Source organism: Myiozetetes cayanensis, unplaced genomic scaffold (genome assembly GCF_022539395.1).
Source record: "Myiozetetes cayanensis isolate MyiCay16 unplaced genomic scaffold, myiCay2020 scf13, whole genome shotgun sequence".
Classification (NCBI taxonomy): Eukaryota; Metazoa; Chordata; class Aves; order Passeriformes; family Tyrannidae; genus Myiozetetes; species Myiozetetes cayanensis.
This window is the reverse complement of record NW_026086937.1, coordinates 16,333,956-16,405,871: the sequence shown is the minus strand read 5'-3', so window position 1 is coordinate 16,405,871 and position 71,916 is coordinate 16,333,956. Positions and strand designations below refer to the sequence as shown.

General features: G+C 39.9%; 2 protein-coding genes across 2 annotated transcripts; one reads left to right on the top strand and one right to left on the bottom strand.

Moving 5' to 3' along the window:
- The first annotated feature begins 14,598 nt into the window (after positions 1-14,598).
- Positions 14,599-23,748, top strand: TTC14 (tetratricopeptide repeat domain 14). Its single transcript, XM_050308080.1, has 12 exons — positions 14,599-14,779; positions 14,858-14,979; positions 15,255-15,454; positions 15,828-15,912; positions 16,002-16,131; positions 16,730-16,882; positions 17,562-17,633; positions 18,655-18,774; positions 18,854-18,976; positions 19,688-19,805; positions 21,736-21,845; positions 22,309-23,748. Exons 1-12 carry the CDS (start codon positions 14,622-14,624, stop codon positions 23,291-23,293), a joined length of 2,376 nt encoding a protein of 791 aa, XP_050164037.1. The 5' UTR covers positions 14,599-14,621; the 3' UTR covers positions 23,294-23,748.
- A 220-nt stretch (positions 23,749-23,968) lies between these two features.
- Positions 23,969-43,025, bottom strand: CCDC39 (coiled-coil domain containing 39). Its single transcript, XM_050308079.1, has 20 exons — positions 42,915-43,025; positions 42,427-42,546; positions 41,200-41,346; positions 40,033-40,191; positions 39,709-39,801; positions 39,495-39,623; positions 38,788-38,979; positions 37,179-37,282; positions 36,719-36,851; positions 33,626-33,820; positions 32,771-32,935; positions 31,408-31,545; positions 30,493-30,701; positions 29,191-29,314; positions 27,862-28,021; positions 27,013-27,119; positions 25,593-25,733; positions 25,280-25,459; positions 24,982-25,049; positions 23,969-24,375 (listed from the first exon to the last, which is right to left on the bottom strand). The coding sequence occupies exons 1-20, from the start codon at positions 43,023-43,025 to the stop codon at positions 24,213-24,215; spliced, it is 2,838 nt and encodes a 945-aa protein (XP_050164036.1). The 3' UTR covers positions 23,969-24,212.
- Positions 43,026-71,916: the final 28,891 nt, after the last annotated feature.

Genomic DNA, 71,916 nt, shown 5'->3' with positions numbered 1-71,916 from the left:
TAAGGCACAAAATCAATGAGTAAAATTGTTTAACAAAATACATGTCCATAGCACTCCTTGCGCTTCTCGCTGGAGTAAAACGCATTAGTTCCCTGGGGGACTGTGGGAATTGTGCTAATAATCTCAAGAAAAGAAAATTTAAAACCCTCAGCAAGCACTCAGGAAATGGCACTTTGCATTTGATGCTTGGTCATGATAAAAATATTTATTCAGTAGAAGAATAACTCTAAGAGAACATTTTTAAGAGCTTTTATAGGGATTTTTTCCACCCGGACTTATGTCAGATATAGGTCTGTCAACCACCTGAAAAGTGCATTGTAAAAATTTTTCCAAGAAATAAAATGAAACTATTCTTTGAGAAACAGGAAACTTCTGAGTTGGATTTTTTTTTTTTTTAAATGGTAGCTGTTTCCATTGTGACATTTGAATGTTCAGATGTGACATTAATGGTTTGTGGGGGTGAACTGGCCAGTGACTCACAAATGGGTCCTGAATTTGCCGTTCCAGGAAGCAGCAGGCAAAGGAAAGCTGCAGTGTCTGTCAAGAGTTCAGCTGTTTGATGTAATGCCTGCTAAAATCTCCAGGCACTGTGCCCTGTTCTAACCTGTTTCTTATTATTTGTAGTTGAAGCTATTTTCGAGTCAGTCAGCAATTACATATTGTGCTTTCTATTTGCTACAAATCTAATTAAAATAATACTGGTACAGGATCTAGTCATGTTCATTTTTTTTTCTTGGAAAAATGTTTGCCTGAGCTGAAGCAGAGATAATGTTGAGGCCACAGTGTGATATAGTTCAGCCCTACTTTGCCACCCAATGCCATACTTCTGAGATTAGCTTTTCCCAAATGACTCTTTTGCTCTAAGCCACAGGCCTCAAACTCAGGAATGAGCTGAAATAGCTGCTGGCTGGAAAAGTTATAGCTCATACAGATACCCACTAGAACTGGATTTTAGAGAGAACACTCAGGTTATACAGAAAAGAACACCAAATTATGTGTCGTTAGTCATGGGTACAGTAAATGTTTTGAAAAATATAATTGTGGGCTAATGCATTTGGGCTGACTCCACTGCTGCCCCAAGTCCTGTGACTTCAGTAGTGTTTGACATTGTCAAATTCTGATCTTCCTATATCAATATTTTCAGAAAACTTCTGGAGACTGACATAGCTTTTGGAATTCATGGGGATTTCAGTATATTTTGAGAAGGTCCCAGAACACTGCAAAATATATTCAGGGGAATATCTCTAGAGAATGCAGAGGCCATTCCCTAACAATACATCCCTGTTCAACGTGTCACTTCAATATATGCTTCATCCAGAGGCTTACAGATTGCAGTGTCATGCATCCTGATCTCTCCTGATTTCTTTTGTCTTGTATGTGATTAAATCTGTAGGTTCTGTTGTTACATCTGACTGAAAGAAGTCTGACAGCAGAAGAGAGTGACAGCCAAGAAAAAAACTTCCCATGCTCCAGGTCATGAAGGGCACATCTATCCCACACAGTGAAATGGAGAGCAGAGAAACCTCTCTAATCAGTGTTCCTGAAGTGATGACTCTGCCTGCAAAGCTGGTGTTATTGCCTCAGATTTGGCACTGCTCCAAGGCAGTTATGTTGCTGTCAAGCCTTCGGTGCTCTGTGCACGGTCTGAGTGTCCCAGTGCTGGTTGGCAGCGGTGGGTTCTCCTAACCGAGCACAGCTGCATGTGGGATTTATGCGTAAAAGGCATATCAAAGTTGAAAGGTGTATCACAGATCAGACTGTGTGGATCCTGAATTATGTCAGAGCCCAGAGAGCTCGTCAAACTTAATTTGAATCCCTTATTTCCCCTGAGGCAGACATTCCCAGGGGGCTGCATGACAGGAACCAACCGCAGGTATCCCTCGGTGCGGTCACGTACCAGGAGCAGCTGCACAATCCATCAGCATCACTCCAGCTCTGTGTGAGCTGTGGGCTGGGATTTCTGGGCTGCATTGCTCAGAGGCACAGAGCAGGAGATCACCACTCATTTTTCTCCCCTGGTGTTTGGCACAAACAAATAATAGCTGGAACTAAAACGGTTAGCATAGGTTTATTAACTTTGAGGGAAGCAAATCATAAAAGGGTAAATTGAAATTAACTGGTTTGAACACAGGGTAAATCAATGGGATTATACAAGGTTCACAAAAAGAGAGGACTTTCTTCTATTCTCTGACCTTTTATGAGGAGAAGCTTCCGGAAACACACAAGAATGAGATTCTGAGCTCTAGCTAAATAGCAGTAACCAGATGTTTTTAGCAGGTGCTCTAAGCCCTGAACAGTGGGATTTTGCTACGTGATGTCTTATTTGTTGAAATCCAAAAAAGGACTTGACTAAGGACAGAAAGATGCAGGTGGCTATGGACTCTGCTTCCAGTGGTATCTCAATTGCTCCAGCGGGAATGCAGACGGAAAATTTCTTCTCAACAGACAACTGATCTAAGAATAACTCCCTCAAACCAATTTTCAGGCTTCTTTTGTATGTAGATATTAAACAGAAGTAATTCTATGACTACTAAGACAATTTTTGTTATTGGGAATTTGCATTTGAAGTTGAATTGAATTGAATTGGGAAAAACTTCCCTCCAATTTATTTCCCTCTAATTTTAATTCCATTTTGAATTTTAAGTTCCTGATGATTTCAGTTCACCATTCAGGGCAATTTGTCTTAGGGTTGCATAGTGTATTATAGTAATGACTACAGCTGCAAGCTTGCCTGAGTTGTTGCTGCAGTATCTACTATATTACTAGAAACTGATTGAAATGATTTTGAGTATGAAATACAAAGTTGTCATCTGTGCAGTGAATCATACTCATTTTCATAAATATATCTGTGCATATATATATATGTATGCCAAAATTGCAGACGTTTCCATTCCTGAAATATAATTCAACTGCTATCATACCTTTTAATGTAGCCAAACGGTTGTTTGTTTCCTAAAGCTAATGGTGAGTCAAGAGTAACATCAAGATGTTACTCTCAGTTTGATAAATGGGTGAAATGCTGGGTTAGAATAAGGTGATTAACTGTAGAGTTGAGATCACTTGTAGCTCCTGGGAAAATACAGTCCAAGACAAAGAAGTAAATCATATATTAATGAAACCTCTCATCTGTGCTTTGGATGCACTCTGGATGAATTATGGGAAAAAGTAGAGAAAGAAACTGGGAAGCAAACAGTCTGCTTCTTGGAGGCCTTAAAAACTTGATGAAATGCAGCAAAAATTGGATTTCAACCTGGGAAAATGCCATTTAATCTATCTCAAGGAAAAGCATTCAAGTCATACATACCTACTGTGGTGGACACATCTGGAAAGGAGTAACGTGAAGAACTGAGAAACTGTTGGAATGCCTGTGCTTGTGCAGCACGAATAAGGAGGTATTGTTCAACAACTCTGGCAGAAGAATACATATGTTTCTAGGTAGCTCATTACAACAAACAAATTGGAGGTCATCCAGTGTGGGGCTGAAATACAGAAATACCTGCAGAGGGAATTTGTATAGACAAAGAGGAAAGGTGGGAATAGATCAATATTTATAGGCTGGTGAAAGGAAGGTTAAGTGGTTGAGAACAAAGAACTGCCAACAGTCTACAAATGGGATAAGCAGCAAGAAGAAATTAAACTTAGGCTGAATACTAAGGTAAAAACTCTGATACAGAAATGAATCTGTAAAAGTCTCCCAGGGGAACTATTTGAACCTCATTGCTTGAAGAGTTGGACTAAATATGTTTCTGGGAATAATTCATTTCCATTAGCATTAGGACACGACCTTCTCACCAATTCCCATTAACTCCACTGTACTGTGTGTGTGCCTTATGAGGTGGCAGCAGGGACTGGGCTGGCTGTTAGTGCTTGGCTGGGCAAAACTCCAAACAAATGCAATTCAGCCCCATGACAGGACCTGGGACCAGTCCCACCTCCAGGATGAGGATCTACATTAAGTACCCCCAAAAAACTTGGAAACTCATAAGTCATTTGTATTACAATAGACACTACAGTAATTGACTTCTTTATCTATAAATAACTCCAAAGTGAACTCAGATTTAAAAATAGTATCTGTCTTTTCTGTTTGTGAGGTTGCATACTGTGACTTTCCTTCTGGATTTACTTTTTGACAACTCAGTGGCTTTCTCTTCTGGTCCTTAGGAATTCTCCTCATGGGAGCATTAAGTGTCTCACTGCCCTTCCTTGGGCTGCAGGCAAAGCTCCTGTCATTTTCTCATTCCTCTTCTGCCATATCGTGCCAGCAGGACCATCTTCAGCAAAAAGGCTCAGGTGCTTTTACGGGAAGGAGCAGTCTCCCTGTGGGCTAGATGGGTTCATCCAACTCAGACACAGCTTTAAGGAATATTCTCAGACTGAAAACACCCAAATCAGACACTTACCGTACATTGCAACCTCCCTTGTTACTCATATCCCATCTCTAGTTCAGGAAGGTTCAGAAAAAAAAGCCTTCAAACTGTTTGGTAACATATGTGAAAGTAGTTGTGACCTCAAATCACAGATAATCCAGATAAAAATACCAAAAGCTACTGCTGAACCTGGCAATGACAACTCTGTTGGAAGTCACAGTTAGGTGTCTCACTGAAAGATGAACAAAAGACAGATTTCCCACAGCAACCTTTGCAACTCAATAAGATGCTGATGGGGGAAAGCTTTTGCTGTTTGTGTCATATGACGCCAAGACTTTATGATACCTTTACATTCACATTATTATTAAATTTAGCAAATAAAAGTCTATGCAATTATATCCCAAATAATTTGGGGTGAGTAGCATGAAGTAGCAAAAAAGCACACCACCTTTTTTGTGTTCTAGGACACTTGAAGAGGTAGAACACGTAGAAGTGTCCTCTGGTGTGTTTTGTTTGTTTTTTTTCAAATGTCACTGTGGGAGTACAGTGTGTGCCTGGGAGCAAATAATGACTCTTAAGATGATTAACATGTTATTAAACTATGGGATAATCTCTGTCCTGTCAAGTGTCCGTGTGTGTTTCATCAGCCCCATGTGACTGCACTGGATTGCCCATTGCTTTCTTTGATCTAAGGAGAGTATTTTTTATGGTCAGCTGCTAAATGTGACCCCTTTGGAACAGTAAAGAGCATAAAGAAAACAAAGGTGGATAAACATTATTAATTCACTCAAGAAAATAATACTTTTTTTGGTACCATTTGAAATAAGCCCAAGCTGACTTCTCACGTGGTAACATTCTGGTGGGACCGGTGACAGTGAGCGGCTGGGGCATAACAAAGTGTGAACTTTGCAAAAAATTCTTTTAAGAGTGGCTGATGAGTCACATACAGGCACCTGCACAGTGAAATGGACCTGTACCACCTGCTACAAGTGCTTTTACCTGAATTCATGCCAGGGCCTTGAGTACATGCCCTATGGAGTTTAGCTGGATGAGTTAAGGGGTTTAGTGTACTGAGCTCAAGATCAGCGTCTTCACTGACAAGAACTACTGGAGAAGAAAACCAGAAGTGAGGGCTTTCCCTCCTTTCCCTTGGGAGTTGCCCTTAAGTTGAGGGTTTTTCCCTGGTTTTGCCATGTTATTTAGCAGCCCTGTTACAATTGTGTCTGCACCAAGCTCTGACCTTTCAACTTGAACCTAGACCCAAACCCACTGGCTGGTCTTCCAGCTGGAGCTGCCTCATCCCTGAGGGCTCACTGGGCTGTCACTGCGCTGTGTCTGGTCCTGATCACTGTCTCCAGCCCTGATCCTGGTGCTGACTTGCTGACCTGCATCCCAGCTCCTCAGTGGGGTCACTGTTCCCACCTCCTGTTGTGCTCAGCACTCAGCTCACCTTCCCTTCCACACACAGGTGTCCTTTGCTGCTCTAGGACAGTTTGTCACTTTACTGATTTCATGCACCTGAGTAACTGGGTTAAGTCTGCTTGGCTTGGGGATTCCAAACAAAATAACTGAATGGCCATAATAATTGCTTTCCAAGGTCCAGCATGTTGCATACTTAACAACAGAAGTCAAACTTTAATGTAATGGTGCATTTTACCCCAAGAGATGAGCGGGACTGAAGGTAGGCAGAGATACCCTGTGAAGTGGTACATTCAAACTACAGTTCCTCTGCTGAGACACTTTAATTTCTTCCATCTTGTGGCTGCCTCTTTTCAGCCCCGAGAGCCACTGTACAAGATAAGAGAACAGTGGCTTCCTCCACTAAAAAATTCATTTGTTTTGTTTTTTGGGTTTTGCCATGGAGCCAGCTTTAAATCACTAAGATGTGTCATGCTGCTAAGCTGTGTGACAGCTTGATTCACTAAGAGATGCTCCCCACTGAAAATGCAAACTATTTATGCTGTATATTTTTTTATCTAAGGAATCTAAAGATTTCTGCTAGTTACAGCTTTCCTTTTTTTCCTGTTACAAAAGAGTGTCTGCAGTTTTTCTAATTGCAAAAAGGTCTCTGCATTTCCATTTCAGTATCAGTGAAGCTAAACACCTCTTATTTTACTTTGCAATATATTTTTCTTCTCTGTGATTGTTATTGCAGAGCACAAAGGCAATAATATGTTTTCTCTGGGAAAAAAAAAAATAAATATTTGTATATCAGACTAGCCAAGCTTCTGCTTTCTCCTGCTTTTTTCTGGCTTCTAACATAGCTCTTAGAGACCAAATGACTGTTTCACCTCCCAGCTGTGTGAGCTGCAATTTCTGAAGTTGAGTACAGAGGATTACGGCCCATTTCAGGTACCAGCAGGAGCTATTGCTCAGAGTTACATCTTAGAGTTCCACAATGGCCCTTGTTATATTTTGATACCTTCATTTGGTCTTACTGAAAATCTCATGCATCTTAATCTACTGAAAATCTTATGTATCCTTATCTACTTTTTCCCTCTCTGTTGGGAAGTGGATGTCGGCACCTACCCTCCATTTACTTGTTGTTGAGTGGGGGTTTTTTGACAGCATTTTGCCAGAAATGATTTGTCGAAGACTCTATATAGTTTCTGACCACCTGACACTGTAAATCGTTTCTCTGCTGCCCACTCCTTACAAGAAGGCACTGCTAGCTCTGGGTAGGGAAGGCTTTTTCTCTCGTCTTGGCACTCAAGGCAAAGATAAACCTTCATAACCTTCATAGTCTAGGGTAAACTCCTTCTTACATTTTGAAATTTCCAAACCTCTTCAGGATTGCAGGAGCAAGAACACTCTTTGGATGCTAAACGTTATTTAAATAAACTGATTTGAAGAAAAACTGTTCTTCATACTTTTCAGATGTACTTTGTGATCACTCCTAACCCAAGGCAGACTTTTTCAGTTTTAGAGAAGTGAAGCACTAAATTTGCATTATGAGATTACGAACCAATTTAGAGAGGTGAAAGATAAAAAATAATAGAATGCTGCATTTGAGGACCTGACAATAACCTGTTTTCCTGGCTCCCACTGAAATTTCTCAGAGGCACATTCTGGCAGTGGAGGCTGACAAGGCAGTAAAACCACATCTGCTTGAAGTGTTACTTTTCAGGACCAACCTTCTCCTGGACTATTAACCTTCTGTTTAAACCTCTGATTGCACATCTGGTATCTGGCATTACCCAAGCCTTACAGCATTTTTGAAGTGCTACATAATTTCCTTCCAACTTCTCAGCTAAGGAAACACTGTATTGGGGCTTCGATTTGCTCTCCCTGTCAGTGAAGGTACAGATTAGAACTCAAGTAGCCTGGATTGTGCCTATAAGGATTTTGTTGACATCTTTTTATAGGCAGCATGTTGACATTTTGCACAGATGGAAAAATCTGGATTTGTTTCTCCCACTTACTGTTCTCCTACACACGTACACACAGTCCCTGATGTATATATTTGCCAGTTTTAGGAGGATCAGATCATCAGAATTACAAGAGGGGAGTTTTAAACACTAGTGGTTTAGATTTGTATGTTTATTCCTCACTCACAATCAACTCAGCACAGAGCTACATCTGTAATTAGTTGCGACAGCAAACAATTCCATTTGCATATGTAAGAACCTAATTTGTGGTACTAATTATCATCCTTTCTTAGCCCAGAATTGCAAAGGTATTTACATGCCTAACCTACTTTTATGGTTTTTTGAAACCTTCTTAGGTACCATTCTGTGACTTTAAAAACAGAGTTTGGTATCAGTGTCATAGAATGTGCTACAAGAGAGAGATGAATGAAACTCATAATTTGCATTTCAGTTTGTCTCTGCCTTTGATTTTGGACACGATATTAGAGGTTGGGGGGTTTTGGGTTTGGTTTGGGTTTTTGGTAAGAGAGGAATTCTGGCTCTTGTTGCACTTTTGGCAGGGGTCCCTTCCTCCTACCCTAAATCATGGTCGTTGCCTGGGCACATACACATCTTTCTTTCACAGCTGTATTGTTTTTCACATTTCAAGCTAACTCCTCCTGTCTCTGCTTTAGATTTTCATCTATTTTGGAACTTCTGATTCCTCTGATTACAGATTTGGTTCAGTGCCTTAATAAGACAAGAATTGAGAGGAAATCAACAGCTGTTTGTTACTTCCATTTCAGCAGTCCCAGCCAAACAGTGTCTGGACTTTGACACTCCATTGCACTGATGTATTTTGATTAATTTGTAATTATAGATGGCAGGGCAAGCATAGAAAGTTTAGTGACTGATTTCCGTCTTTCATGCTCGACCTGGAACCTGCTGAAGTCAACGGGAGCCCACAAAGTCTCCATCCAAAATCCCTCAGAGGCACCAAACTGCCCATTAAAACCAGCGGTAGATTTTTCTCTCAGACTTTGTAACTTCACTGACCCAAAAGGCAGAATGGAACATGAGGCAACAGGTTTTATTGACAGATTTTAAAAGGTTTATGATATAAACTGGAAACCACTAATCATAAATTATAAATCTAAAGATAATTATGAAGTTTAAAGCACTTTTTTTTCCACGGCTTGGTAATTTATTTGCCAATCAGTCCAGCTTTCTGGATTTAACACTCTGAGGAATTTACCAAATGTTTAAACAAACAAATATCATATACATACATCAGTTTGGCATTTCACTGTTCCATCTGGCCTCTGCTTTGGTTGATTGAAAAAACAAACCTGATCTGTTGAGAGACTAATGAATGTCTACTTATAATTGTTACTTACTGCAATTATACTGGTCAGATAATACTGGAATTAACTTATCTTTCTATTTCTAAAAGTATTCCTTAATCACTGTATTTCCAGACAATTCTTACTGAGATAAAAATTGATTGGAATCATATCACACCAATTCAACTTATCTTTAATGACAGTTTCACCTGCTAAAGACAAAACGAATTTTTCGATACATTTTATTTGTTTTAAAGGTATTCTCATGCATTAAATGGGAGCAAACATGGAGATTATTAATCTGTGTTGTGAAGTTGCCAACTGTTTAACTCTTCAAACTTTTATTAAAACAGCCTCAACTTTTTAGTTTTAGTGTAGTTTAAATAGTGACAAATTTTAAAGAAATGAGGAGGCTGCTAATTAGTTTGTGACAATGGTTGCATGCCTGGTTCATTGCAAGCAATTAAGAAAACAACTTCTGATATCTGCTAATTGCTATTTAGGCAGTATTTACTGCAAATTCTGCACAAATGGAATGTTAGAGCAACTGACCATGAGATACATAAATAAGTAAGTTGTTTTACCAGGAATAGAAGAACTCCAGCTGGTTTAGTTAGATCTTCGAAGTATTTTTAGAGACTTCTTTGAACATCTTTGGAAAGTTCATAGATGTGCTATGGCAGTTTAGAAAGATGAAAATTGCTGGAAAATAATTTTACAATGAAAACATGAATACTGCTCTACTATGAATAAGAGACTTAATAACCAAGAGAGGCTGCATGCTTAAAGATCTCCTTGTAGCACATGCAGCCTTGAGGTCAAATATTCATAGTGTATTTTGCCACACCTTGGAAATGTAATTTTGGGTTTTAAGGTGCGATCTACTCTGCTGACTGGAAAGTTGTGATTTTTTTCAATCACTTAATCCAAAACTTAGAAACCAGGATGACTTTGCTTTGCTATAAAGCAGGAGATACTGTCAGTCTGTGGAGTGTTAGAAGCTGGAAAATCCATGAAAACCTCACAAAAACCTGTTTACTTGGCATACCTTCTGCTGAGCCCTCATGAATCACAGGAATCTGCTCTATAGGCAGTATTTCTAGAGGTACTGCAGGCTGTACAGGTGGGTGTATGTACATATTGTCTGTGTCACGATTAGCGCTAAGTTGCCTGACTGGTGTTCCTGTCAAATAAGCAAACCTTCCTTCACCACAGCTTGTTTTTCATACTTAGGGTAAAAAACGCCAATGCCAATGCTTCCTCCAGCAACATTTCCACTCTTACCTGAAGCCTTTGAACACTTGTCACTACTCTGCAGGCACAAAGTGCTGCACTAAGTGCACGAGCAGCACTGCTCTCAAAGGCTCAGCAGTGCCACTGCCTGCAGCCTGGCACAAATCGACAGCACTCAGGGGGGGTTCTCCCCTGATGTTTATTAACTATTATTTCTGTTGTACTCCAGCAGGGTCTAATTGTCAATTCAGAGCCCGGGCAGTTTGCACAGCCTGTCTTTGCATATTTATGACGTGAGACCGGCTGTTCTTTGTCTACACGCTTCCAGAAATCTGAGAAGTGCAAAGGTCGGTGACACCAGAAACAGCTGCTGAGCACGCTCCAGGTAACTCTACATGTTATGCATGGTCTGAAACCATACCCTCTCACAGACCATGCCAAAGCTGGACTTGTTAAAAATGGAAGTGCATGAATGGCCATGGCTTGGTTTTTTCCATCACTCTGTGGTTGTTTTCACATTTCCTCCATCAAATTTGGTGATTATGCCTGCAGACGTGTCTTCCTCAAAGTAGGGATACTAACTGGCATGCTGAACATCCCTTCATCACTCTTGAGCTAAACTAATATCTTGGATATCATACCATCTTTGGACAGTCCCTTTGCTGCTTCATAACTTAGCAAGTCTGGGCAGCAAGACTGCTTTTGGCAGAATTTGCCAAAAGTCTGACACAGCTAGAAGTCCAGCTCTTCATGCTCATTCTCATTAGCACTATTAATTCCCTCTTTCTTAGCCCAAAGAACAAATTTAGTTGAATATTTCACTTCCATTTTCAACAGGCTAAAATTTATCTTCAAATCTGCCCAAACTTGGCAGAAAATAATACTTTGACATGCATGATCTTGGAGGACCTTTTTGTCAGTGATAAAACATGGCTCTTGGCACAAAATCCTTTCCTCCATGAGATTTTCCTTGTAAGCTTCACCACTGAGACTGGATACTTGGGAACATCTGAGAAGCAGCTTGACCTTGTTGCATTCAAGCTGTGCTTACTGGATTTGGATGAAAATCTGCTCAGTATTTCACATACCCACTTTGAAGTTCTATCAAGTCTATCAGTGTTTGGGTTGTTCAGGGACCATATCACTGCGAGTTTGACCCTGGGTTCAAAGCTGGCTTGGTGTAAATTCACCAGCTCTGTACTGTGGGAGTTACAGGCTGCAGGGTGGATTTTTGGGAGCTGCCTTTTATCATGCACTGACCTAAACTGTCAGAAAATCTGCATCAAGCGTGTTCAGACACGTCTGGTTTCAGAGGCTCTGGAATGTTCCTCCCCGAGCAGGGTGATGTGTTGACTTGTGTCACTTTCTCCTGCAGAATCAGGACACTCCTGCCCACCCTCTTGGTTTATTTAGCATATGGGATCAGGCACTACTCATCCAGGCAGTTCCTAAATTAATGGAACAGAGGATTAATAGCATATGGAACATGCCTCCTCCTCAGGCCTGGGGTCTCCTAAGCGGTATCTCTACCCCTGGGTTTATTCCATACTGTTCCATTTATCATTAGCCCTGCCTGTACTGTGGTGGCTGCTATTTCCTTTTATCAAAATTATTTCCTCTTGGGTAACTGAAGTAAAGCAAGCAAAGAATGAAAAGAAAAACAGAAAATCCACCACTGAAAAGATGCAGAGATATTTTATAAAGCACAGTGAATATCCAGGCAGTAGCCTGCAAGAGAAAAGGATGCAAAGGCTTATACGTGTGCTGAGGTGGAACAACACACAAAATGTCATAGTCTTGCTTTGCTTCTGAGTTTATTACTGTAACCTGTAAAATAGGAAAGAAGATTACAAGTTCATGCTCAAATACCCTGCTCTGGCAGAGCTATTTCTGAAGATGGAATGATCTGAGGTATTTTAGTTGGTTGGATTAAGATAATTTCAGAATGTGTCTGGCCCAGTTAAAGAATGGATCACTTTAAATACAAAGTGGTAGCCCTCACTTTCAGGGGCAACTAATCTACATTCTGTGTATTAATGTGGGATAATTGACTGAATTTCCTAAAATGCAATTTATTTTTACTCACAGAAGAAAATGCCTGTAAAAAGAGTCTGATATTATAGGTGGTTCTGCTTTGCTCGTGACTTTTTGCTGGTATGTTGAGTCCAGAATCTGTAACACATTTACTCATAATGTCTAATTTCTTGTACATTGTGTGTGTGTATCTGCATAGGAGACCACGGAAATGCTTACACAAGCAGAGTTTGTGCTTCAAACAACTTGTTTTATTGCTAGCTCTTGTATTTGCTAAGCAACACCATTTAACTCTTCCTCAAAATACCCTTCCCTCAAATAAAACTGCTGCTATTTGCAGTTGTGCCACACAGCTCGGGACACTGCACTTGCTGTGTGATTCACCCAGGAAAGGCTTGTTTCTGCATCACATCTGTGCAGGTGCATTAAATGCATTAACCTCCCCATGTCAGCCTGTGTCTAATCAGTGTCAATGTCGAGAAATTTCCATCTGGTGTTAATGGTGTTTTCCCGCCGTGGTAACCAGAAATATAAGTGCACACCTGGTCTTATACAGATCAGGAAGACTTTAAATCAAATTCCTGGCAGCTGTTCAGTACACAGTAAGTGTTATGCCTCCTTTATCTTCTGTTATATTAAAACAGGGGGACATGAAATGAAAATAAAATATAAATTTGCCCTTGCAGTGTCTTCCCCAAGTCTGCTATACCAGTGATATCCCTGCTGGCTTTGAACTGAGCTTCTGAAACCAGCATCTTTGATATGATCCTTGCCCTCTCAGTCATGCTGCTTCCTAGAGGAGTCTGTGTCCCTGATCTGCTGACAGCCAGATTGCTATTTTTTCTTCAGCATTGTATTGAGGGGAGAAGTGACATTATGCTGTTTGCAGTGGGTTTTCTCCTCCCCAACCCCCTTTTAAAATTAATTATTAAATGTGATGCCAGGGACAAATTATTCTTCAGGGCCGAAGAACTGTGATCTTTCTAATAGGCTTGGATTATTTCCAGCTGGTTTTAAGCACCTTTCTCCATTAGCTAGAGAGGTGATTAGCATGAAGAGCCTCCTGAGTGAAGTGTCTTTTTAGCATTTAAAGTTAGTGCTGGTGAACAGGAATGCTGAGCCCGGCATCAGGACTATGGTAATGGCTCAGCTGCACCCTCAGCCCACCACCTTCTCCTGAGGGAACTGCCCGTTTTCCCTCTGTTTCAGTGTAGATTTTCTCATAAACAAGGCTAGGACACCCTTGCCTGCACACTGCTCTGTGTCACCTGTATAAAGTGCCACGGGGAGCCTGTTCTCCTCTATGAACTGGTGATGGGAGCCCGGCCACGGGACAGCTCAAGGAACCAGGCTTACAAATACCCTGCCAGGGTGAGCCTGTCCCCTCCACACTGCTGTGCTGGCTCACACTCTCCCGTTCGTTCTCAGAATCACAGAATCCATTAGGTTGGAAAGGACCTCTGAGATCATCGAGTCCAACCTGTGACCTAACACCACCTTGCCAGTAAGATCATGGCACTTAATGCCGCGTCCAGTCTTTCCTTAAACACCTCCAGGGACGGTGACTCCACCACCTCCCTGGGCAGGGCACTCCAAAGCCAAATCACCCTTTCTGTGAAGAAATTTTTCCTGATGTCCAGCCTACACCTCTCCTGGCGCAGCTTGAGGCCGTATCCTCTCCTTCTGCCTCTGGCTGCCTAAGGGAAGAGCCCGGGCCCACCTGGCCACAACCTCCTGTCAGGTCTCCCCTGAGCCTCCTCCTTTCCAGGCTAAACACCCCCAGCTTCCTCAGCCGCTCCAAACGGGACTCCCTCCAAACGAGGGAGAGTTCAGGGCTCTCTCCCTCGGAAACGAACGCGCTCCAGGCACCGCCTGGGAGAGCGAAGCAGCGCCTCGACTGCGCCTTCCCAAAAGGAGCGCTGCCTTTCCCCTCAAACCCGCGCTTGGAGCCGCTCCGGGCGGGGCTGAGGGGGCCGCGGGGCGGGCACGGCGGGGGCGCAGCGCCCCCTCCCGGCAGCGCCGCCGCAGGCACTGCCCGCAGAGGCTGCCCCTCCGAGCCGGGCGGGATCGCCGCGGGGAGCATCTCTGTGATTTGTGCCTTGTGTTTAACACTCTCTCTCCCATCGCTCTCTTTTTATTTCCCAGAGACGCGCCCGAAAACAGGGCGGGCAGCCCTGTTCTCAGCGCGGTCCTCCCGCCCGCCAGGGGGCGCTGCGGCCGCGCAGTCGCGTCCGGTACCCACTGCCCGGTGTGGCGGTTCCCGTTCCGGGCGAGGCGGCGGCGGCGGCGGCGCTGGGATGGACCGGGAGCTGCTCCGCCAGGCGCTGAGCTACCACGGCCCCGAGCTGCTGTCGCTGCTCCGCGCCGAGCAGCACGACAACCCCGACTTCCGCGGGCTGCTGCCGCCGCCCGGGGCCGCCCCGGAGCCGCCCCGCGGGGCCCCGCCGGCCGCCTGGTGAGGGGCGCCGGGGCAGCGGCCGGGCGGGCCGTGAGGGGCCGCGGGGCGCCACTCACCGCGTTCTCCTTCCCCCAGGAAAGACAGGGCGAGCCTCGACACCGAGATAAAGCGCTTCATCGCCAAGAAGGCGGATCTGCTCTTCGCGCACTCGTGGAAACCCAACGGGCCGATCGAGGACACGATCGAGGAGAATGAGGGTGGGTGAGGAGGGTCTACAACGCCCGCGGGCTGGGTGAGGCATGGGTAAGCGTGGGACACACTGCGTGTAATTGTAAGGACACTTACACTTGAATTAGCGGTATCTTTAAAAACAGGCCTACAATTTTTCATTATTGCTTCATATGGGCTGTGCACGAGCTTCTCGTTGGCACAAATAAGTCAGATTTTTAACGTGTTTTGCTGCCGTGATGTATTCTGTGTTTTCAGGCAGTGCTCTGGTCGTTTACAACCGGCTCTGTGCCCTGTGTTGCAGAGTGTTACGCTGTCATGCCACCCCTGGAGAGGTTCATGGAGGTGCCCAGGGAGGAGAGGAGGGAATTGCTTTTCCGTGACATCGAGCGTGGCGATATCGTGATCGGGAGGATTAGCTCCATCCGGGAGTTTGGCTTTTTCATGGTGTTGATTTGTCTGGGAAGTGGTGTCATACGGGAAATTGCAGATTTGGAAATCACTGTAAGATACAGCTTTGGTCAATGCTCCGTTTTTGACATGTGTTGGTTGCCTCTTCCATCTCTTGATGGAGTGGTGTGTGTGAAGGTGAAACTGAGCTTTGGGGTGATGGGTGGTTGTCTGACTTCATGGGGAGCTTATGATGCTTTGCTGAGCCAGTGAATGCATCTTGTTATGACCCACACTCTTACTTTTGGGTTGAAAAGTTCATCATTTATGGATGCATGAATTTTTGTTTGAACCAAGCCAAATTTTAATTGTCACAATTCTGATGTACATTAAGCTTAAACAAATCTTTCTCTGGTTTAATCTTGTGGAGTGAAAAGCACCAATCTTTTGGCTTCATTTATGATATTCGTGCTTTCTTGTGTTGCAGGCTCTGTGTCCTGTGAGGGATGTGCCTCCTCAGAGCAACCATGGAGATCCTCTCTCTTATTATCAAACTGGAGACCTTATTCGAGGTGAGTAGCTGCAGAACTGCCGGGAATTGATTTGTTTTGGGGTCTGAAATGTTTCTGTACTTTTCTCTTACCCTTCATGACTTCTTTAGCTGCAGTCAAGGACGTGGACCGTTACCACGAGAAGCTCACGGTGTCACTGTACAGCTCAGCTCTTCCACCCAACCTTTCCAGTACCAAACTGGGCGTGATCACCTCCGATGACTTCCCAGTGCATTACAAGTAAGGATGTGCTGCCCCTCTGCACGTGCTGGGTGTAGCCACTGTGTCTGAAGAGCGTCTCTTGACAGGTTGCCTGTCCCTTAATCTTGTCAGTGGTGTTTCTGGTTTAATTGGGTAATTACATGCTTCTTGTTGTTCATCTCTTTAACATACTTGCATCTGGATAGGTGGGGATGGTTGGTTTTTTAGCTGCTATCTCAAATTGTAAGGAGCAGAAAGCGTAGTGAGGTATCTGTTGCTTTGGGACTGTGTTAGCAAACAAATGAAAGAAACAAAAACCTTGGGAGACTGGAGTAAATTATGAACGTTTCAAAACTCCCCTTAGAAGACAGATGGACAGAGCTATCTGCATTTTTATAATATTTTTCTGTATTCTGGAGATACCTAGATGGGTGCCAAAGTAGGTTTCAAAAGCTCACTTAGGGTGAAGGACATAACAGTTGCTAAATAGTAGGAAAATAAATGCCTGTAGAAGAGAATGGCTTGTGAGCAGTAATATAAATATCAATATAGGCATTTTTATTCTCAATATAAGGATGAAAAAATTGAGTATAGAGCCTGTGAGGTTTCATTTGTGTACACTGGTGCTTTTTTTAAGGCGAAGCATGGAAGTTGCTAATACAGGAGAGACATTTGAAGAGGTTTTACATCGTTCCCCGGGATTTGCTAATCCATCATTAGTTGAATATTTAGCAGAAAAACTAGGACTAAGTGAGTCAAATCCACCGTCTTTGCTGAGAAGTCTTCAAATGTAAGTGATTTTTATATTGTTCCTATACTGTAGCTCTGTAGAGATTATTCTAATCCATTGAAATAGACTTGTGAGTGGAAGTCCTAGACCACTTATACTTAAACCTTTTTCATTTTGACTTGCATGACTGCAGCTTACGTGTCCTTAAATATTTAAAAGCAAACTCCTCTACAGTATGGAATTTTCATTTGAAATTCTATTGCTCTGAATAAGCAAGACACCTTATCACACATAATGTTTGATACCAAATGCTATAGGAATTTAGAATTTACTGCTTAACTCTTGTTATTTTCTTTGTATTGAAACACAGGATGTTCAGGTTTTAATGTTTTCTGTTGTGTGTTTATTTTAGTAATAGATCTGACCTCTTTAGTAAAATGGGGTCAAATATATACAATGATTGATGTTGTCAGCCCCACAAATTTTAGGCCCAAAATAGGTGTGAACTTGGTATGTTTTTATTAAATGTTCTGCAGTTGTACTTGTTCAATTCAGCACTTTTAGCATGGTTTGGGAAAAACTGGTTTCAGAAATAAATAACCTTTCTGACCTAGGGAGAGCAGTAAGGCATGTATGAATAATATTTCAATTTATTTCAACTATTAATATTTCAATTTATTTCTAACTTTGTAGACTCAGAAGGCCAACTTGATGTTTTTGTTTTGTCTTTTCCTTCAAGTAAAAATTTCAATGAAGAAGATTTTGCCCCTGCCTTGAGGAAAAAGCAGTCTGCATCTTGGGCCCTGAAATGGTACGTGGTACTTCTTGTCGTTAGGTTGGGTTACAGGTTAGATTTCTTCAAAGAAAATACACATTAAACCAGTTTTTCCACCACATGTGTAGCGATGTGCCAAGTGGGTACGTGATAAATAAAGTCCCAAGATTCAGTTCCAAAATGCATCTCAGGTTTAAGGGAGAACTTCTTAGAATGTTTGTAACATACTGGCCTGTTCATGAGATTGAGAGCAAGATTTGTGGTAACACCAAGTACACAGTTTCCTGTTTTACAATTGAGTGTTGAATGACCTCATACTTGTCAAGTCGTTTAAGCCTTAGACTGTAAATGTAACAAGTGCACTTGCTGTCTTTGGAAAGTTAAATGTATTTCCCTTGCTGCATTTGGAACAGCAGCCCTGGATAGGTGCTACTGCTTTTACACTATGCAGTGTATTTGCCACTTTGATTAATTGCAAAAAAAGTAACTTATAATGTTAATTAAATTTCAGTTTTTTAAAGAAGTCTGTAATGAAAAGTTCTGAAAACCAACTTACATTATTCTCTTTCAATAAGTTAATCTCTTAGCAAATGGGGAAGAAATGTCCAGGTAATGTGAAATTTAAAACTTCAAAATATTGTTTAAGATGAGCTGGCCCCAGTGTGTGCCATCTGCCCCTGTCACCTTGTGCAGTTGGTCAGATGGGGTTTTTGAGCTTTGGATACAATTAAGCCTGTTCCAGGTTTGTGGTGGTAGGTCACACACAGTTTTGTGCAGAAAATGACTTAAATAATCATTCCATAAATTTAAAAGTGTAAAGTAGTAGCATCATCTGCAGAAATTCTCTTGAGTGCCTTAAGATTTTGGGTTAAAGACAGTATATTGCTGTGGAATTATGTCATTACTGTATTAATTTGAAATGCCAGTGTGAAGTCCATGATAACCAGGCTCAGGTTTTTATTACCTATCACTTGTTTGGAGTCATAATTTGTGAGTAACAGTGCAAAATCTGCACAGACTAACTGTACATGATATTTTCCAAATGTTTTTTCTCCAGTGTGAAGGCTGGGGTGGATTATTTCAAGGTTGGGCGCCACGTGGAAGCCATGAATGAGTACAACAAGGCTTTGGAAATTGATCCACAAAACGTTGAGGCTTTGGTAGCACGTGGAGCTCTGTAAGTCTGCTTGTTTCATTGGTTTATCTGCTTCGTGAAAGAGAAACCTCCCTGCAATCTGTGCAACTTTCTGTTCTAGGTATGCAACAAAAGGAAGTCTGAACAAAGCCATTGGGGATTTTGAAATTGCTTTAGAAAACTGTCCTACCCATAGAAATGCAAGAAAATACCTGTGTCAGACCCTTGTGGAAAGAGGCGGGCAGTAAGTGCTGGGGTTGGGGGTTGGTTTGGTTGTTAACAATTTTTCTCATAATATTTTTTTTAATACCATTCTAGTTAGAATAAAGAAAGGCATCTTTCTTTCCTGGCTCTGTGTTAAAAAAAAAAAAAAAAGCCCTTGGAAATATCCCTGCTTGTGTAGTTGGTTTACACTTTGTCCTCTGTCCCAGTTAAAATCCTGGCAAAATGTTTGAGGTTTAATCCTCAATATCCCTTTTAATCCTTTATACCCTTTCACTGCTAGGACACCAGGCTTGCATTAAGTCCTGTGAAATGTTTGAATATATTCCAAAAGACTGTGGGGTGGTTTGTTTTTTTTTAAATAAAGTCTTTGTAATAAAATGGTGTACTGTAACTCTTCTGAAATATTGGTGAACCCCAGTTCTAACACAAAATACTAAATTTGAATTTTCAGGGAATAGGTTCCTTTTAAGCTCTCTGTTAAGAAGAGAGAGACAGTATTATTGAAACTGGAACTGACATTTCAAAGAGTAGTGTTACTGGTCAGAGTTAGGAGATGATTATGTCAGAAACATCGTTCTGGTGGGCTGAGGTGATAGAGGAGGTCTCGGAGGGATGCAGTAGTGTCATAGTGCAAATAAGAAATATCTGCAAATAAGAAGGTCCTAAAAATAAGAAAAAGCTGTCCAAAATCTGTCTCTTAACTGTATATGAATTTTCACTTGAATTTTAGGTTGGAAGAGGAAGAGAAACTACTAAATGCTGAGAGTTACTATAAAAAAGCCTTAAGTTTGGATGAGACTTTTCAGGAAGCAGAAGAGGCCTTAACAAAACTCCGTAAGCACATGCAGGTGATTCTTTACTTTCTTTTCATATGGTGCTCTCAGTGGCAATAAGTGAACTTCAAAAATTATATTAAATCCTTTGAGCAAGGAGGGTTTAAGTTGATGGTTTGTCTTACTCTCTGCTTCCCTAGTCCACTGTAAGTCTTTTCTAGTGAGCATTATGGCTGTACCTACCAGAAGAAAGGTACCTCCACTTTTGAAAAGGATAGTAAAGAAATGCCAGAGAGTGGGGACAGGGAAAGAGCAAAGCAGGGATAAGAATATCCCATCACATAAGCATGATTAGTGATGTTAACTTCGAATGTTCTGTGAATACAAAGATGCAAAGTGTAAAACACTTCTGCAAGCCAAATTAACAATGTCACTGTAAAGTGACAGATCCTTGTCACTGGCCAGATTCTTGGCCCTTGAGTAATTACAGATAGAGTAACACCAGGCAAAGTTAAGGCATTGGGAGTTCACAGGAGAAGGGAAATTAAGAGGGAATTTAAAGGAAAGCAGCAGGAGGTGGAGGGTGGGCGGGCAGACAGTTTGAATATCTCAGCTTTCTCCTCTGCTGTCTGGTGGTTTTTTCCTCTCTTCCCTTGCACGCAGCACGTTTCCCAGGTGAGCCTGGTGGGTCTCTGTGCTAATCTGAGTTGTCATCTTTTGTCTTCCATTCACCTCCTTTGCTTTTGTCGTCTTCCACAGCAGGTCAAAGAGTAAAATAGAGCACTGAGGAACAGGCTAGTTTTGTTCTGTGCTTCTGCATGTGAGGATGTAGGGTAGATGGGGCTGGGGTAGATGACCTTAGTCAGCAGTTCTTCAGTTGGTGGAGCCATAATGCTGACAGGTTGTGTGGAAACAAGGGGGAAGAGGAGATAGGACAATCTTAATAAAACTGAATTACACCACAGATAAACAGGTGTATGGTAAAAAATTTGAGCAGTATCTGCATTTGGCTGCTTTAGAAAGAGGTGTCAGTCAGAATGATAAAGGAGATTAATGTTTCTCCTTTAACACTTTCCTATGGTCATTGATGCAGCAAAGAACACGATAGCTGTCGTTTGTTGGTGTGCATGGCCTTGGCTGCAACAAAGGGCTTCCTTTATTATAGCTGTTAGCACAGTTGCTAGATTTTGAAAACTCTAATCAGACTTTCTGCTCACTCTGAATCTGAATAGAGCTGCTCTGTAGGGCAGTAGGTAGCAGAAGTCTGATCTCTTACAGACTTAAGTAGTTGAAGGATCATTTATCTGGTGAGATGCTCTTCTTCATTTACCTGTAACTTAATACATAAGTCTGATCCTGTCCCTGCTGTGCTAGAAGGGCTGAAACAACACTGGAGTGTGTTTTCCTGTAATACTGATGATGTGTTTTTCTCCAATGCATTTTCCTCTGAACGGGACCATTGCTGCTGTGTCTGACATCTGGTGCTGCTCGTCACCACCAAACCCCTGGATCGTGACTTCTTACGTAAACTCTGCGTCAAACCGGTCTGTGAAATGGTTACCAAACGGTTTGTATTCAAACGTGGCCAACTTGAATTCATCTGAAACTGGGTTCTGCCATGTTTTTTACTTGTAAACTGCAACACTGATAATTTCCCTCAAACTTTTCTCTCTGTTTTGTTTTGGTAATATTGGGGATTTTCTGCATGTTCTACCTGTAACTTTTGGGCTCCGTGCTTCACGGTGTGCTGGATCACGGGTACCACTGCAATGACTGGTCAAATATACTTTTTAATGGAATAAAAACTGCAATATGGTCCTTAAATATAAACCTGACTATCACAATGGCCAATACCAAACTCCTGAACAAAAATTAATTTTTGGTCTGGGAATACTGGTAAAACATCCCTGGTGTAATTATACATTTGAATGGGGTTGAATGGGGGAAAATACCCACGTTAACACTACTAATGTGATCTTTTTTATGATGCTTGGGTTCAAAAAAGAAATCTTTGGAAATGAGGGAGAAACAAGCTGCCAAAGAAGAGAGACAGAAAGCAAAGAAAGTAGAAACGAGTGCAGAAAAATTGCGTAAGCTCTTAAAAGAAGAAAAAAGGTAACTTTTACATTCAGGGCATTGGTTATGGGGCAATAAGTGCAGACAAGACTGTGAACAATCCATTCCAGACAGACTGTTCAGCAGTAAGCTAGGGAGAACTTCTCCCTGGGTAAGCTGCTTTTCCTCCAGAATGTTTTTGTGGGCAGTGTCCTTTAGTGCAAATAACCTTTAATGGAGGTGCACGTGGAAGAGTTGTTGCTTAAGGAATACCGTGCAATGTGACATATTTCCAAAGTGTAATGCCATGTGAAATTGGGAAAGATGCCTTTTATAACTAACTGTTCAGTGGATTTAATCTTAATTTTTTGGTGAGGAAGTGACATTTAGAATTGTCTTGCCAGGTGAGGCTCTGTTTTAATTCACACCTTACAGTCCAGACTGGGGTATACAGATTTGCTTTCTGCATGTAATTTTTGCCTGATACTGAAGATTATCTCACAGGTTAATTACATTTTTTTAGGTTGAAGAAGAAAAGGAAAGTATCGACTTCCTCCTCCTCCTCTTCTTCATCCTCCTCTTCCTCCTCCTCCTCATCATCATCATCAAGTGATTCATCATCAGATGAATCAGTGTCTTCTTCCTCCTCTTCCTCTGATCACAAGAAACGTAGGAAAAAGCGTCGGCATAGATCTGAGTCTGCTCGTAGCTCCAAAAAAAGCTCATCTAGAGCTTCTTCCCATTATAAGGATCAGAATAGGAAGGAGGAGTGGTATTCCCCTCCAGCTGATACCTCTGCTTCCTTTCTTAACCAAAATTTTGAAGTGGAAAAGCTGCTGGAAAGGCAGGACAGCTTAGCGTGTCCAAAAATGGAGGTAAAAGAGAAAGACAGACACTGTTCTTTTTCAAGGACTTCAGGTGATGATGAAGACACTTTTGGAGGTAGGTCTGAAGATTCAAGAGATTCCTACAGTAGCTCCAGAAATCAGCCAAGTCATAGCAGAACTGAAAAATATGGTAAACCAGAGAGGTTTTTCTCCAGCTGGAGGGGTTCATCAGGTTCGTATCATAAGTCATATGATAAGCCCAGGATGCATTATTATTACAGGAGGTCAGAAAGGGACGTAGAGGGGAGAAGAGAGCAGTTTAGAAGACATGGCTCAGGTCAAGACAGGTATTACATGTCTCCATCAGGGTCTGACTATTCTGGCAAGTCGTGGGGGAAGTACAGGTCGTACTCCAGCACCTGCTCACGAGAAGGTGACAAAGGTTACGATAGTGACAGGCATGTGTCAGGTCAGTATAAAAATGAAAGCGAGTCCAAGAATAGGAAAAGAAGTTCTGAAGAGACTGATAAAACAAAAGAACCAGATGAGGAAATGTCTTTGAATGGTACAGAACAAGCAGAAAGTGGCACTAAAAGAAACCTGCCCCAGAACTTAGTTAACATATTCAATCAGATAGCTGAGTTTGAGAGGGAAAAAGGAAGTAAGCAGAAGAAACAGTGAAGTACCTGAGAGTACACTGTTTGGATGAGTTAACTGAGTATCCTGTGAGGAAATGCACAGAAAGAGTGATAGAAAGGCAGGATTTTTTCTGTATTGCAGGATGTAAAAAAGATTCTAAAAGATTATGTGGTGGAAAGAGATGGAAAGATATCTTACATAAAATAGCAGTTATTATTTAAGTTTCCTGTGCTCTTAATTTGAGGTGTTCCGGTACAATATTCTGTCTGATGGGCTGAAATCCTTTGATACCCCTGGACACAGTTAGCTGTGACTCCCATCAAATAAGCACTTTAACAACAGATGGGTTTGGTTTGGTTTTTCTTGTCCCTGGGGTACCTACTGACTGTTGATATTTTTCTATCAAACTTCCAGCCATAGAAAAGGGATAACTGAATGAAGTCATGTGCCATCACAATGTATATAGTTCATCTGATCATTAAATTTTCTTAATTTTTCTTTTGTGTCTGGGTTTTTGTTAACGTTGCTGGGATGTTTTGTGTTGGTCACTGGTCCAATTCAGTGGAACCCTCCTGTGTCTGTGAAGGCCAACTGTATTATATTCTTTAAATATATCAAATGCTCTCAAAGAGTAATGTAAAAAAAAAAAAAAAACAATTGAAGTAGAAGAGAGGTTTTATAACAGTGTTTATTATCTAGGTAAATTTAAGTCTGAGCCTTTGGTTTTGAGCATTGTTGTTGGGATTTGCTTTACAAGCAGCCTGAAGGCAGTGGTTGCATTACTGAAGGACGAGGTAACGCTGTTCCCAGAGAGGTCTGCAAGGGTGGGGGGCAGAACCACACTAAGGAGCAAACACCTGTCAGCCCACACAATAACAACTGTACTTCTGCTGCAAGTTTTCCAGGTGACTCCATGGATAGAGGTCAGTTGCAAAAACTAAGGAATCTCAACTAGATGAACTTACAACTTCTTTTTGCCTTTAAAAGTACCGGAGATGCTGCCTCTGCTGGGTGGCTGTGAGCCAACAGCTGCTGCTTCCTCAGCAGTGGGGAGAGGCAAGGTCAGCTCAACGACTTTGAGGGATGAAGCCTGACTAGAGACTGAACTTGTTCTTCTGAAGGATCTGAAAGACAAAAATTCACTCATCAAGATACAGAAATCCCTTTATCTAAAACAGAGCTGCCAAGGGTGGCTCTCAGAGCAGCCACAGAGCCCTGTTCATTCCAGCTCAGATCCCCTGCAAAGATCTCACTAATGGCTTCAGCAACCTCTGGGAATGTTAGACCATAACTGGTCAGTGTGGCACAGGCACTGTGAGCATACCTTGGACTGCAGAAGAAGGTATCAGTAAAAGCACATATATATATTCTCTATTTAATCAGGAAGGGGAGTTCACACTACCACGTGTAAAATGTGGCTGAAAATTGCTCTTTTATATTGTAAAAACACTTCTTAAATAGAGCACAGTTAGGAAATGTAAATGTGATTATTCTGTAATTACAGTTTTATTTTAAACTGATGGATGCTGAAGTAAATATCATCATGTCCTAGAAAAATCTGGTAAACTTAAAGGACAGTGTAAAAAGAAAGTTTTTAGAGAGTCCTCAAAAAGTAGAGACGATTGAGAAGACTCTCAGGAGTGAGAAATTCTGTCAGTTAGGGACTGATTTTGCTGGTTTAAACGTTATCTGAAAAAAACTCAAACCAACCCAACAATGCTAGTACTTACCTGGTAGTAGCTCTTGTGGACTGAGAACTCTGACTACCATCAGAAGCAGTAGGAAGCTCTAAATTGGACTAGAAAATTTGGAAAGAAAAAACAAGTTGAAGTGGTGGTTGTATAATAAAACCGGGATATCAGGAGGGTTTATAGTGCTGTGTATTTGCAGAGCTGTGGAAAATGGATGAACACTTTCTTATTTTACTGTAAGTATATTGTTGAATTTAGGAGTTGCCCTTGAAAGACACTGAGCAGTAGGCTGGAGCTGTCACTCAAGATATTGGTGGCAGTGAACTGGAAAGCTCACCTGGTCAAAGTACATTTGAAAGGTTGCAGTTAAACCAGGATTTGTTTCTAGAACATCAGCTATCACTTGGTTGATGGTTCTGTTGAAGCTTTTCAATTCACGAAGATCAATGTCTCTCTCTTCCTCTGTTTTTGTTCCATTTTGCCTCAGAGACTGAATTTCTCTGGATAGTCTGGAACACTTAACACAAATATTTTTAAAGCATTGGTCTTATGAAAATACAACACTTTTTCAGAACCCTGCTAAGTTAAAACCACGGAGTTTAACCCACACTACTGTTTATCACTACAAAGAAGTCAGTAAATATACAAACCTGTTTTATAACCCTTTCTAGTTTTGGTTTCTGTTCTTCAATGTCCTTGTTCAGCTGCAGAATAAGATCTTGTTTTTCCTCCTTTTGCTCTTGGAAGAGGGCTTTCTGCTTCTCTGCTACATCAAGGTGTTGTTCCATGCTCTGCAAATTCATTTGAACAGCAGTGTTAGTTTATAAAGCAGTTTTGGTGTCCTTCCACTTTTTGTATTTCTTTGTGGAAGGGTCTGCTGTCATTACTACTTGTTTCTAAATGTAGCTCAAGCAGTGAGTGCCATTGGTAACTCAAAGCTTTCTGTTTAGTGGCACAGGCCTGGATAAAGTGACTACCAGGTAATTTACGTATCTCTTAAAAATTACTTTAAAGGTACTGTTAATGAAGTTACAGGTATGTGTTTTCAGATGTGCCTCTGAGCAGTATCTACAAAATTACACCACCAATTTACTAGTGCAAGCTATCCTAAAAAACCCCAACATTGTTTCCTATGGAAAGAGATGGATACCTTTGACTGGAATGAATAAAATTAGCTTCATACGGGCAGCTCTGTTTTTCTGTGGTTTTTTTAAATAAATAAATAAATAAGGCAGGAAAGGGTGTGCTGTAACACCTCATTATATTCCAGGGTCTACTCCCTGATGAAAATCTGTGTCCCTTTTCTTTACCTTAAGAAATAACATCTCTGAAGTAAGAGATAAGTCCTGCTTTGGTAGAATAAGCAATAGGAATGTTTGTTGACTGTAGCCAGTGACTCAGGGCTTAGAACCATCGTGCATATGGAGTATTCCTCAATTTCTTCTGCCTAATAAAGTTCTAACTCAGACTGTCACATATCAGGATTAAGTGTTGCTCTTTCTTAAAGTCCAAGCAGCTTTTTGATAACCAGGATAACCAAGAATGAGTCCTTGCTGTGGAGCCTGAACACGAGCTCTCCTCTGCCTGTGTTTAGTGCTCAGCCTGCTAAGTTACGAGTCAGCTAAATTAATTCTGTTTAAACTGAAGTACCATCAGTGCTAATAAAACTGAATCTGTTTCAGAAAAATCCTGGGATGTAGATGCCAGAGGACACAAGATGTGTGGATTTTAATCTGCACTGCTGGACAGGTTGATGCAGTAGTGGTGTGTGCTGCACACAAATACAGTGGCTTTAGTGGCTGCCAGAACAGCATCTGTCAGTGCATTCTCGACTCTGGAACTTCTAGACATAGGTGTGACTAAAAACCTCAAGTTTTGTTGTGATTCAAGAAAAGTCAAGTAAGCACTCAATTTTTTAAAGGACAAGTAGAGCCGTCTAAAAATCATATATATCTATAAAAGACCAGACAAAAATTTGTACCACAACTTCCTAATCTTCCTCTAGGATGGTTTGCATGGATTTAGCCACATGCTGCAGTCCTCTCTGTTTGACTAGAGCTTTTATTTTACCTGGAGATTTTCCTGAAGTTCCTTGATCTGTCGTCTTTTGCATCTGTATGTTTCATCAGCAGCCCTTTTCTCCTCCTCTAGTTTCAGTCTTTCCTCACGTTCCTCACCTGTGATCCCAAACAATGAGGCAGCATTATTGCTGTGTATACAACTCTATTTTCACTTGAAAATAAGTTGGACCTTAAAGGAACTGCATCACAGAGTACTACTATATTGGTGTTGGCAGTATTTCAGCAACCTCAAGGTTTGAGGGTTTTTTAAATATTCTCCTACTAATTCCAAATTACTGTGAAAAAGTAACTGGCTTCATGAGGGAGAATGATTTAAAAGCTACTGGTTCCAGAACCAGCAGAGGGCACAAAAGTTAAATAATAAGTATTATCTGGAATTCAGTTTATGTACTTTCTCATAATGATGGTTTTTAGACACTAAACAAAAAGTTCCACTGTGAGAGAGAGCAAGGTTATGAAGTCTAAGTGGCAGTGCAGTTATCCACTAGACCCACATACTCCAATGGGCACTACTTCCTCCCAGTAATGATCCCCCCAGGAATCATCTTTATGCTTTGCCTCTCCTTTCTGTTCCTATTTATGACTATTCACAAAGTGTATACAGGCTTACAGATTTTCACACAAATCCGAGAGAACAACATAAATCTTAGTTAATTACACCGTACTACACTTTCTTCTACGCTTGTTCTGCTGAGCTATTCACAGCAGCATGGGAATTACACTCCCTTTTGCTACTCTCTGATACATTCTTTTGTGCCAGGGAATTTCCCCGCTACATCCCCGAGCTGTGGGATCATCACTGATCCCCACAGCAATCAGCAATTCCTATTTTACATACTTGTCTCGGTGACTTCCTTGAAGGAGTTTCGGAAGTTGCTGTTGCAGTTATTAAGAACACACAAAGTGTTTTCCAGAGCTACGATTTCTTTTTCAGCTTTGCAGATCTTTGCCTCCAAATCATCGCCTTCTTGCTGAAGTGCTTGCTTTTCTTGTGCAGCCTGAAAGCAAAACAGGTATTTCAGGTGGCTGCATGTTTACTGAAAGTATTAGGATCATCATAGAGAAAGAAATTACCAGCCAGGGGTTAAAGTCACTTGAACTGAGATTTGAGTGATGAGGGGACTGGAAGGACTAGTTATTTACAGTAGTGGAAGTTCTTTGAGGCATTTCATCCATGTGCATTTCATGATGGATATCTGCCTCTCCACCTGAGCCCTCCAAGTCCTGACCAGCAGCATCCACAGTGTATGGAACAGTCCCCATGCCCTGCACTGCTGACTTGAACTGCAGCACATGTTTCACATCTGCTTCCTTCACCCACAAAATACAAGAGTTGAGATTGTACATTGTATAAAACCACAAGAGAGACTGTTAGAAATCATCCAGTTTGGGAGTCGTAACTCCTCATTTACCTGTCCACTGAGATTTAAGAAACACCCAACAGGTGAAATATTTTCTATTCCCTCAGAAAATATGACACTGAGAAAAATCTCTGTAGGTGTGGAGGGTATTTTATTCACCCACAGTGACCACGTGGGTTCTGCTGAGGGTATTCTGCTATGCTGGATCTCACAGTAGCAGAAATACTATCATTAAGAAATTTAACACTTAAGAATATGAAAAAGCCAAGTTCACAGCTAGAAGCATTTTGTCTTAACAAGAAATCAGAGAATTTGTGGAGATCAAAAATAATAGATTCCTGTTCCAGAACCAGGGTATTGCACTATGGATAAAAACTGATATATTTTCCAGTTAAAAGCTGAAGTATGCCTAAGTGATTGGTAAGTGAGAGGGGAAAGCTGACATCCTTCGAGGTGCAAATACCATGTGATAAATACCTAGAAATAACTCTGACAAGTACAATTTAAGGTCATGTGAGACTATGATAAACTAGTTTTCCGTTCATAGGATTGCCACTTGGCCAGTAATTCTTGTGTCTTTGTAAATTAACGAGCACCGAAGTGAAATGTTCAAACTGCTCAAAATCAAGGCTCCACAGAGATTCATGTGAAATGGCTGTATCATTTAAATAACCAGCAGTGTCAGACAACATAAAACAATTAGACTCAGAGTAAGCAGTAAGCAAAGAGATTGCCTTAATTACCTGAATAGAGCCCAGGGAAATCTATAGATACTTGAATTACAGTGAAATATGTTAAGAAAATACCTTAATCACAAAGTAGGCTTGACTTTTCTGCTCCTCTCCTTCAGGGGGCATCATGGCAAGAGTAAAAATTTCATATCTGCGCCTCAGTTTGTCAATTTTACTTAGGCATTCTTGAAATTCAGCACTGATTTGTTTTGGGAGAGAAGAAATGGGTTGAGAAGGTGTTTATCTGGCAGTGTTTTACGGGCAGTTCTTGCTGTGTCAGTTTAAATTCCTGGTGTTATTCCACCAGCCTGTAGCAGGAGGCAGGCAGGGCACCAGTTGTGCTGCTACTGGTCATGGTTGCTTTCTGTGTTCTCCCATCCACAGACATCCATTGTTCTGGTTACCTGCACTGAGTCAAATCTATTTTGACATTCCAGATCACTGCACGCTGGGAGGATGTGCCACAGTCCTTCCCAAAATTTACAGGTTTGGCATTTCAGTCCTATGGCTGCCCCTGCTGATGGTATCTCAACATTGCCACTGCTGGATGAGCACAAGCAACCCAAATCAAATTACATGGAAGTATCAATTAGCTGGGTAATTACCAAAGGAAGAAAGGCACAGTCTGCACTCTTGGTGAGCAGTTAAGCTTCAGTCACTCTAAATCACTCTAATTTCCCATTTTGTGGGGTGTGGTTAGCAGGGCAGTTCAGCTGCTGGAATGTTCATTTTTGGCTGGATATTTCACTGGGATTTCAGGGCTAAAGCTGTCCCTGATACTTTGCACTGGTTATTACAGAAGGGAAAAGTTATTTTATAAGAGGGTACGTATGTAATTCAGAAGATTTATGATGTTATACGTTAGGTTTCCATATAACAGAAAGCTCAGTAGTTAAAAAGAAGAAAAAAACCCACCCAAACAAAACATATCACAAACCTAATCAAGCTTACTGTTTGAATGAAAGAAACTACAGTTCTGTCAAGCAGTTGAGAGTAAACCCTCTTCAAAAGCAACTTTTCTGTTTTATATACTTTGCCATACCTCCAGACATGTGACCTCCCATTTCCCAGATAACTTTGCAAAATGCAGGGTCACACACACTGTGAAAAGGTGTCTGTGACTGAGGTTTGCCCTCAGCACTGCACAGGATCCTCACCCACAGCATAACCTGTTCACCCAGGAGCTAAAGCTGCAGCTGCATGTCAGAGAAGGGGTCTCTTGCTGGCCTCCCCTGTCTTAGTGTATAACTTTGAGCAAGATTGATTTCTTCTTCAATTTCTCTGTGGGTGAAACTGGGTAAAATGTTCCTCTTTTCACTAACACCCCATTCCAAATGTACTCAAAGCTACAGGTTTAATTTATATAAGCACAGTTACCTTCTGCGTTGCCGTTCCTGCTCCACGAGTCTTATCTGGGACTCCAGCATTGCCTTATGGATCTTAATTTCCTCAGTTCTTTCTGCTATGGCTTTATTTAACTCCAATCTTTGTTTTTCCATTGACAGAACTTTCTCTGTCTTATTACACAGAGTATCTTTAAGGCGCCTCAGTTCTAGTTTTAAGAGGTTATTTTCGACCATCATGTCCTAATAAATGCCAAAAAGGTACCAAAATTAAGATTATTTATAAATTAATAAATCAACATTTATTCGTTATTAATGAGTTTGAGGAGCAAGTGCACCAGTTAAGTCGACAGCAAAACCCTTTCCCCTGCTACTCAGACCCTGTTTCATTCTACTATGTTAGTGCTTCCTTGAGGAACTAAAGCTTATTGCCAGAAAAAAAGTGCAATAATTAGAGGAGTGGGAACCATATTTTTTGTTTATTGACACGGGGAAAAGGACTTCTATTTTGTTTCTAACTCCTTAAACTGGAATATGGATTGATCCAAACCATCTGCCAGAAAAAAACCCTCACAATTTAATAACAAAACTGTGCCTAACTTATTAGTAGGCATCACATTCAGTGCTAGGTAAAGACATCCTTGAACAGTAAATGCATTTTCTATTTTAAAGGTAATTGCTTCTCAGAAAAAAAACCCAACCATCCGCTGATACTCTGGTATAACTAATGTGGGATTAAATTGATACCTCATCAAACTTTATGCTGTATAGAGAGGAGAAGCAACATTTTGCTTAGTAAGACAATAGTGATGAGGCTGACAGTTTGATAAGTTAGAAAAACTACAAAAATATTTTAATGGATATAATGATGTAGCACTGTGGCAGGCAGACAACAGCCCAAACAAACAGATGTGTCCTGTGTTAGTAAAGTTGTGAAATAATACTGTACCTGCTTAACGGTCTTAGCTTTTTTTAAATCCTGAATTGATCTCTCATTGTAAAGATTTAGTTCATCTATCTTCACCACCAAAGCACTTGTTTCTTCTCCTGTCTTATGAATTGTTCTCCTCATGAACTGGACATCATTCTGTGAATGCAATAAGTTGCAACAAAAGCTACCAGTTAATTTTAAATGAGATATTTTTAAGTCCTGGAAGCAGGAACCATTGTCATCGTGTGTCCATCGTCATCATGTGTCCATGCATATGCTGCTCTGCAAACTGCATGGCATGGCCTCAGGCAGAGTGCTGTTGCCATACTAATGTCATTGCTTGGTTTTATTTGGAGTGTAGTTGTTGTTATTTCTACAATTTAAATTGTTCAGCCAAAAAGGCAATTCTAATAGAATCCTGTATTTTATTTTAGATTAAAAAAATATCCTACATATCTGACCGTGACTTTGGTGTCTGTAGTTCATTGTCATAAAAACAGCTGTCTCTGATAATATTCCAGAGTATGAATAAATTCCTGGAGGGGGGTTTCAATGTTTCATTGTATTCACTGCTCAGTTTCCCATCTCTTCAAAACTGAAGTGTGGGCACTAGTTGCCCAACATTAACTGGAGAGGCTCTCCTATAAGCAGTTTCTTTCCCTTACTAAGTCAAATTTTTTTCTTTACTATCACTTTGAGAAACCAGTTTCATTCTCTGGCTTCTCTTTGAAAAAAGTCTTCTAAATTTGTTACAGTATAGCTGATTAATACACAAAGACAATACTTATAAAAAGAAATTATAAACTGGCTACAGAATAACTGGCTGGTTTTTCTCTACAAGGAAGGTAAGTGCATTTTTAAAGAATTAATGATGATCACTGCATAGGAAAACCAGAGGACAAGCACATATATGCAAAATTCTCACATGGGAATAAAACCAGCAAAACAATATTTCTGAATTATGGATCAGGATGGGGTCAACTGTCCCTTCAATTCACTGTTGTGACTTTGGACAAATTTAAATGCAACTGTACTTATGAATTTACTAAAAATATAAAAGTAACAGCTTCACAGAATAGCATTCTCCTATTTCTGCAAGGTCCTAACAATAAACCTAGACATTTGCAAGCAGTAAGACCTTGATGAAAGCTAAGCTTGTCTTTCCAACATTGTAATGCTGGTCCTTCATGTTCAGGTATCTTAGTTGGGCAGTAATAGCCTATTTTTCTGGGTAGAGGGAATATATGAAGTTTTCCACATGGGTTCCATAAAGTTCAGATGCCTTTTAATCTAATACCATGTTATTGATAAGACCCAATGTCCTTAATTCCCTGAGGTTTCTGGATGTTGCACAGTCAGCCTGATGTGTTAAAGAAGTCACCTGAACTTTCCTGTACTGTGTCTGTAGAACATCATAGGCATTTTTCTTTTCTTCTAGGGTTTTCTTAAGTTCAGCAACTTTTGCCTCCAAAATTTCTTTTTCGTTTGAATTAACCTCCCCTTCTAACCGTGACAGCCGTCTCTGGATTCGCTGAATATAAAAATCCTGTTAAAAGAAATTTTCAAGAGAATTAATAGTATGAGATAAGCAATAAACTTGGATCTAAACGTTGGCTTTAGGACAGTCACCCAATGAAGCTATTGTTTTTATAATCATTTCTGGCTCTTAGACCTCATTAGCAAAGTATCTTAGATGACTGATGAGCAGTGATGGTTCAAGGGTAATCTTCTAGAAGAGTAACAAAGCACACCCTGCACAGGCTGCTGTAGGGAGGCTTACAGTGGAGTTGCCATCTTGCTGTTACCAGTGGGTGCTGATATAAAAGAGCAAATTTTCAAAGTGGTGCATAGGAAATATGCACATAATCCAATTAGTAAATAACAGGATTTTGGCGTGTACCTCTTGTATTGCTTTAAAAATACACCCTGAGGTGTCTGTGGTTCAGAGGGATCAAAGTAAAGAATGGATTTTAGAAATTAGTGAGGAAAGCAGCAAATGCAAAAAAATAATGAAATACACAAGTGTAAAATTTAGGTGATATTTAGCAAGTTTCAGTAATTTCAATTTTATCTATACCTCTAGAGACAGAAATAAATGCAGACTTTATAAAAACTGTACTGCATGGCATTTCTGAAATGGAGAGATGATGAAGATTACAGAATTCAAGCAACTTGCTATCAGTAGACACAAACAATCAAGAAAGAATCATAGCATGAAAGCACATTAACATTTTACCTGGTTATATATTAATTCCTGTTGTTTAAACAGTTCTGCATCAAGTCTGCGCAGTCGACACTGGAGATTTCTAAGTGATTTTTGAGCTCCCTTAATTTCTGATAGAGCAACTTTTTCTTTATCCTTCTGCACCTTTAACTCCTGATTCTTCTTGAAAAGTAGGTCCTTCAGCTGTCTCATTTCGTTTTCTTTTTCCTGGTGACAAATTGACCGTTAAGCAGAAATAAGTAATTAATCACATCAGAAGCAATTTCGGGGGAATTACTTGCTTTTATTAATCAGATATAGGAAAATTAAAAATTTTAATACTATATCCATTAATATGAACATGGAATTTCAGAGGTCTTCAAAATGGTTGGCAAGAAGAGTATTTGACTTAAAGTAATATTATGTTTTTTTAAATCTAATCCTACTGTATTATTATATGACTTTTTTCCCAGTTATGGGAATGCTACTCTTTTCAGCCTTTCAGAAAACTAAATTGCTGTCATCTTTTTTTAAGAAAAACTCCTTATTGCCTCCAATATATGTGAATATTTGGAGAAATTAATACAAAGGTTTGCAATGGTTTATTAAAACTTGTAACTCTGTGTGTGTACATTTGTGTTTATATAAGCTGGAATAATTCGGTTTGAACATTTACACATTTTAAAATCCCTTCCTTATTCTCAGACGTAATTAATTGCCATTAACACTTAAATCAGTGCAGCAAATGAGGTTTAGTAGGGTCTGTTACAGGAAGAAAATGCTGAAGATTTTAGGTAACCTGAAATGTACTGAAAAACAACAAAATTGAGATTATTTTTCTTTTTATAAGCCTAACAAGGAAGACAATTTTATTCTGTTCCTCCCTCTTTCCACCTCCCCTACTCAAATAACCAAAGAGCATCCAAACCTCAAGCCAGTTTCCTATAAGGTGCATCCTAAAGTGAGTGATGTGACTTCCCATTCCTGTTCCAAAGGACTCACTTACATTTAGCTCGAGTCTGGTATAGAATTTGAAGATGTATGTTTAAATTAATATGCAAAACAGCTGAGAACAGACTTTTCTATGTTGATTAACAATGTGTTTATTCCTGATTTAATATGTATACAATCATCTTGCAGGCTTAAATAATGGTGAACGATAACTTAGCTCCTTCTCTAAGAGTTCACAGTCACAGTCCACATTCTACCAAACAGAATTTTTTTGTAGTTGAACTTGCTGTAAGTGCAATTCCAAATCCAAAACTCAGGACATAAAAGGCAACTGTAAGTTTAATATGAAATTGTTACGGACTGCAGCATATGTCAGTGGACTTTGGATCATGCCTGAACAAAGGAATTTAATTTTGGAGGCAAACTGGTTTCTAAGCATGTGCCCAGTGCTGAGCTGTACCTCTGAAGCCGATGGCAATGATGAATTCACCCCCTGTCATTGGATCTTGATTTGACCTTCACTTCGTGGGTTTTTTGTGCATACCTAACTTATTTAACAGAATTGTTTCTCTCCCTTTAAGTGAGGTTGTTAATAGAGATAAGATATTCATGAAGCTGCACAGTGCAACAGTGTTTTGCCAAAAATTGAAGAGGGAGAAGTATCCCAGAAGTAGAGCGCAAAATGGGGACATTTCATCCACATTGTTCCTGTAAATATCTCTTCACAGTAAATTAACAGATGCAGCAAATAGCCCTGTGTGTCTAATGGTGATGGAAGGCATGCTTCTGACTAATACACTGCAGACATTGTTCAAGAACAGTTCATCCTAGCTAAAATATTCCCCTGGAGCTGTGGAGCTGCCAGGCTCAATGTCATCTTGGGTTATCCGCCACAGACACAAGGAAAGAAACCCTGCTAAGGGTTTAGCCACCCTGAAAACAGTCTTAAGGGGAAGAAAATAAGGTTTTAGTGAAATGTTATACCATTACAACTTGTTTTCAAATTATCTGAAGACCCAAAACAGTACGGCCTGTAAATTAAGAAACTCTCTATAACAGGAAGACATCCCATCTCTAGTTTCTAAAAGTGTATTTAAAATGTATAGTTAATGCCTGTGGAGTTAAAAAGTTTGAAAAATAACATTCAATCTACTGCAAGGCATTATTTCACATACATGCTACAGAAAACACAAAATAGGGGGAAAGAAAAAAGTGTGCAGTGGTGTGCACAGATCCAGCTTTGTTGTCACTTATGTGAACATCTGCTGTGCCACATTAATTTAACCTGGTCATTCTACAGTAATGAAAGCTTCAGCTTATCCAGTGCTCAGTTGTCCAGCAAAATGTAAAAAATATTTCTCTCATGTTCAGTCAGTACCTAAGCAGTGAAAATACTTTAAAAGAATTAGTAGCACAATGACAAAACAGCAGAAGCATTTCCTGAAATTCAGGGAAGTTCAGATGATTGCATTACAGCATTGCATTTATTCAAATGCCCTCTGCAGCACATCAGGTAATAAAGAAATAGAATATTTTATTCCTATAATTAATTTGCAACATAAGAAGTGAGGTTTGAATTTAAAAGGAAGTATTACTACACATGTTAAAAAAAAAGTCACCTTATTACAGCTTGCACGTGTCACTTCCCAGATCCAAATCTTTACACATCGTGAAATCTAAAGTGAGCCAGTAATTATTTAATAGGCCACAACAAGTCAGATGTTACAGAGTGTCATGTAGTAGAATTAAAATAATGAAGAGCAGACTAGGCCAGCCAAATCTGATTAAAAGATTCCTAAATCTTTTTTAATCTGTTTGTCAAAATCACAGCTCTTTGCAGGTTTATAAGTTTTGGTGGTGTTCTACCAGAGCTAAGAAGTTTTCAGTGGCAATGCTACTTGAAAGTCATCCTGACAAGATTCTCACTCTTTAACAACCTTATTGATGAGTATCAGTATCCTATGTTAATATTCTCGTCTGAATTACTAGGATCTCTTATTTTCCTCCAGTTTTCTCAGCACAGATGCTGACATATCTACATACAGGTTACTTCAGCCTTAGATGAAACAGCTACATGTCATATTAATACTTTCATTTTAATGGTGATCATTTTAAAATAATAGAGTTGCAAATTCAAATGAATCCTCATTTATGGAAACCATGACAGCATTTTACCTCAACAGCTTTTTCTTCTGCTTTCAGTATTTCTTCCATCCTCAAAGCTTTCTCTTCTGAACTGAGTGTCTCCTCAGTCACAAGCTTCAGTTTATCAGAAATATTTATATTTTCTTCAATAATAAAGCTTAATCTAAACAAAATGACATGATTTAACAAGTTAAATGTAGGTTGCCTGTACAAGTCTGCCAAATGCAAGCAGCAAACGTGACCGAGCAGCTGCCATATGAAGTGGGCTAAACTTCAACCTGTGATAACCAAAGCCCTGATTTTTTCACACCCTTTAAAAACAAGGATTACTTTGAGTATTCTCTAAATTGCCCAGTGCCAGAAACTATGCAGGACATGAAGGAACTAGAAAGTTGGAGGCTTTAATCATCAACATTAGTTAAGGTTCTTCACTACCTCAAGGATTTGATTGTATCCTTAAAAATGATATTTTTAAAGGTCTGTTTCTTACCTGGCCTGTTTCTTCTGAATTTCTTTCTTCAGATTGGTTACTTGTATTCTCAAAGACTCTAGATCAGAAGCAGTTCTGTCCACAGTGGATTTCAAAGCTTCCAGCTAATAAATTACAAAATAGAGCAATCGAGCTCTTATTTACTTTGGTACATGCCAGGATATTTAAAATTGTAAGGGATCTATTTGTTGGAAAGTATTCCATTACTTTTTAACAGTGCTTTCCAAATGAGAAGTAAGGCTCTGTAAACTGGCACAGCTAGTAAACTCAATAGACTAATTTACATAATCTGAATACTGGGAGAAAAATACAATTATTATAATTGCAGCTACAGAATGGATCATGAAGATGCTGTGGCTGCAATGGTTTCCCAACAGCATCTGCACACAGCTGCCTTTGATGAGGTTCTTTGTGAAACATGGGATACCCTTATATATCTAATAAATATTCCTGTGTCAAACTTTGTTGGGTACATAAAATTACTTTGGTTAAGATAAGGGATCACTGTGACAAAAAATGCACAGATATTTAATTTGGTAAAAAGTACATGACACTCATTAAACACAATAGGAATACTTTACAACCAGCAGCTTATTCACCTTCAAAGTATCACTTAACAGCATAAGTGTAATTGTCTTCAGTTTCACAGATGAAGAAACCTGATCAAGTCATGTATAGTAGGTTTATTAGAGGTCACAAGTTGGTGGCTGAACTGTCTCTTTCTTTCCTTTTTCTTTTCTCTTTCTCACATGCCACAGATATTCTAATAATGGGAGACTGTTCTATTATTCCATTATGGAGTATTAATTGTGAAAAACTTCAAGTAAAAATCTCAGTTTGAGATGAAAACATACCAATTCTAGGAACCCTCAAGTTAGCATGAATTATAGGGTAATCTAATAGCCCATCCCTTGTTTGAGCTACCTACAGTTTAATTAGGAGATCAGTCTATGAACCACCTGCTACAGAAAAACTATCCAAAGTTAAGGCAACAGCAGATGCAAGGTATTTAAAAATCACCCAGCTTGCTGAGTAGCCCAGTGTTACCGTTTTGTTGTTGAGAGAAAACTTACTCACGTAGTACAAGTGTATCCCTCCTCAGCAGAGCCATGAAACTTGAATTATCTCTTAGAAATACTTCTACAGGCATATAAGTCATTAAGCAGTGCAGCTCATTCCCAGCTTTAAGTGCAGAGTGAGCATGGACAATGCCAAGCATGGCCTGTTCACAGGACAGCCCTGTCCTACTGCCTCTTGATTAGAAAGCCGTGTGAAAGCATTTGGTGTTTTCCCCAGAAATTTTAACCTGACTACAAGGCCCATCAACACACACTTCTGAGAGCACAGGACAGGAACTGTTTGGAAACTGGAAGAGATTTCTCGTGTTTACACAATACTTCAGTCTGTCCTTCACTCTCAGTGAAAGGATTGAGGGTTCAGATCCCAATAATCAGGAGTAGGCTGAGAGAAGCAACATTTTGTGGAATTATTAAGAGTCTAGTATAAAACCAAAAGCAAAAATAAAAGGAAATGCTATTCCTGTATTTCCTCCATCTGGACCACAGTTACAGTTTCAGTCTGTTTTTCTGAGCTGTTTGGTCATCTTTACCTCATCCTGCAGACGAACCCTGTTGGCCTCCTGAGCTTGATACTCAATTCGGAGGCTGTTGGCTTTCCGCTCAGCAGAAGAGATTTTCTTTTCATATTCCATGTTATTGAGAGTTTCATTTACCAAAAAGGCAGTCTTCTCTTTCAGCACAATTTCTTTCTTTCTGATCTCCTGTTTTATCTCTGCAATTAGCTATCAGGATAAAAGTATTTTATATTTGCTTGCATTAGTTAAGACATGTTAGGTTAATTAAAGGTACAACCAGAAGACCAATTGCTATTATAACTATTATTTGCATGAGAAAGCCCAATTATCATTTTTAAAATTAATTTATTCCACAGGTCCTTCACACCACCAAATACTACAATCGTTTTGGATTGGAAACTTCCAAAATCTTCCAATAATTTCAAAAGAAGTGGCACTATAAACTCCCATGAAAATAATTTTTGATTGATTGAATAGCGGAAAAAAAAAGCTAAACAAACTTCTGGATAGACTTGAAACAGATGAAATGCAAGAGAAAAATTATCAACAGTAGCAATGCTTTCTTTACCTGACAGATTTATAGCTATTCAGTGAATATTGTGTATTTTGAAAGGTTAAGTAAAAGATTAGCTACTGAGAAAATTATACTGTAGTTCTGATGTTTTTAAAAAAACCACAAAAACAAGCAAAAACCAGATATGGATCAATTACAGCAGTTTTACCAAAGCACAATGGTCAATCTGCTGATCTCTTTTTTGCATCTGTTGTATTGCATCCTCCCACTGCCTGATGACTTCTTGCCTTTCCTGATGAACTCTGCGAAAATCTTCAGCTGCCCTGTCAAGCTCCATCTGTTTAAAAGAAAGCACCCCCATGACTCCTGGTGTTAAAAATGTCACATATAACCTGGGATCTCCAAGAACCTTAAGCACAAACCTGAGCCGTTAAGGTCTCTGTAAGCTCATTATCAAGAGCTCTGCGCTTCTGATTTGCCTGTGTGGTCAGCTTTTCTACTTGAAAGGTTAATGCCTAAAAATGAAAGGATATGAAAATATCATGTATTTGAAAACAAGTAGATCACATCTTGTTCTCTCCGACCTTTAAAATGAACCTCATATGGAATTGCACCGTTGGGCTAAATGGAAACCAGTTTAAAAGCACTGTTGTACAAAATCTTGTCTCCATCTTATCTGACTCCATAATATAACAAGGTCTTCAAATTCTAAAATGGTTTTGCATTTGGTTTCCATTTCTACTTACCCCTAGTTTCCCTTCATCTTGCTGTGCATACTTCTGGATTGCGAGAGCATCGTTATCTGTACGATTTAATTCCTTTAGCCAGCTCTCCAGGACTTCCTCATCACAGTTCATCTGTTCTTTTAAGTCTTCCATCTTCTGAATTGTTTTACTTATGGTATTCTAATGAAATAAGAGAAAACTAAAGGGTCAATACCAAATGTCTAACATTCATTGAGTAGTAATTGAAGCAACCAGTTCAGGCTACTGCAACAAATTTACACTCATCTTGTCCATAGAATTGCTGGTTTTTTTATTAATTGGGTGTTATACTTGAGGGCTGCTATTAGATGTCCTGGTCTCAAAGAAGAAACAAGACAGTAAGTTGCCACAAATTTGAAATGCAAATAATTTTAAACAGAAAAGACAACCTCTGGCAAGTTATACCCATATCCAGGATATTTATTCCACATAAAAACTGATGTGAGGCACCAAAAGGTAAAGTTCCTTCCTCACATGCTAAGAACCAAGCTCTTAGATCCTTATCCTACATGTCAATTTTCAAATAGCCCCACGTGACTGTGAAGAGACTTCCTGACACAAAAATGGGACAATCTGCATCCAGCTGAATAGTGAGAATATCTTCACCCTGCTACCCATTCAGAGAGACTGGAGATTACAAACAGCCTTAATCAGAAGAAATAATGCAAATTTTAAAAAAAAAATTTAAATAATTCATAGAAAGAAAAAGAGGCATTTCCAAACCCATTAAACCACCTATAACTGGATAGCATTAGATTACTTTTTACTTTAAAACAAATGTTTGCTCTTGAAATCGTGCCCAGAGTTTATTTTATGTGGAGCAGATTTGCCACCAACTATTTAATTTTTAAACCATAAAGAAAATACAGTGATCTGGACGTGTGGCTGTGTTTCTGGCATTAGGAACAGAAGTCTTTCAATATCTAATTAATATTTGTTAAGGCTTGACCAGCCTAAGCAAGAAGATATCAGTGTCCTTCTATTTGCCTTCAACAGGGAAAACCACATCCAGATCATCGACTACAGTTCAGATGTTTTAATTATAATTAGCTATTCTTGACTTATACTATTGTTTCTGTAAGTGCAAGTGAGGACAAGCCATAAAAATTTGCAATACAGGTGTTCTCTTCCAAAACTTTTAAACCTTACTTCTTGTCTGTTTTTCTTTTCTCCTAAGGAAATCAACTCATTTTGCAGTCGTTTAAGGTCACTTTTGAGACGTCCATATTCTCTCTCAGCAAGGGCTTTAAAGTGTTCCTCAGTTTCAATTTCGTTCTCTTTGGCACTGTAAAGATGCTGCAGAATAATAAAGTTCAGCATTTTACAATAAACAAAAGGCATATATCAACAAACAAACTTTTTTCTACAAACAATCAAATCCCAAGTCAGAGATTTCATGGTGTAAATGCTGGAATTTTCAGAAACCTTTATTGTTTGGATTTTAGTATCTCAAATACATGTGTTCTTATATTCTTAGATATATACATATATACACACACACAAGTACACACATTGTATCAAGTATCCACAGATCAACCATTTATAGCCCTAAAAACCTACAGATTTTTCACCCAAGATTCAGAAATATTAACCTTTCAACATCAAAATCTTAGAATCCTAGTTTCTTGATCACTAGTGACTTTACATCAGATTCAGCAGGTGTAGAAAAATAAAAATATATTGTTTTGGTCTGAGACAGACCTCCACCAGGCTGGCCTATAGCAGTACCTCTGTCTTGACTAATCTTTCTTTCTTCTAATTCAAATTAAAACTTTAATATGGCACACAAACTCCCCCTCCCCCCCCAAGAATTAAGAAGTTATTCACCTGCAGGGAAGTTTCTACGAGTTTTTCACCTAGGATATTTTACCTAAGGAGGTAAAGCTTTGACTCAAGACTCTTTAGAAATCTAAAATACCCATTTTGGCCAATTAACTCAGTGTGTAAATGAAGACTTTAACCATCTCATTTCATTTTTCAGGTCTGTAAATTAACTCTTCACTAGCATTTCACCACTTATTCTTGACCATTATAAAGATTATATACTTGCTCTTCCCATACAGTGATGTTTTGTTTCCCTTGATCGATTTTTTCTTAATAATTTCAAAAGCCCCCATTCATGAAGAATTCTAAAATGTATCCTCCTTGGCTTTCTTCTAAGTACATTCATTTGACTCAGGGCGATCTTCTCAATGTCCATCAAATAATATCACTGAGATACACAGTTTAACTTTTGTTTCTCGTGGAAATCCTGGAATAAAGGCCTAAAAAAATCTCTAACAAAGCTGGCAAAACGTACAGGGATAGCAGCCCCAGAGAGATAGTCAGGTTACAAGCCTGCCTGATAAAGCAGTTCAGCTGGTGGTGGTGATTTACCTGAGAGAAGCTTAAGTCTTGTCTCACGTGTTTCAGGTGAGCTGTCATCGCTTCTATGCGCTCCTCCAAGTTGGCCAGCTCATTTCTCAGGTTCGCCTTTTCCTTTTGCATCTTCAGCAGCTGTTTTAAGATTAGAGTCGCCAAGTGACTATTTGCAGTTGAGCGTTTATTACCTGCAACTACTTCTGGATAAGTCATTGGGATTATTAACCAAAAAATGTGAGAACCGCACTCTACGTTCCTCCAGAGCAGTGGAATGAGAGGTTTCAGGAGGAAACCCCGAGCTTTGCTAAGGGAACGCACAGGTCCCGCTCCTCGTCCCGGAGGGCTCGGGGGATGCGGGACCCGCGCTCGGAGGGAGGATCTCCCTCCCGGATCCCCTCGGCAGCTCCGCGGAACTCGTAGGTTTTCCTTCCCTCCCTCCCTCCCTCCCCGGCCGCGGGGGGCAGGCGGGCTCCGCTCCCTCCCGGCCGCCGCCCCGCTCTCACTTCGTCCTCCAGCGCCTTGTTCTCGGCGTTGGCCACGGGCACGGCGTAGGCGCTGTCCCAGCCGAGCTCGGCCAGCACCGAGGCGGTGGAGGAGCTGTCCATGCTCTCCATGGCCGCCAAGGGACCGCGCAGGGCCGGGGCTGTGCCGGCGCTTGGCAACGGGAGCCAGCGGGAGGCAACGGCGCCTCAGGCGGCGCCGCCCCCGGGCCCGCCGGGCCGGGGCACGGGCGGGGAAAGGCCTGGGCTGTGCCCGCAGGAACGCGGCTGTGTGCGGGTCACGGCGGCCTGGGGCCGGCTACCGTGTCCGCAGGGGACGGGGTCAGACCCAGAGCCATCGGCAGCGCCTCGGAGCACCCCCGGGCTCAGCTGCCTCCCTGCCAGAGCCAGCCCGAGCCACGGCTGCGGCGGGTCCGGGGTCACCCAGTGGGACAGCTCACCTGCTGCTGGTGGCACCAAATGGGTCCGGGGTCACACAGCGGGGCAGCTCACCTGCTGCTGGTGGCACCAAATGGGTCCGGGGTCACCCAGCGGGGCAGCTCACCTGCTGATGGTGACACCAAATGGGTCTGGGGTCACACGGCGGGACAGCTCACCTGCTGATGGTGACACCAAATGGGTCCGGGGTCACACAGTAGGACAGCTCACCTGCTGCTGGTGGCACTGAATAACAGGGGACTGGGAGGGTGCACAGTATATTTCATGTTTCTGAACTACCTCCACAATTAACAGGTGGGTTCCTGAGCCAGGTTGCGTTCAGGTGACCATAAACACTAATACTGGGTCTGTATGAACTTGGATGTTGCCTTTTGTACCCATCTGTACTGCTGGGCTGCAAATAATCCCGTGTCATTGCGCTCCACCATTCATAGATGGAGACTGGGACCCCAGTCCTGGCAGGAATAGTAGGATCACAGAATGATTTGGGTTGGAAGGGACCTTAAAGACCATCTAGTTCCAACCCCCTTGCCATGGGCAGGGAAACCTTCCACTAGTCCAGTTTTCTTCAAACCCCATCCATCCTGGCCTTGAACACTTGCAGAGACGTGGCATCCACAACTTCTCTGGGCAACCTGTGCCAATGCCTTGCCACCCTCACAGCAAAGAACTTCCTCCTAATATCTACTCTGAATCTATGCTCCTTTAGTTTGAAAATATTCCCCCTTGTCCTGTCATTACATGCTCTTATCAAAAGTCCCTGTAAAGAGAGAAACATAGTCTCGATGGAGAAAACCTCTGTTGGTGACTATTGTCAGGCTGAAGCATCTGAAAAGACATTAAAGGAATTAATCAAAGCACGATTAAAAAGTGCCTGAGCAAAACAGCAATAAGCCCTGGCAAATGGTTGGTTGGGAGATGGTTTGCAGGAGCAAGGAGTTTGCAGTGAGGTTTGTTACACAACATGAGGCTGTGGCGTATTAGCAACACCGACCATAGTAGAAGGCACTGATCTTGCCAGATATCTGCATGTGGTAGGGGGTATTTTCGAAGAAGAAAAAATTGCTGAAGAACAGTGAAAGTCAGACCTGATGAGGAGGCACTAAAATGGTGACTTGCAGTGTTGTGCAGAGTATTGCTGGTCACTTACTGATCATCCCCTGAGAAGAATCCCACATTATTATTACTGTAGTATTGAAACAAAAAATAAGAACAGTGTGTGGAGGCAACAGTTTCTTAAAAACAGAGGAATGGTACAGGGTTCGGTGCCTCAAGCTACCTGTGGAACAAATACAGACCTTGTGTGGAAGATCTTTTTTGCCACTGTTGTCTTACGTGGCATGGTGGGCTGTGGATGTTTATAGGATGTGCTGAGTAGTATTTTTGACCTGCTGGAAGGTCCGTGCCAAGAGCCAGGTACTGCAGAGTGCAGTGAGCTGACCTGACTGAATGAAAAGGGGGAATTCCAAAGACACTACAAGCTACTAGAAAGATGTCAAAGGCTACAATGGCACATCACTACATGGTAGCAGCCCCTTCCTTTCCCACCCAAAATGAGGACCTCCTTTTTCTCACTGTATGTGAAAAATAAATGCAACTTGCCTGGCAGAGATTTTAAGTTGACACCTGTAATTCAATGTGGCATTGCAGTGATGAGCACCTGATAATCTTGAATTGAGCTTGTCAGTGAAATAACACAAGACCATTTAGTGCCTGAGAAGACAAATGCAAATTATTGGGTGGCTGTTTGTTATTAGGAGAGCAGGCAGTCCTGTTCACTAAGCAAGGCTTCCAGGGAAAAATGGTGATTTATAATCACATGCCATAATGTATACATGCAAGAAACGTAATTAAATCAATCTTTATTCAGTTATTTAACACACATACTAAACTTTTGAATTTTTGTAACCATAAACTTTCTGTTCACGTTTTTGTGAGTGCAGATTTATACATAGTGTCTGAAAAGTATAAAGTGTTATATGAGTAAAGAGTATTAATTCACAATTTTCATGGAAATTCCAACCCTTCAGTTTCTCTTGCCTGACCCTGACTAAACAATCTCCATGATATGCTTTTCTTTGTACAGCTTTTCCCTTCTCCTGCCTGTGGTTATGTGTTCTGTAAATGCAGAACTGTTTGCAAGCCGTGCTAATCCACCAGATGGTGCTGCGTGTCTGTGGATTTCAGGGGGGTTTTGTTGGTGTCTCTTAGCAGCAGTTATCAACTCCTCATTTAAGGGGGAATGTATAATTCCTATTCCTAAACATACATATATACACACAGAAGGTTGATTTGTTTGTTTGTTTGTTTGTTTTTAAATTCTAGCTCTTATTTTTAAAGGTGTTAGAGAAACAGAAGTACTTGTAACATAACAAGCTATTTTCCTGCTAACATTCCTTATAGATTCAATTTTCACTTATGTAGACTGCTGTGCCCATTTGTTCAAATTACCTACATGTAAAACCACTGTTTCTGTCGTTTAAAAGACTTACAGCTCCTCTTGCTCCTACCAAAAAAAATTTTAAAAAAATTCATTTTTATTTGTTTATACCCAAACTCCTTAAATGGTTATCTATGTGAAAATTAAGATTTCAATTATGATTTGCTTTCCAACAAGTGATACTTTTGTTATTTAAAATACAGGAAAACATCTTTTCTTGACTGTACATCTGAGCTATCTGCTGAAAAAAGACTCATTTAAAAGGTTATTGGATTATTCGTAACTAACCCAGTGTAGCCAGTTTGTGTCATTTAATCACTGTTTATAATAAATTTCCCATGTGAACCTGCAACTCACAGGGTGTTTGATGATGGGATGTAACGGCCCACACTGTATCTTTTCTTTCAGATGGGTGCAATAAGGCTGCAGACACAATGGAAGAAGCAAAAATGGGAAGAAAGATTGAGGGGATTACACAAGTCAGTGAGAGATCAGAACATGTAGGAAGTCTGAAGGGTGGAGGATCTTGCATGATAATGACTTGTGTATCTCCTGTCTGTGTTGAAATCTGGATCTCCTGACTGAGATAGGAGAAGCACAGCTGCCTAAAAAGGAGAATTGCTCATAATCCAGGTCTGATATGTTATCAGTTACATATACTCTCTTCCTAACCAGTGAACGATGAAAATTGACAGCAATGTAATACATTGGTCTTAGTGGGGAAGTGGGGGAACCAACAAGAATTTTGAGCCAAAATGAAATACCTCAGAAGTTTGAGGAAGTTTAAATTTGTCAAGAGTAGTTCTCTTTGGTCTGTTCTCTACTTTTTGCATAGTTGTACTGGCAAAGGCTGTGGTTTTGCTGGTACAGCCCAGTGGCTTTTGTGGGGTGGAGATGGGTGGAGAGGAGAAAAAACCCCATCCTTTTGCTGCAATATTCATTTGAAAAGTTACTGTAAAACATTGTAACATTGGGTAATTTATCTTTACTTGTAGGACCTGAGTTTCCACCAAGCCCTGCAAGGGGCTGTGACAGCAGTGCCTGAGGGGCAGCAGAAGTGCTTTTTTGGGGGGGGTCTGTGCAGCCCCTCCAGGCACTGCCTGGCAAAGGGCGCTGCTGTGGCCGCCCGAGAGCTGCCTGGTGGGTTGGGATGTGCGTTTGCCAAACACTGCTCAGAAAATGTTCATGTAAAACCATTACCAGGTTTTATTTAATAACCTCCTAACCCTCTCTCTCTCTCCTCCTCCTCCCCTCTGTTCCTCTAATGCCTTTTACAGCTCTTGCTGCACAGCGTGAAGCCTTAGAGCTGTATTCATCAATGACTCACACCCTTGCTTAGGGGCCAATTTTCATGGAAGCTATACAGGAAAATTTTGAAATGCACCTATCTCATGCAGGGCACAAGATGATTTCTCTATTCATTACTATTCCAAAAGGACTTGTTGTCCTTTGGAAATGTTCAGATATTACTGACATTTGTGTGTGCATGCATACGTATGCAGAGCTAACTTGCCTTTAGATTTGAGTGGTCTAAAAATAAAAATGTATTGTTATTATCATTGACACTAGTCAGCTGAAAGGCAACTAAGGGCCTGCTTACATTGAGTGGAAGCAGGCAAATGCAAAAGGAAATGCAGTGCTGTGCTTTGGGTGAGCAAATCCTACAGACTCAAGCACAAAACTTGCTTAAAATCACCCTTTTGTTTGATGATATGAGTATCAGCCTTCTGAGGAATTTGGGAGTAAAGCCACGGACTTACTCTGAGAAACCAAACTGCACTTTTGCCTCCAGAAGTTTTTCATGTAGATCATGGTTGTACTACATTTCCAAAACAGTACAAGAAAACATTTTCCTTTTCTTTAAGATATCACATGTTAACTCAAGCTTTTAACTTTGGGGAGGAGAGAGAGGTAAAATCACAGAAATCATTAGCCCAAATGACCTTTTGGTTTAAAACCCATATGATAGAAGGGGAATCTTTGCTGCAAAATTTCCAGTTATAGAATAATTGCATTCTCAGGGGTTGCTAATTATATCCAAAATTACATTAAACAGTTTTGGGGAAGAGACTGAGACTGCTTAGCATAAAGCAGTTTATTTACGCATGTACAAAGTAGCTTACATCCCTAAGGGATTAAACTAATTGCCATATTTTACTGTAAGTTGTAAAAATTGTGTCATACAATGATGAATCAGAACTGGTAGGGAAAAAGAGGGCAAAATACACTTTTGCTTTTCATAATTTTTCCAACAGGCATTTCAAATCATAATTCTAAAAACAGCTTTTTCCTTCTCTTTATTTCTTAAAGAGAATGGAAAAATCCCTTTCTGAACATCAAGCCCATCCACTGACATTAATTTTTTCCTTTGGTCTGCTCAGGTGAGTTCCTCAAGAATGTGTTAAAGACAAGATTTGTGGATGGATGTTGTTTTTCCAAAATGAATTTTGCTAACGTAACTTTTTGCTTGGCAGATCAGTTTTGTCCATGTTAAGAGGGCCTAATGAGAAAATATTGTCTTACAAGAGTGCAGAGAATTACCAGGCTCCACAAGTATGTTACACATTTCAGGAAAATTCATGACCCTACCAAAAAATAGGCAGAGTCCTGTGAATGCAGAAGCATGATCCATGTTTTAGAGATGGCAAAACAGAGGCTCAAAGAGTTTAAGTGAAGTCCCTCACATTGCCCAGAATACAAAGTAGGAAATTAAAGATTTTTTTTCTTCACTTTTTATTCTCAGGCACAACTTTAGTACTTCTATGAAGTAATTGCTGTTTTGTTTACCTGGGTAGGCTGCAAGTTCTTCCTTTCCAAAGTCCATTTGTGCTGTAGAGAATATGTAGGGATTGTAAATGTACTCCTAAGTAGCATTCCACAGTTGAACTAATTGCCAGGCCAAGCAAGAGACCACAGTAAAGGGGTGAATAATTTGATCCAAGATGGATTTGTACTCTACCAACACAGCCTGAAATCTTCTAATGCTTTTGGATTTGACTGTGAGCTGTTCATTGTTGTTTGAGCCTGTTCTTTTCTATTACCATATTTTCTCTGGATATCATTTCTGTGTACCTTATCTTTGTATAAAAGGCCACATCTTTACCATATTTCCAGGGAGTAGTTAGTAGAAGCATACAAAATTTACTGCTGTAGACCAAAATATGACAGATAAAGGTAGCGCATTACAAAGTTCTTGCCCTCAATCATGCAGAAGGCTCTCTATGCTTCTGTGAGCAGTGGTACCTATGGGGCTGCACTGTAATGGGAGAAGGGTTAACAGCAAACCAGGACATTTTCTGCAGCAAAAGGGGATGGAATCTTCTCTAAGCAATTACCTTTGTTATGATAAACAATGTCAGTGGTCAATAGAGGGAGTTTTTTTTACCCTAATCCCCTTCCATTTAGCTTAAAATAGAAATGCTATTAGTTTGACTAGCAGGTTAGTGTATCATGAAGCCTGGTCATACCTGTTTGCATGTTACATTTGTCTGCCAGCAGAAGGGTTACTACACTAGCCTTTGTCTCTGCTTTCCTTAAATAAAATACAATACACTAATAAATGCATGTTACAGCCTCAGTGGTGTTAGGTGCTTTTGTGAGACACGTCTATTGGTACGCTGCAGACTTTTTGGAATACAGAGTGCACTGTAATTTACTACATATTCTATTGGCATCATGAAGTTGTAAGTAGCTTCTCCTGTACTTTTAGCTTCTATTGACTCTGAAAATCCAGCTCTAATTACTAATGGATACTTTACAAAACAATTTCCTTCTGCCAAAGGATGCACATAATCTGTGATCATTAGATATCTGCTGGCACTACACAGAGCTTGTGCTTTGACCAACCCTTAGAGAAGGGGAAGGTTTGATAAAAGAGAAAAGCCAAAAGCCATTACATGTACTTAAACTACTAAAGAATTTAAAGATTACAACAGCACATCCTTTTGAAAGTATGAGCTGTGACTTTCAATGGATTTGATGTTCCTCATGGATATGGTGAGATGTGACAGAATGGCCACACAGCTGAGTATTCCATAGCTGAGTAGCCCTCAGCTCAGTTATAGGACACAAAAAAAATCAGAGCTTCAAGGCAGCATGCTTATAGTTTTTTCTGTCTGTTGTTCTTTCTAGTGGACTGCAGCTACTCTGACCTCTTTCCTGACCATCAGTTTTCTTGTGTCTTCTTTTTTGCTTCAGAAATACATTTACTTGAAGCAGAATTGAACATGAAAAGAAAAATGGGACACAAAATTAGAAATAAAGAAAGTCCTACTTGACATTGTGAAAGGTTATATGCAAAAGTAGTGAAAACTGCAAATGGACCCTTTTTATTTTTCTTTTAATATTGTTTTCCTTTCGTTTGTTTTTTTACCACTTTCTTTAAACACAGTGCAGTGATAAAGCAAGGGCAGTGCCATGGAAGGCCAGAGGCCTTACAGTTACAGGAAGCTGATCAAAGAGAAGAACCTTAGGCTGGCCTTAGCCACAGCCATTCCCAGCTCTTTGCTGAAGTCTCAAGCAAATGCATTTTCTTCTGTTTCCCCACTTGTGTCTGTGAATCTTCAGTGCTTGAATTCTGCTGCTTCTGGCTTATAAAATCTTGTGTCTGTAGACAGTTTCTTCATTTTCTTCCCCATTTTGGCAGTGCTGAAGAAATCAGAACACTTAACTGTTTATTTCTTAGCAGTATTTTGTGGAAGGAAATTGGCCTTCCTCCTACTGGCATGGATGGAGCCAGAGAAGCCCCCAGAGTTGTCAAGGCAACAGCTTTTGCTTGGGGAGCCACAGAGGAGAAGGGGACAGGAATGTCCTCCAGACAACCAAGGTCTTTTGTTGCATGTCAGAGAGATGTGCAGGGGGTTAGGGAAAGTAGGAGTTACACACAGGGCAACATAATGAGATGGAGCTTCAGCTTCTGAGAACAGCATCCTAATGTATGCTCAGGTATATAATTGCAGGCCCAACACTTGGCTTCTCTTCAATGTATTTGTTCTGTTGTTCAAGGCCATGTTAAAATACTGGCATAAGTCAAATGTTTGTAGACTTTGGGAAGGGAAAGTGAGCTTGGTTTTCTTTACTATCTAGAAATTTTGGCAAGCGAAAATTTCTTCTTGATGCTGTTCAGTGCTCCAGAAGGAGGGTGTCTATTGGTCTAAACTACAAACTGCAGTGAACCAGATCCTTAGCTAGAATAAAGCACAGAGCTCCCCTGAACCAACAGACTTATGCTACAATTTACCTGGTGAAGCTTGTGAACTGCATGAATTCAACCTGGAAAATGCCATTGTAAGAGTTTGAGAAATGTGTATAGCCTAGGAAAAGTACCTTCATTTTGTCCCAAGGGCAGCATCCAAGGATTCTATCTGCACTGTAGTATTTCTGGGATTTCTTCTGCTTCAACAGCCGACAGTTACAACATCTTACATCCGTATATTATAGTTGGAATAGTCCAGTGTACATTTCTATGGAGGCATGAAAAATTATACATTCCCTATCGGACCTACAGCGAGGCCATCAGGTGTTTTGTATGGGGAGATCAGATGGCCCCAAGACTTGTTGCTGTGCTTAGTATTTGTCATGGAGTGCCACCATCTTCATGCAGTAGTTACTTGATATCTCTAAAGTGCATATTTGCTGTCAAGTTACTGCTGTGTTTATAGTAAAATGCTATATAGGAGATAACATAATCTTGTTTGATATTATGATCCTGTTATTTTCTTTACCAAGATTAATCTTGTAAATACTGTACATTTATATTAGTAGTTGCAGTAAGCTGTTTAAGGTTTATGAGGAGCAGCATTATTTATATTTATAGTCAGTGACCCTGATACCTTGTACTTAGAGTTGAGATACTTTTATGTTAATTTGTTTCTTTATTTCCTTGACCTGGGTTAAAAAAAAAAGCCAAACACTGTTAGACTTTTGATTTTCCAAAGATCTTCCAAACTACGTAGATCTACAATCTACACATAGATTCCAGAAGGATTTTAACACTTATTGCTATTTGATGTAGTCATTTAAGTCATTAGGGGTTAAGGTACACCTAGAGATACAAAACATTATCTATGAATTAGCCTCTTTGAAGTACATTTCACTGCTGTATCAGTCATTGCAGAGAAAGGTTCTGAGCCCAGGAGTACAGATGAAAATAGATACAATCCCTTTAAAAGGTAGAATATTTGAATTTAGGTTCCAAAATAGGCAGTTGCATGAAATTATCACTCCTGTCATGTCAGCTGAAATATCAGAAATCCTGTTTCTAATCCCCTCCATGCAATATGACATGGGGACATAGATACATATCAACCATAAAGAGAGACAGCACAGCCTTTCCAGCAGACTCTGCAGCTGCCTTCAATCAGTCCCCCTCCTCCAGCCTCTCCACCCACCAGTTGAGCCTCTTGTTGCCCTTCCAACACCTAATGCACTGCTGACGCAATGGAGGGGAGGGCAGCAGCAGTGTGGTGAAAAATTAGGCACGGCAGACAAAAACTTGACAGACTGTCTTGCTCCCAGTGTCACAATATGAACTGGACAGTGAAAAGCAGTTGCCATTATCCTGTATCACTGAAGGACTTATATGACTTAACGGCCACACACTTAGAAAGGTCTTTGCACTATTTCCATGTTGTGTTTTTTTTTAATTTAATTTGCATGATAAGATGTACAAGGCAAGGTTTTTATAGTTTAAGCAGCTTCATTTTTCTCTGACTCCTGTATAAAGTAAGGATAATTTCACTGAAGTCATTGAAGTAACTTCATTATCAAATGGATGTTGCGAGAGCACTTTCACAGTCCTGAGGCAACTTTCCAGTTGTTGCTTCTCTATGCTCATGATAAGCTCTTATTTACATCTTCCCTAAGTCTGGGGCTTCTAAGCACACTCCCCTAGCACTGTGCATCTGGGGTTCTCAGGAGAGATGGTCTTCATGGATGGTGTCAGTGTTGTACAGGACATAACTTGGATCAACATCCAAGAGTCTCATGCACCCAAGCAGCTTCTATGCCGGCATCTATCTGGAAAAAGTAGGAATTCTAATAAGTGCAATGTTGTGTTTACACCTTTACAAACACTGCCTCAGGTTCACTTAAAGGTTTTGTCTTTGATTTTCCAGGCTAGTATCTATATCTTGGGTTGCTGGCCATGCCTCTCGTTCGTGCCTTCGTCAGAAATCCTGTCTTGGGCTTAAGATACTTTTATCTCTGAAAGTTTCACTGAAATTGGTAAACTCCTGTGAAAAGTTTCAACTCTGAGAAGAATAGTTTTCTTGAGGAATTCCCAGCAAGTTCTTTATGAAAGTTCTGGTAAAAGCAACTGTTCTCTATCTCCACATCCTGCTAATTTAAAAGCATTGCCATGGGCTTGAGAGGAGCAGCTCTATGAGCAGAAGCAGGCCCAGTCTAAATGTAAGAGGAGAGGAGAGGGACCAAGAGCTGTGCAAAGCTGCAAACGTTGTACCACATGGGAATTTGAGGCACCAAGCCTGTCTATCCCCTGTTGTGTCCTACAGCTCCTGTAACCTTTCCCGACCAGTAAATCCTCTAATTACTTACAACTGGGGCCATACATTTATACAGTCACAAAAGCCAGGAGAGGGTTGCTTGTACCTACTCAACCAGTTGCTGTCAGTGTGTAAAGCAGTTAAAAAGCACACGTGGAGCAGCCACGAACATGATGTGCTTCCTGGGCTTTTCATCCACACTAGCTGCCATCTGGAGAGCCTGTGGACAGTGTGTGTGTGTGTGTTGTGTTTGGAAGACCTTCCAGCACATAAGGCCACAGCACTACTGAGCATAAGGTTTTCTCTGAGAGTACCTTAAGCCATGCTTTTATGAACAGCATGCCTGCTCTGAGAGCACACTGAAGTATGACCTGAGAGGCAGCAGAAGGTGCTGTTTGTCTTTTGTTTATTGCTACTGTAGATAACATAATGTAAATAATGGCAGGCCAAAAAGAAAATTCAGATTGTTGCAAGTGCAACATACCAGGAACTGCTTTCTTCCCTTTGCAGTGGAAATGTATTTAGCAATCTCTTCCCATTTATTATTTCTGATAGAAGCAAAATCTTACCACATAATTAGCCAATATTTCACATACCCGAGTCTATGTTCGTCCTTCCAGCAGCATTCTCCCTCTTTTCTCTTCTCCTTTTTTTTCTTTTTTAGAATTTGTGGTTAGGCAGAGTTTATTATAAGATAATATTTTTGTGAACTATTACTTGCATAAGATCAAATACTAATGTGTGCTCTTTTATAACCTTTGTTCTGATGTGCAAAAATCATATTTTTTGGCAGTGTAACACTCTGTTGATGAAGCCTGACGTACACGACAATATGACTGGAATTCATTATCAAGCAAAGAGTGTAGTGAACTTTGCACCAAATCATCACCAAGTAATCTTGCTAATCTCTCTGTTCTTACTATAAATGTGATTTGCACTCATGGAAAGAGGAGTTTGTGCTGGTTTTGATGTTACATACAAATGGTCTTGCTTTGTAAAATTTCCATTTATGCCTGTTTACGTTGAGCAGCAGTGCTATTGATTCAAGCTGTACTGATTGGAAAGTAGAAGTCTAACACTAAGCCCCTTCAAAGTTTTTCATAAATTTGTGGCATTTTGCCAGCGTTGCTCACAAAACAGCAGAGAGCTGCTGGGAGGAAATGCTCCAGCTGCAGGGATAAGTGGAGCCAAAAAGTAACATCCAAGTAGAAATTATCCAGTTCGTGATTTCACTTTGATCACCAGATGTTTGTCATGTGACTTCAGCATTAGAGAATAAGAGAGAGGAGAAAGTGATGGTGTGGTGCTTAGCTTAAGTCTGACACAAGAGCTCACAGCTCAGCAATAGATATAAACAAGCAGTTACTGGCTTTTCCTATTTTGGTTGAGATGTTCCTTGATTTATCATGATGTGACTTGGAGCAAACTATGTCCTCATGCAACATTTTGGGTTGATTTCTTAGTTCTTTAAACTCTGAAAGACTATGGAAGCAGAGCAAGATACACTCCAGATTACTAGTATAGTTTACTCTGGTTTGGTTGGTAATTTGTCTCTATCAAGAGCCTGACTGTTTTGTACTGGTTAGTGACGACAGCAGAATATAAAGAGCACTGTTCTTGGCTCCCAAGGGTTGCAGATTTAAATTCACATCTTCTTCCTAGTTTTAGCATTGGCATTCCTTTTGATTTAACTTCCTCCAATACAGTGTACTTGAAGGAGCTTTTTTCAGCTTCTCTTGGTTAAGAATTAGTTGAGCCATTTCAAAATGCATAGAATTGAAAGGACATGTTAGAGTTTTCAAGTCATAACCCTTTATCATCTCTGTCAACCATCTCATATAATGCAAAGCTCCATCTAAAATCTCCTTATGATTTTGGCTCTTATTAACCTCACAGGATGGCTGATGCAAACTTTTGGTGCTCTAGGGATTAAAAAGTCTCTTGAAATGTCCATCGTAAACTTATCCAGGATCTATTTATAGATACTTATTCTCATAATTGAAAACCTATATGATGCATGCCACAGAATTTCTAAGTGAATGATGATAAATGACTTAATCTTTATGTTTATTCCAAAGCAGGAGTCCTCCCCCTGCATCCTCTCTCACCTGGCCATGCATTTGTGTCCCTTGCTGCCTCAGGTATTGGTCAGTCCCTTCACTGACCTGTGTCAGTACCTTCGTGTACCAGAAGTGTGCTCAGTTTTCAAGGGATATTTTTGTGCTGGAATAGTGAACTAGGCCAGCTCAGCAAGTGGTGTAGGAAGCACATGGAGAGGACAGAGGCAGGGCCTGGCAGTTACTTTTCTGGTTTAAGTTGGTTTGGAATTATCACCTCAATTCTAGATGATAAAGGTATAATAATTCTTTCTTTTCCAACATTATTATCTGTTTAGATTTTAAGTTCTGCAGATCAAAGACTGTGTCTTTTAGTGACTTGCACAGTGACAACAGTGGATCCCCACATTTAGATATCAAGACAGTACAGATACAAGATCACCATAAAGTCTTTTTGATTTCTTACCTTCTATCACCCTTTTTGTGTTGTGCTGAAAATGTATCCAGCTTTATTGAAAACAGATTACATTCTCTGCAGTTTGTTTTCAGCTTATTATTTATCATTATATATGATATAATGTGAATTTTTGATTAGGTGGACTTCATTTTTCAGTAGTGCAACATCATAGGTTTCACTAAGGTAAATTCTCACTTTTCTTTGTAACATGAGGTTTTTTTACTTGTGAACTTCCTTGACCTACTTAGCAGTCCTAACAGCAAATAGTATTGATCCTTTTTCTTTTTAAACCTCTGGAGTGTGTGATATAGGCTTACAACATAGGTTTTAATGTAAGATAAAGTAATAACACCTATTAGTTTGAAATCTGGACAAAAAAAAAATATGTATTTTATAATAGGTGCTTTTAGGTGAAACAACATATTCTTAACATATTTAGCAATTCCTGAACGTACTGTCTCCACCCTTCACTGGAGTATTTTGCATGTCTGGTATTTCTGGGTCTGTTTCTCATAGCAGTGTTGAGAAAATTTCATGCTTTCACATTTTTTCAGCTGTAATACTATTTACTTTGAAGAGAACTGAATATCCTCTAGTATTCTGCCAGGTCCCTCTCTAGACTTCCACACTGAGGTAGTTTTATTTGATCCTTTTATGTGAAAGATTAAATTGCCTCGTGTTGTATGGTGAAATACCAGTGCTTATTTTCAGGGAATAATCTCATGGAATGTTCTGTGTTCCAAATTATTTTCACTCAAATCCAAAATGCCAGTAGCCTTTGTCTCAGTAACAGAACATATGATTTGCTCTTGTAGTTCCAGGGAAAGCCCATTTCCCAATATTTACATATGTTCTCCACCTTCCATTATGGAGCCAAACCCTTAATTCTTACTTACAAAAATTATAAATAATTAAGAATACTAATATTTCAAAGATAAATGGGTAAACTTGAATTGATTAATGGGAAGGAATTGACTGAGGAATTGTCAATGTTCGTTGGTTTTCAGGTATATGAGTTTGAACTGCACTTAAGGCATTCATTCCAAAACTTTATGAAATTCAGTAATTCCTGACTTTCTGAAATGTTCATTTAATTTCCCATATAAGTGCTGTAGGTGTTTCAGAGCCTGATCACACTTTCTGTGGTCAGACCAATATCTCCTGTCTCCAGTGAGGAATTTTACATTGAAAGGAGTTTCCCCTGTGATAGGAGTTTTGACTGAAGAGAGGAAGCTGGATCAGTCCCACATGTTGTAGAGACTTAAAATCAGGAATTAATATGCAGTAGAGCTATGACAGTGGTTTTAATTCTACTCACATTAATTTTCACTGTTATTATTAATTAAACCCTGAAAATCAGGGATTTAATGGAAACTCTGACAGACCTTTAATTATAGTATTTCAACAGTCTTAGAGTATAGGATGTCCTCTACTAGTGCACAGGACATTCTGTACTTGAGAGGGTATAGAAAGAAGTCACAGTTTTTAGTGTTCTTTATGTTCAGAACATTTTTTAATTCATTATAGGCTTTTACTCAGTGTTGTCTGCTGCATCTGGGTAAGTTATAAGAAATAAATACTTTAATTGTTGTGTTCAGGAACAGTTTGGAAACAGGTTTTTAATTTTTTTTTTTAATGCAATTGCTCATTATTGTTCTGAATCATCTGTCATTGTTTTAGGAGAATGTATTTCAGTCTATAGATTTCTCATGAGCTATTTATGTAGCAGAGTGCATTATGCTCACAGATATGTCTACAATTTATATTATTTAGATTGCAAATTCCCGACAGGAAGGATGACCTCTTTTATTCTCTGTCTGTCTAACATCTACCATAGTGGGGTTCTGACCAAAATTCCTATGTGTACCTGTAATATGAGCCATAAATTACAGTAATTCATCTCAAGTGATTTTACATCACTGTGTTTATGCATTGTGTGTGTTCCTTTAAAACCTCAAGATGAACTGCTTAGGCCTTGACTGCAGGATAGGAGTTATATCAGAGTGCATGGTGTGATTTACAGATACTGATTGTCAGGAGGGAGAGGAAACCATGGGGAATAGACAGATATTGTGGACAGCAGTAGTATTCTGTGATGTTTATTTAGTACATTGCAGTTCAATTCATTCAAGCATACAACCATGTAATATGCAGTTACACCCTGCCTGCTACTTTTTACCATTTTATCACAAATTTTTCATCATATACTTTCCATTGAAGAACATTCCTGGATTCACAAGAATCTGTGATAACTGAGATTGTCATTGAAGTAGGGGGGGAGATGGATGTAAAGTTTTAACCCTGGAGAGTATGAAGAAGGTACAGCCTATAAGGCTCAAAACCGAAGACAAATTTAAAGTATTTGTAGCTATTAACAATAATTATAGCTAAAACAATGGAGGAGCTGAGTAATGAGTTTTAAAATATTTTTGATATTGTTAAAACCTGATGTTTAATAATTAGCCACCTGTCCTCTTGATTAGATAACAGAACTGCAAGAAACGAGAGAAAAGGTGCATATTCTAAAATTAATAGGGAAAGGAATTCAAGGATGTTCCATATCAGAAAGGATTTCAACTTTTATGTGACTCATTCTGAGATTTCTAAATTTCTACAGTATAAACAATACAGTACAAACAATAATGTTTGGATCTATATGTTTGTTTATATATGAACCAATTTTAGGCATTTTAGGCATTTTAGGCATTTTCACGGATGGAGATTCTGAATATCTCATTGTGAAACCATTTGCTCTTCACTGCCAGTCACATGCTCTCTCTGCTACTATTATTCCACTTTGGCATTTATTGTCTCCTTCTAAATCACTTAAGGAACCTCAACTATCAGAAAACTAACCCTACCAGAAAAGTGGGTGATTTCTCCCAGATTGTTCCTGTGAACAGGCAGAGGAAGAGCAGGACAGCCCCCCCTTGGTGGCAGGTAACCCTTAGATTTACAGGGCTGTCCTGTGAAACAAGAGCCTGAGAGCTGGCCAGCACTGTGTGACTCTAGTCCCTCCTGGGAATATAATGAGAAATAAAATAATACCTATGGCAGATAACAAATAAATATGCATTTTACTTAAATTTAGGGGGAAATGCCTCTGATATAATTACTTCAAATCATTAGGAAAGCTGTTTTAGTGTTAGAACTATAGAGTCATCTTCTTAGCAGGACCAGCATTGCCTGGCTGGGTTTAGCAGAGCGCTGGGGGTGTCAGCCATGGACAAAATTGTTGTTAGCATTAGGAATGTGCCTGCTGTGTGGACAGGCTTAATGCACTGTGAAACGGTGTGGATGCAAATGTAATGGGCTTGAAAATGGAGAAATTGAGCCTGAAACCTGTAGGGCATGTCCTTGGCCCAAACTAACCCACACCACTTCTAATCACTCAGTCTACCGAAGTGGAAGGTATTAAACCAGTAGCTGATTAGAACTGGGACCCAGTTACTTGAAAGGGAGCTTTGACTGGGCAGGTGACCACAACGGCTTTTTGATTATATATATTTTATATATATATATATATTTGTATTTTTTTCAAGGAGCAGAGTAGGTATCCATTTAAATTCACATGAAATACAAACCCAAAGTGTTAAAATGGCATTTAGAAATAGCGTAACCATACAGAGACAATATTAAAAGAATGCAATTTGAGAAGGTGTCCTTCCTCACACAGTAATGGGATTGCCACTGTTGCTCAGCACATCACAAGAAAGTTTTATCTTAAAAGAGCAAAATAATATCATTAACAGAAAATTAAACTTAAAGTCACCATGAACTATGGACTTAAAAGACCCTCAAGAAATGAAAACCAATTGTCTGTTGGAAAGCCAGGAGGTCAAGTAGTCATTGACCAACCAAAAGCTGCACCGATTGCTGAAACGTACAGTACTTTCAAATCCAATTAACTGTTTCAAGCAGACAGTCCTCATTTTCTCTTTCATCAGGAAGGGAAATTTGCAATCATATATTCCAATGAAAGTTAAGTTGTTTTGATCTGATAATTGTCAGATGTATTTATCTTAATTTGTAAGTTTCTAATGCTAAAGCTCCAAGCTGTTCAGATATAACAGAAGTACTGGGAAATGAGGTACAAAATGCTGGAATTCAAATTAACCAATAAATATATTTTAATATATATCAGCAGGACTCTAGAGGATTCCATTAATGTTGAAAAATAGAAAGGATTTAGGTTAATTTGGTAAGAAGGCAGGTCAGAACGTTTACAACAGTGGCATAGAATTGTATAGAGATGCAAAATTTTTCAAGAGAGCAGAATTTTTTCAAAAACGCTGACTCTAGCTGTCACAGCCCTGCCTTGGTTAAATCCAGTGGAGAGATATGAGGACTTTCTAATTTGCTTTCCCTCTATTTTAATAATAGCTGTGCATAAGTAATTTATGAAAGGCCAACCAGGCAGTGGGCAACAGAAAATTAAACTCATTTTATCTGAAAGCAGGTGGATTTCTATATATCATTAGCATGCATAGAATTCTCACAATGTTATTTCTCATACTGATGGAATGTAACCAAATAATATATGAGTTTTTTGCTTATGCACGAGTGAAATTTTTAGATAAAAGTGCCAGCCCCAATGGCAATTTTCTGCAAAACGAAAACTAATTCTGCGAAGCTTCTTATTACTGGGAAGACTCATTTGGCTTGCATTAGAGACTGACATAAGTGACTTTAGGATTTTACTAACAGATTAGATGAGATGTGCTATATGCAGTAATATCATTAGAGAATGTAGCAGCGGAAGCAGAAGAGTTTGTGGCACTTAAGGACATGGGCACAAGTAAATTGTTTTCATTTATGACAAGCTTTTAAATGATTTTTTTTTTCCTCCTGATGAGAATGTGGTTTAGTTTTAGGTTTCTCTCACGCATCCCCAAGACTGGAAAAAATGCTTCTTGCCTCAGTTATTCCTCGTATTATTTCACCTCCTGATACTAAATCATTTATGCCTGCCTTATCACCTGCATCACCTTGAGAGGGGCTAGATCTTTATGAAGAAAATAATACTAAACCTAAATAAATGTAATGCCAGTGTTATCTAAATAAGGAGAGAGAGGCAAACCACATATTCTCTACTTGCTGTATTTGCACTATTCATTAGCAGAAATATATTTGGGATCTATCCACAAAGTGCTCAAAGTATTTAAAACCAGCAACAAATATGCTGCAATCATTTGAATTAACCAAATGCAGCTTTCCTTTTCTTACCTCATGAAAGGCTGTTAAGAGTTTTTTCTCGTAATTATGACACCCAAAGGTACCTCTTGCATAAGACTTTTTTCACTCTTACATCTCATTTAACAATAAAAGGCGCTTACCAAGTGGTGTTTTTCTCTGAGGCAAGAAAGACTAAAAGACTGTGCTAAATCCATGTCCCATATAATATTATATCATGTTTTATAATGAGGATGAAGGAACAGGTAATTGGTCTCCAAGTGAAACTTATCATTTTATTTTTCTTCCTATAATTCAAGAAGCAATAGTAAGAGCTACCAGGAGTTAACAATAACTACTCCTGCAGTGGGTTGTATTGGTTTGTACTGCCAACTTTGTAGTTCCCAGTGTATTTTGTTGACATTTGAATTTCAAAAAAGAGGGAAGATATGACTGTGTTGTTGGAACCAATAACACCGACCCAAGTCATATGACAGAGATAGTCCTTTGTAACCCTGACCCATGTGAGGTGACTGTGTCCAGCTGTTCTTCAGCTGCTTATTCAGTCTCTTATATCTGCACTCATGTATGTCACACTTACATGACTGACTTTTTTATATTACATGACTTTTTTATTGGTTTGCTCTGATAGCAAAGTTTATATTGTCCTCCACAGTCAGTACTTTTGCAGAGCTATCTTGACTACTAAAGGCCCTAAGAAATAGCAGAATAAAATGCTCAGGCAAACTGCATGGGTGTAAATGCAGAATGACCGTGTTTACCTCAGTGCAGCTAATCTGGGTATAAAGTGCTCTGCTAAAAAAGCAGAGTTTGACCCAGTGTAACCAATACTGAAAACAGACAATATGAAAGAGAACTGTAAGTCCTCTTCCCAAGGGAAAATGCTGGTGTTGGCCATACTGATGCAAAATAGTTCTGCTGAAATCAATATATTTCCTTCAGACATTGCTCAGCACAAGCAGGGACAGATTTTGGCTCTGCTGTGACATGGACTCAGTGAGGGTATTAAATCATAAAGATGAAAATTCTAATGGTGACATTCAAACAGACAGATTGCAAGGCTCTTTACACACTCTGGGTCATAAAGTCCCTCCCTGTTGCACTTGCCGCTGTTAGCAAATGAGTAAAGGAGAGGAAATAATGAGCTGAAGAAATATAAAAAATCTGAAACTTCTGTACCAAGGTGCACAGACATTTTGGCAGCAGCTGCTGAGATCTGGCTCCTGCTATCATGGGAGAGCTGAAATACAAGGACAGGTGTATGTCCCCATTCCAGATCAGTCCTTCTCCATTCTGTGCCACTCTGTACCCATCTCAGCTCTGCAAATGAGCTGAGCAGTGCTCATTTTTATATGGTGCATACCTGGCATAGAAACGTAGGACAAGGCTATCTGGAACATTTTAAACCACTAAATGTGTTTCTTGCAGAAAGTTCAAGATGTGTCACATAATTCTGATAATAAATATCTGAAATTTCATCTTAAAGCAAGTTAGGTTCTCTGCTCCCACATTCTATGCTGGAAAGCTGTTCCAAGACATCCTTCCATGAAAAATTCTCATGAGAATATAACAGTAAGTTTATTCTAGTGCTGTCTTCTACAGGTTAATTAGCTGATCTTCCTTTGTTATCTTCAAAGTCCAGCATTATTTATAGAAGACCAGCACACTAGACAGCTCTGCTCTGCTATTCCTTGGACTGCCCAGATACCACCTGAGTCTTCTGGCATTATCTAATTGTACATTTAAGAAAGTAACTCTTAGAAAAAACAATTTAGCTCCTTCAGTTCTAGGAAGTGCTTTTTCCTGTGAAATATTCCCATTTTATAAAATCCTTCAAATACTGAAAGGGGGCCTCCAAGAGAACTGGAGAGGGACTTCTGATAAGGGCATGGAGTGATAGGACAAGGGTGAATGGCTTTAAACTGACAGAGGGCAGGTTTAGGTTGGATATTAGGAAGAAATTCTTCCCTGTGAGGTCGGTGAGGCCCTGGAACAGGTTGCCCAGGGAAGCTGTGGCTGCCCCATCCCTGAAATGTTCAAGGCAAGAATGGAGGGGCTGTGAGCAGCCTGGTCTAGTGGAAGGTGTCCATGCCCATGGAAGGGGGCTGGAACTACGAGATCTTTAAGGGCCCTTCCAACCCAAACCGTTCTGTCCTTCTATGGTTTACCTTTGATGCTTCACAGCCATGTAAAGTGAGTGCTCCAGCATTTATGGCCTCAGACATAAGACTTCTGCAGGGTAGTACAAAGTATTTAAGTCAATTATAAAAGTGATCAGAGCATAGAAAAAAGACATAGAACAGAAGAAGTAGATAATATGGTGGAAGAATAATTTTTTGCTGCAAATGGACTAAGACATTTTTCTCAGTTTGCATCTTCTTTTTTTGTCGTCATATTTTATTCCCCTACTCAGAACATTAAAGTCAAAACAGGCACCTGGATATGTCTTTATTTTCTCCCATTTTCATTTAAATATACAACATTTGAGGGCATTCAACCATGTGCTTTTTATTTGCAGCCAGCAATCAAAAAGTATTTTCACTGTATTAGTAAAAACTGAAAAATAAATACTATATTTTTAATCTTAAGCATTTTAGAAATGGAAGGAGATGCTTACCAGTAAGTGTCAGTAAGTCTAACTCTAAGTTGCTTGTGTTGACATACTGCTGAAGGCTAAAAACAGCTTATACAGATTTTATTTGTTTATAGGGCAAATTATAAAATGTTCCACTGAAATAAGTAATGACAATTTTTGTCTACACAAATGTGCATGTAAATGTAATGATGTTTGTTGTCATTTCAACATGACTACCATTATTGAAATAGAAGAGCCAGTACTAATTCTTGCTGTCATATTTCTTAAAAAATGAAAATAAGACATTTAAAGAAGCGTCAAGGTTTTCAGTGTAGATCATTCATCTCCTGCATGCTCTTAGAATAACACCCTCAGCAAAACAGACAGACAAAAGCTAACTAGAGTTCTGCTTTCTAATCTTTTTAAGAAACATACATTTGAAGATATTTTCCAGCTTCAGAGTGTTCTGGAACTCAGTGAGACCTTAATGACTAAGATGTGAAGTTTTATCTTTGTCTGAAAGGTTGTGTAACCTGGGTATGGGTAAAAACCTGCAAAAATCTGCCTCTGCCTTTGTTTTCAATGGCCAAAGGAAACCTTTTTCTTTTTTCAGCTGAATCTTAGATGTGCTGTGATGAGCTCTCATGGTGCCCACCCTCCAGTGAGACTATCCACAAGATAACAGCTGACAACAACATCCAGGCCAAAAAACCCTCAGCCCTGAGCTTTTGTGTGATTTGAGCACAGCAGAGTTTTTTCAAACTCCTTGGGAGTGTGAGTTCCTCTCCTCCCTTTCTCTCATGGTGTTTGCCCTGGGCCCTCAGTCAGCAGTGGTTCAGCAGGGCAGGGCAGCAATTCTCACGGCCTGCCATGACCTCCACCTGCCTCCATCTCCACAGAAATGTGGTGCTGTACTAGCGAAAACCTTTCATTCTTGAATTTTGTCATGATTCCTGCAGCTCTCATCAGCCACTCAACCCAAGCTGGTAAGATCTCCCACTGGCCACTACCCAGAGGTGCCACCCACCTTTTGGGAACATCTCACTCTGGTCTTTGTGGTTTCCCCCTTGGCTTTAGCAGTTGGCTGTAGCATGAGCAGGAGTGGAACTGAGAAGTATAATTGCTAGATCAAATGGCTGTTTTAAGTAGGTTTGATGGCTGAATATATTGAAGAATTGAGAAGCCTTGAATTCTAATCTTGCCTCCTCCACCAAAGTGGCACATGACCCCAGGTAGGGTGGGCAGGGAGGGTGGTGTCACCTGTTTTTTGAAGGAATGTCTTAATATTTTGTGCCTAAGTAGCCATGCCTTTAAAAGGCCTGAGTATTCACACACCTTGAAAACAATTTCAGCTAAAAACTGCCAACATCTTTGAAACAAAATACCTCACATGTTCCAGAAAGCAAAATCTGACTTTGAAGCATTTTCTTTTCTCCGTGCCTCAGTTTCCCCCAGGTGCCAGCAGGGTGAGAGAGAACTTGTGACGATGAAGTTAAGAGGGATACTAATTTCTTAATATCTGTGAGAGACGTAGAATATATGAATGATATTAAATATTACCATGTGCTTTTCCATTGTGAGGGCTCACAAAGTGCTGGGCAATGGGACAGGCAGCAGTCCCACGCTGTGACATAACTGCAGTGACTATGTTCTGTGAGGTAGGGGCTGACTCCATCCAGTGCCTTTCCAGAGCAGCAGAGGTGGGTCAGGGACAAAAGGCTGCTTTCCTCATGGAGTAGAAAGGTGGAAGATGAAGGGCTGAAACCGTAGGTTTGGTTAAATCCAGGAGCTCTGTGCTGGACTCTGCCTGTGTTAATCCAACAGACCTTCTGCTAACTATAAAACAGCAGAGATATAACTATAAAACCTAAGAGACAGGCAAACACAAAACCAGCAAGCCACACGGAATTACGAGACCGTTTCAGGGAAATAACTCTGATACAGGTCCCAGGCATAGCTCTGATCTTAAAACTCAGGAAAAATATTGGAAAAGTTTTCTTCCTCCTTTCTAAATTGATTGACTCCCCAGATACTGCTGTAATTATTCATGCTGGTGCGGTGCTGTGTTGCTCGGCGGTGTCGGAGAAGGCAGCACCACGGAGCGCTCACCCATTGTTACTGTCATCAGAAACTTCCCACCATCTTTCGTCTTATGTAAATTTAATTCCAAACACACCACTTCATGCTTTATTATCTCACAACAGCAATTGCATTTGGCCCTTTGATTCATCTGTGGAGAATGCATTATGAAGCAAAGCATAAATATCATAAAGTGGTTAGTTCATGGGGCTTCTAATTTCAGGAACATCACAAAATGCTAATTCGTAGTCTTCATACTAGCACAAAAAATATATTTCAGTGGATGTCGTGAGGGTAAATCCCTGCTTTCGTCCTTCACTTGGAAAATGCTGCAGCTTAAAGAAACTTAAAAGCTCTAATAAAACTTAGAGCAAACCAACTTGCTAAAGTGTTCATCTACACTGTGGTGTATTCTGAGTTAAAAAAAAAAAAATTAAAGAGCCTCCATAATAATCTAGAGGGGAACTAAAGTAATGAAAGAATAAGTTGCACTTCCTTCTCTTTTACCTGCCATATATTGTGGGGTGCAGTTGTTTTCCCATTGATGTAGTTCATCTTAAAGTGGTGAAACTGCACCTTCCAGCTCATTTGCTAATCGTAATGGTACTGACCCACAGCAAAATCAACTTGATTATACCATGTGTTGATCCAGAAAGAGAAAAACATTCCCTTTGGGCAGAAACCAAAGGCCTCTGAGTGCATTTCCAACTGAGATTGTACAGCAAAGGTGGGAAATCTGGTCTGGGAGAAAAGAGTATATTGAGTAGAAAAATATAAAATACACTGCTTACAAATGCTACTCATGTGAAGGATGGAGAAGGCACTCAGTGCTTTTTCACTTTAGGACTTGTGTGTGAAAACTCCGTCCACAGATGGTGCCCTATTTATTTGTCCCTCTTTTCAAGTATAATTAATTTTGAAGATCTGTGAACTGGGCAGACACATAGATTTATTTTGGCTTATATATAACACCACAAGTAGCAGAAAAAGTTTAAACAAAACTTCCCAACTGCTAGAGGTGAGTGTGGAGTGTGCCTGTGTGAGAGGACAAGAGGCAGCTGAAGAGCTGGCCAGGCTGAGTCGAGGCAGCCCTGCCCTGCCCAGCTGATCAATAGGTCTTAGTGCTGTGCTAGAATTTATGAAGTGATCTTTCCAGAAGATAATTTCCTTTTCAGCAGTTACCAACCCAAAATGCCGAATGCTACGTTTCAATTTTCAGAAATATTTGCATTTAATCCCTTTCCCACCCCATATTTTAACCAATATATTGTATTATTTAGTGTTCTTTGTGTCTTTCCGGTAGCAACCCAAGGTAACTTCTGAGATGATGAAAAGCCCTGTCCATATGGAACAGCTCAGTGCAAGCTGAGTGAAAGTGCTTACCTAAAGAAAGACTGAGTCACTGAGACTGCTGCTGCTGCTGCCCTGAAAGAGCAACCTTTGCACCATCCCCAAACATGGCACATTCCTTGGGTCTTTTTTGATTTAGTCATCTGCCTTGTGACGATGGGGGTTTCATTTTGGTTCTGTTGGCCATTTTTTGTCTGTAGATGGTTGGCAGTTTGAGGCTTAAAGATGGTGCACAAACAGCGAAGGACTTGTTACCTTCTGCTTTTCTTGTCCTTTAATGATAAAACTTTTCTAAAATCAGAATTAGACAATAAAATTGGACAGGTATTTTTGTGTTATCTTCCATGTCTGGTAATTAGCATAGCAAGTTCAGCCTGTGGATGTGTATGGATGTGGTCCTTTCAGAAAGAGAAAAAAACCAGGTTCACCTCTTAATTCATATTTCTGGAAGTCTAAATCTGAGATAATCTGCTCTTAACCATAATTTTCAATATTGAAACCAGCATTGTTTTCTATCCTGTGCTCAGAATTACTTGAAAATTCATGGAGTTGTATTATTGACTGGTGTAAATTCAGCCTACTTTCGCTGGGGTGCACAGAGATATATTGATTTATTTTAGTGAGGATATAGTTCGTTGTCTCTCAAGACCATTTATGCAGCAGGGCCATTGTATTCCTCAGTAGGAATTCTGATAAAAGCTCCTGCTCTCCTGCAGCAAGTCGTAATTATATATGTATGTAGGAAAACACTAGCTACTCCACTTTTTTATTTTTTTTTTAAGTTGGGAGGGTAGCAATTGGAATAGGGAAGATGTGGGGTCTCCCACCTGCTACAGGAAGTGCTATTTTTTAAAATTTTGGATCATGCTTGCTTAGGATCGGAACATTTCTTTGTGTAATGCAGCAACCTTGATTTTTATACCGGCTATCAAAACTGTTGAGTTTGAGATTTTATTCTCTGCAAATCATCATCGTTATTTACTCTTAGATGAATAATTTAGATAAGTTACTTTTACGAGGACTGGAAGGAAAATTGAGTCTGTATCTCCAACACCAGCAGAGAGTTTGTAAATTGTATTAGGATGGAGTTTCTGAAATCCGGTCAGTGCTGTAGATTATTTTATATGTGAATGGAAAGAGGTAAAGTATATTTATTGCAAGGTACATTTAAATTTTCAAACCTGTAGGTAAACTTTAACTTCTTAATATTAATAACATTGCACTGGTAGGAAAACAAACTTGCTCACCTTGTGTTTTTATATTTTCTTTAATTTTGGATATTACAAACAACATAGGCATGGAAAGCCGTAATAGCCCATGATTTCTAATATTGGGTAAAGCACAAATATAAAATATACTTGAAGCTCAGCTCTAAGTAGATTATAAACATTTAATATAGAATGTTATCATAATATTCAGAGCACCAAATTGCAGACTTCTGTCACCCACTTTCAGGCATGCTTCTGAAGATCATAGTTAATTCTGCTGATTTATGGTAATGCTGTAGCACTATCATATGCAGCATCAGAAACCACTAACAAGCTTAGTATAAGCTTGGACTGAAATGGTTTGAGGTTTAAATTTCTGTAACGATTATAAACTAGAGGGAGTGAAATCCCACTTCAGCAAAAAAATAAAAGTGTCTTGTTACAATTCAATATTGCATCCTCTCTCTCTCCCCCTCTTATTCCAACCCCCCTTACTTTCTCTTCTCTCCTTAGCTTCTCTGAGGAGCCATATTTGAGAAAAGTAATTTTAAATTGTGACTGGCATTTTTAAATTTAAAAATAATCCTTTTTGTATGGTAATGCGCTTTATAATTAGGAGACACAATGCTAGCATTTACTGGAAGTAGAAAAAAAAGCTAGGCTGAAAAGTATTAAAATCAACTAGATTTATTTTGCCCATTTCATTTGAAATGATAGCTATTTATAAAACAAATCTAATGACTTTGCCAACACTTGCCATAAACATTTTAATAACAGATGTCATATTTGACTGTCTCAGGGATGCTGTGGACTGCCATTACCACAAAATCTGCTTCAAAACTCACTGTGAGCATAGGGCTAACAGGAAGGTGTGCAAAGAGAAAATAGTATGAACCAGAACTTTAAGGGATGTAAATCACAGTGCTGTTGCTCTGAAGTCAAACCCAAGGAACCACAGTGACCTAGAGCTGTTGAGAATCCACCTTTGCTTGTTCCCTGTGCTCACTGGGCTCCTCTCTCCGTGCCTTTGTGAGAGCTGTGCTCAGCAGCCGGTCCTGGCAAATGGCTGACACTCGACTACAAACACAGAACTTCAGGAACCTTGGTTCAGGCAGCATATTGTCATTTTCAAAATCTAGATTCCCCACTCCCGTCAGCCAAAATTGCTCTTTCTCTCTCTAGCCTTATGAAAATGTGGAAATCGCCCAAGATTTTGAAAGGATTTGAAACGTTTACCATGTGGACATTAAATTTGATGGCAACAAATCATGATTTCTGAGTATCAAATTTTCAAGAAAGCTGTGTTTATGTTATCTCAGTTTGTGCAGGTAAAAAAATTACAACCCATGACTGTCTTCCCTTCCACTAACCCTTCTCCCTCCACTGAGGGCCATCGTTCATCAAAATTAAGGTCAAGCAAAACACTGCAAGGAAAAACAGTTACATATTTCCTTTTTTTTTTTAATGAAACCTGTACTGAACTGATTGTTCTACGTTGGTGCGACCTCTTTGATTTTGTAGCATTCTGTTACTTGTTTCCAATCTATTAGAAAACAAATCATGATGAAGCATCAATGATTATTATATTGGGTCAAATTCAGGTATAGCTCTTGACTGAAGTGGGCCTATGAAGTTTTTTAAGGAAAAAAATAATCATTATTGAGTCTTTGTAATTTATTGAAGCTGAGCCACATCTTGTTTACAGTAATCCTAATTGTACTCCCATGCTGCCTTTTTCATCCCAAATGATTAAAAATAAATATCACGTCTTAAACAAAAATCCTGATCATTTTCACTAGCATTTTCCAAGTCAATTCCATAGATTTGTCGTCTGAATCCAACAGCATCAGGACATGGTACTGACAGTAACTGACTGTATGGCAACAAGTTTTACCTTCATCATAGGAAATTGGTGCAGCCACCAAACATATCACATGATCAGAGCCCAAAAGAATTGTGGGTTGAGATACTTCAGCAAATTTCCCATTTAAAGAAGCTCGTGGAATCCACTGCCTTTCTGTTGAAAGGCAGAGAAAGGGAATCAGCTCTTCTGGGATCTGAACCTGTGCTTCCAAGTTGTTCCTCTGCTTTGTATCTGCTGCCAAGGCTACTGATGAGGCGAGTGGTCAGAGATTTTACTCTAAAAATGGATCTAACCGGTTCTGTTCCTTTTCCTCCATCAGCCCAGCAGAGCTGTGAAAAGGAAGCCACCAGGTTCTGTAAGATTTGGGAGTGCTCATCATCCGGTGTTGAAATACCGACTCCACATGCTACAGCTTTCTTTTCAGGATGTCACTCTCCCGCCTCCACACTCACCACCAAACAAACACAGAAATCTACTACTGTTCTCCCCATGCACTCCATTTTCTTCCAATCTGAGAGCCATTTGTGTGTATAATTGAAAATTAGCAGTGCAGCTGTTTGAAGAGAGTAATTTATCACAGCACATTGTTCGCTCCTGACACTTTAGACCTGGCTCTAACAAGGCAGTGGTTGCTGGGGGTTGAGCTGCAGAAAGTGATTCGGCTGTAATGCCGCGTTTCCCCTGCTTTGTTGCTAATTGTAGCCTCTTTTTCTCCATTGAATTGGGAGTTGAGTAAAAGAGCTTGTTTGCTCTGTGCGACGAGGCTGCCAGGGCCGCTTGGGCTATTATCACAAGATACTCTTGATCTTTTGAAAAGCAGGAAATAGAATTTTTCTCCAACAGGGAAAGTAATTTGCGATGCGTCCATTAGTTCTTCATTAAAGCAAGATTAAATTGCACGGCAAATCACATCTGTGTTTGGATGATTAAAGGGTGGCATTTTAGAGGCCAAAACTAATTACTAGCCAAAATGAATGGGAGTGAAAAAACAGTCATGTTTTTACATTAGATAGTGTGGCTTGTAATTAGATTCAAGCTAATTCCACTATTTCTTCTCATTTAATGAGATGAGCCTGTCCTCATCTTTTTCTAGGCCATGCTAACAGCCCCAAATGTATAATTTTGATAATACTGAGAGTTTACTTTATTGAAATTTCTTAGCTACCTGCCACAAGTGACTGTTCTGTCTAGTGGTGCTTCATTATACATCAACACAAGCTACTGTGCAGCGGCCCAAGCAACATCTCAAGCAGTCTCTGTACATTTATATGCATGTATATTTACACAGCTATGAATTTGTGTGACTCTATATGCCCACACATATATAAATGCAATGCCCATGATAGGTGTTTATGGTTTTGCTACATGAATACAGAAATGTTTGAAAGAGTATTGAAGGAAAGGAAAGTAGGTCTGGAAAGTACAAATCTCCACATAGGATTCCTTTAATTCTGGAGGTTTGTGGAGGTAGTTTTTCTTCAGGTGTGAGAAGGAGGAGGTAAACAGGGGCATCAAGTGGTGAGTGATTGAAATAACACGGCTATTTCCTAGATTTTTTAAAAATGAGGGTTTGCTAGTTGTTTTTAAAGCAATATCTCTCAGTAGATGCTTGGAACTGACATCTAATTCTAAATGGCCTAGTAATTCATTGACTTTAGGATATATTATATTCCTAAGATCAGCAGTTCTTGTTGCTCATAAAGACATGCTGCCAGTGAATTGTGGTGCCATTTCTCCTCTTCTTGGGTGCCTGTATTGAAAAGGAAGGAGATTAATGGGCTGCAAATTGGATGAATATGAGGCCCAGAGCACACGCCTTGTCTCTTGGTTCTTCTCCTTGGG

Coding starts and splice junctions, on each gene's coding strand:
- TTC14 (XM_050308080.1), top strand. CDS start 14,622: ATGGACCGGGAGCTGCTCCGCCAGGCGCTGAGCTACCACGGCCCCGAG. Junction 18,775..18,853: donor TTGGTAGCACGTGGAGCTCT/GTAAGTCTGCTT, acceptor TTTCTGTTCTAG/GTATGCAACAAAAGGAAGTC. Junction 18,977..19,687: donor CTTGTGGAAAGAGGCGGGCA/GTAAGTGCTGGG, acceptor CTTGAATTTTAG/GTTGGAAGAGGAAGAGAAAC.
- CCDC39 (XM_050308079.1), bottom strand. CDS start 43,025: ATGGAGAGCATGGACAGCTCCTCCACCGCCTCGGTGCTGGCCGAGCTC. Junction 39,624..39,708: donor CAGAGACCTTAACGGCTCAG/GTTTGTGCTTAA, acceptor TCTTTTAAACAG/ATGGAGCTTGACAGGGCAGC. Junction 25,734..27,012: donor AACTTCAGGAAAATCTCCAG/GTAAAATAAAAG, acceptor ATGAATTTGCAG/AGCATGGAACAACACCTTGA.